Source organism: Terrapene carolina, unplaced genomic scaffold (assembly GCF_002925995.2).
Source record: "Terrapene carolina triunguis isolate 2854851 unplaced genomic scaffold, T_m_triunguis-2.0 Scaffold740, whole genome shotgun sequence".
Lineage (NCBI taxonomy): Eukaryota > Metazoa > Chordata > Testudines > Emydidae > Terrapene > Terrapene triunguis.
In genome coordinates, this window is record NW_020665091.1 from 3,641,313 (window position 1) to 3,703,667 (window position 62,355).

The 62,355-nt window shown below is 48.4% G+C and overlaps 1 protein-coding gene and 1 long non-coding RNA gene across 2 annotated transcripts; both read right to left on the minus strand.

Annotated features, from left to right (window-relative positions):
• Window positions 1-12,326: 12,326 nt before the first annotated feature.
• On the minus strand, window positions 12,327-18,397 carry LOC115271379. The gene is made up of 3 exons (XR_003899935.1): window positions 18,350-18,397; window positions 17,960-18,078; window positions 12,327-12,930 (listed from the first exon to the last, which is right to left on the minus strand). It is a non-coding gene; the product is annotated as an uncharacterized LOC115271379 (long non-coding RNA).
• A 138-nt stretch (window positions 18,398-18,535) lies between these two features.
• Window positions 18,536-21,080, minus strand: LAG3 (lymphocyte activating 3). The gene is made up of 5 exons (XM_029913604.1): window positions 21,026-21,080; window positions 20,591-20,762; window positions 20,200-20,426; window positions 19,693-19,865; window positions 18,536-18,640 (listed from the first exon to the last, which is right to left on the minus strand). Exons 1-5 carry the CDS (start codon window positions 21,078-21,080, stop codon window positions 18,536-18,538), a joined length of 732 nt encoding a protein of 243 aa, XP_029769464.1.
• Window positions 21,081-62,355: the final 41,275 nt, after the last annotated feature.

Here is a 62,355-nt window from a genome sequence, read left to right on the forward strand (position 1 = left end):
TGTAATTAGGTAAGCTCCGGGGGGAAACGGGCCCTATTTGGCCAACACAAGCTAGGAGTCTTTGCAAAAGTGCTGGATCTCCACTTTTTGAAGATAGTGGTTTTGGGCCAAGCTCTGATGAGTGGCTTAAAGCACTCAATCCAGCTGGTTCAGCCTAGCAATGACTGTGGGGTAGGGAGTACCTGAAACCTCACAGCATGTATCTGAGGGCTGGAAGCCCCATGAAGGTAATGGGATCATTTAGTGCAATACACTTCAGTCTTGCTCTCTGCACTAGACTACAACATGAACTAGGGGACATGGCGCTGTTTTGAACAGGCTGAAATACATACATTCTTAGTTATTGAGAATCAAATTTTAGAGCACCTGCAAATGAGGTGACGGTCTCCACAGACATTATCACTTCTTGAGAGGCCTTGCAGATACTTTGTGTGTGGAAAGGGATTGTGCCCTTTGTGACAGAAGGAGCAATGGTGCCCGGTGGCTGTGCTCTATTTAGGTTATGGTAACAAAACTTACAAATGCTGCAAAGCCTCCAAGTTGTGCTTGTGCTGAATACAAATTCTGCCAGTGCTGGGGACCTAAGAACCACATCTGAAGCATCGCAGATGTTCTGAACTCTATCTTTGTAGAGGTAGAGCATGCAGCTCTGATAAACCTTACTGATAAAATACAGGTTCCACAAAAATTACACATGCAATCCATCTAGCTATTTTGTTATGCAAGCATGTGAAAATTACTAAAAAAAACCCTACTTTCACACTTATAAAAATAGCTATGTAAATCACAGACAGAAAACTTTCACTTTGTTTCATAAAATGCTATAGTTTAAAAAGTAAATAAATATGTCACTAAACAGAGAAGAAAGGCCTCTGAACGCAAAGGGACCCAGGAAGGCAAGCAGCAAACCTCTGTGATTGAATGGCTGGGGTCGAGAGGCTATTCAACCAGGAGAGCCTACAACATTTGGAAATTTAACCCAAATGAAGTGAATAGAAAGGAGCATAAAATACAGAGGCAATATGTAAGAGAGAAATAAAGAGGGCTAGATAGATTTGGAAGAGGAAATATCTAAAGGATTTAAAAACAAACAACAAGAAATTCTTTAAGTCTGTCAGAAGCTGGAAGCCTGCAAAAGAATCAATTGGTCTAGTGGATCACTAGGGATTTAAGGGGTCAATTAAAGATGATAAGGACATTGCTGAGAAGTTTAATGATTTCTTTGCATCAGACTTCACCACAGGGGATGTTAGGGAGATATCTAGCCCATACCTGACCTCTTCTGGTAAGAAAGATGAGGTACTATCAGAGATTGAGGTATCAGAAAAAGAGCTGCTGGAAAAAAATGATAATCAAAAGCAGGCTCAGATGGTTACACCCAAGAATACAGAAGGCTCAAGTATGAATTTGCAGAGCTGCTAGGAAAAATATGTAATAATTAAAAACTGCTACTATGCTGGAGGACGGCAAATATTGCTTGTATATATTTTGTCAAAAAGGTTGTCGGGTGATCTGGGGAATTACAGCCCAGTGAACCTTACATTTGTGCCTGGCAAATTGGCTGAAATGATAATTAACAATATAATAATAAATTGCCTGGAAGCTCATAATCTGATAGGGTCTAACCAGCATGGATTCTGCAAAGGAAAATCATGTCTCTCTGATCTCTTACAATTTTTGAACATGTCAGTAAAGTAGGCGCTAAAGGACAACCAGTTGACATAATTTATTTAGACTTTCAAAAGGTCTTGACAAGGTCCTGCACAAGAGGCTAATGAAGAAGCTAAGTTGTCTCGAGGGTGATGTTGGGTATGAAATGTTATATTGTTAATGGTTTATTGAGTTACATGTGTGTATCAGACCCAATAATCAGTTTTTAAGAACACTGCAGCAATCCAAGATGAACTGTCATCTTGTGACTCCATCTTGTGACCCTTCTGTGCACTGTTAGCTGGGTCTGGATGTAACTGGATTGAACTGTTTTTTCCCGCCACTGGGCTATCCCCAAGGCCACGTCGATCCCCGAATCGACGCCCATACTCTACCTCGGCAGGAGGAGTAAGCGGAGTCGACGGGGGAGCCGCGGCGGTCGACTTCCTGCCGTGAGGACGGCCAGGTAAGTCGAACTAAGATACTTCGACTTCAGCTACGCGAATAGCGTAGCTGAAGTTGCGTATCTTAGATCGATCTCCCCCCTCCCCCCCCCCAGTGTAGACCAGCCCCAAGATTCTACCATGTCAGACTGTTTCCTGCCTTTCCCGGGATCATACCATGTTTTCCCACCACAGACTCTTTAAAAGAACTGTAATCACAGACTGGTGGCACAGTCCATCACAGTGACTGTGCACATGCGGTTCGGGTCTTCATGGCACTCATGCCATTCATTCCCGAGGTGAGAAGAAAGAAGAAGATGCATTCCACCTTACCTGTCCTGCACCTGGAGAACAGCAACATCCAGAGGGTTCCTAGTCCGCTTCTTCAGTCCCAACAGTCATCGAGGGACTCTGCAGCGCTCCTCCTCCATGGGTTCCAATTACCCACGGAGTAGAGGTCCTGGACTTCACCGCCTCCACTGAAGTGCTGGGAATATAGTGAGAGAATAATTAGGGTTTCTAAATTGGGGTTATATTTCTCTAATGCCAGAGTGGGTTTGGTTTCATTTGTGGGCCTGAGCTTCATGCTCACAGGGAAGAGCTGCTGTATTACTGGGTTTGCTGTTTTGTTGTTTATTAGCTATTAGTCATTTACATTTACCCCTCCTTCATGTGTAATTTCATCCCCTAATACACTTACCTGTTGGTTTTAACCCTTATCTTTTGTCAGTCTTTTATTTATTACACACCACACACAGGGCCGGTGCTACCATTAAGGCGAACTAGGCGGTTGCCTAGGGCGCCAAGATTTGGGGGTGCCAAAAAGCGGTGCCCCCAATTTTTTTTTTACAGAGTTCCTCCCTGAGTGCGCAGTCGCCGCTCCACTTCTCCCGCCTCCCAGGCTTGCAGCACCAATCAGCTGTTTGGCGCCGCAAGCCTGGGAGGAGAATTAGAGCGGGGGCGGCGTGCTCGGGGAGGAGGCGGAGCAGAGGTGAGCTGGGGTGGGGAGCTGCCGGGGGGAGGGCACCTCAGGGCAGGGGGGGGGGGGGGGGGGGGGGGGGGGGGGGCGGGGGGGGGGGGGGGGGGGGGGGGGGGCCGGGGGGGGGCGGGGGGGGCGCAAGGTGGAAGTTTCACCTAGGGCGTGAAACTTCCTTGCACCGGCCCTGACCACACAAGGGGAGAGGGGAGGAGATCTGCACCAGTCCACCGGTGACAGAAACGGCAGAGGGCGAATCTGCTCTTCTGAGAAAAAGGGGCTTGTTCCTATTCTGTTACCTACACCATTTACACAATTAGAGTTATCATGGCTCCACTTTGAGATGACATTTCTGGTGACTGCGGCAGGACTCTCTGGGGACTGGATTAGCCATCTTCTTAGGGTCCTGTTAGGCTATTTTATTTTTATTTTGTGAACAGCAGCAATTTCGGTCCTTGAGACTCGGGGAAGGAGTTCTTACTGGGATATTATTGCGTTAGCCAAAGGGCAAGTGAACCAGTTGGCTCCTTTTCCCCTCCTTTGGCAAAGGGTGGGATTTTATCCTAACCCCATTGAAATCCTGTTATTGTGGACCAGGGGTTGTGGGGATGCCCGGGCCCCCCCTTCGGTAACAGGTAGCGGTTACTGGTTGCCCCGTCCAGTGTCGTTAGTGCCATTCCCTGTAAAGGGTAGGTACGGAGTGGTCCGGGCCCCAAAAGGGTGGCCACTTTTTCTTTAGCAGAAGGCAGCATATTAGGCTAGCCTAGCCCCTGCCAAGGTGCCACGTATAAAGGCGCGGTTTCTTACCAGAGCCCTTCTACGTTCACTTAAGTTACCCTTTCAATTCCAGAGTTGGGTAAGCAACTCCTTACAGCACGATGGACCAAATTTTTAGTCTGCAAGGATGGACTCCCCAGGCTAATAAATATTCTTTGGATCATGCTATCGATTCTTTCGGGAAGGAAGGAAATCCTTGGCAGCAGGAATCACTAGCAGGAGGTGATTCCCTGGGCAAATTTTCCATCTTGTGGGCTCACTACCACACTAGCAAGCCCAGTAAAAAGGAGCAAAAATGAGTTCTAATTTACAGTCTGGCCATGGTCGGCCGTGAGCTCAATTCTCAAGTGGTGCTGCTGAAAGAGCACGCAGACCAGGGACTTGAGAAGTGTCAGCAGCAAATCCAGCAGGCTGAACAGCAAGCTGCTGAGCTGTGACCACTCTAATGTTACAGGTGGCTCAGCTTGAACAGCAGCTAAGAGACCTGAGTGCTAAAGCTGCAGCTGCTGGAAAAAAAAAGCGGAGGTTAAAAGACAAAAACTGCTGGAATCTCAGGCAGCGGTTAGACAGCTAATTAGGGAGGCTGCGGACAGTCAGGCAATGCCCATCTCCCATGTGGAGTGTCAACGCCACATCAACCAACTGCAAGACCAGCTATAGTTAGCACAGGGGTTAATGAAGGCAGTTGATACTAATCCCCTGGCTGCCTTAACGATGAATGGCTGTGAGGAACATCCACAGGAAAATTGTTGTGGGAAAGAGCAGCTACTCTCTGCACCTCCAAGCTGGGGGGAGGTGGAAACTGCACAGAAAGGAAGCCCGTTGGCTCCTGTGGTGACCACAGTTAGCCAATTTGAAAACACTGGGCAACCCCCCCTTGGTAAAACATGAAAGTAAAGCTCTTACACCAGAGCAGGCTAGAGCCATGGGAAAGCACATGGGCCCTTGTAACCGAGATACAGTGCTTAACTGGCTAGCCAAATTATCTGTTACACCACATTTGACTCAAGATGATGTAATATGTATATTATGGGAATGTATGTCTAATGATAATTTTGTAGCTCTTCCTTATAATGTACTAATTGATGCAAATAATGAACCAGCTATTTATTCCTGTGTATTTTGATTGTTTTATCCACATGATCATGTAATGGGCAAGGCATATTCAGTGTCGCTGAAAGGCCAGAAAAATATTTTCTGAGGAAAAAATTGTTATTCTGGTTGGCTAGACTAGGGGTGAACTGAAATGGGGTAATCATGTACGATACACCTGAGTTAAGAGCACTTTATGTGCATGCTTTAGCTCCTAGCATACGGCTAGCTATGGGTCCAATAGATATATGTAACACTCGGCTGCCTTTATTAGAAGCAAGAGCACTGGAGATTTTTGAACTCCAACAACTAGCCCATCAAGGAACATCAGTAAAAAGGAAGGTAGCAGCAAGGAGACAACAAATGGTAAAAGCAGCAACACAGGACAAAGTTCCCCCACTACTAAACCCCTGGACAAGAGAAATGTTATGTTCAGAGGAACTGGAGATGAAATAAGGATTTTTAAAAAACTTATGCTAAAAAGATTGTCTCAGTATGAGCCATGGGACAAACTAAATAAGCAGAGACTGTCAGCAGAGAACATGTTTCTAAAATTGGTTAAAATATGAATCTGGGCAAAAAGCTGGAGAGGTGAACAGTAGTGCAAGCTGGTACGATCAGGCACAACTTACCATTAAGATTTTTATTGCCGGTACGCCATACCGGAAAGACACATTTTCAAGAATGAATTGTAGAGTCCTGCGCGGATAAAAATTTATACCCACAGATGTGGATATCCGCGGATAGAAATCAGAATCCGCTGCGGGGCTCTCCTGGGAACTGCAGCGGCGAAAGGAGCAGAATGTGGGGCTGCCACTCCCAGGAGCCAGCGCCCCGCACTGGCAGCTCCTCTGACACGGCTGTACCACCCCCAGCTCTTCCACGCAGCTGTGTCTTCTGTCTGGGGGTCTGTACAGCCGTGCTGGAGGAGCTGGCGGTGTGGGATGCTGGCTCCAGTGGCAGCCCCATTTTCTGCTCCTTTCGCCACTACGGTTCCTGGTAGAGCCCTGCGGTTCAGCGGATACCGATTTCTGTCCACAGATATCCGTATCCGCGGGTATACATTTGTATCCGGGCACGGCTCTAGTCATGGAACATTTTTTTGTGAGGGGGGCAGGGTCGGGGGGTCGGAACTCTTACCGGTAAGAGTTACAATATACTTGCATCACTAGAGGTGAACTCACACAGATGCACCTCTGAACCCTGGGTCTTCACTGATCAAGGACAGCCACTGTGATTGGGGTGTGGTGAGGGAGCCAAGAGGGGCACAGAAAAGGAACTTTTGGTTGTAGAACTCAAGAACATGAGGCAGAAGGCACTGCCCCATGCACTCTGGGGTGGGTGTCCTGCTCACAGTCAGGCATGCCGACGGGGGGGAGGGCAAAGGGGGCAATTGTCCAGGGGCCCAGGTGATTTAAAAGGGCCAGGGTGGGCCTCAGGGCTCATAGGCATAGGCCCCTCCTCCCCCCTCAGTACCTCCCGCCTGCAGTGGGCCCCGCAGATCAGCTCGCCTTCATCCCCCCCAGTGCCTCCCACCCGCTGCCATCAGCTGTTTGGTGGCGTGCGGGAGGTGCTGGGGGGAGGGAGAGGAGCGGGAGGTGGGAAGAGGCGGACCGGGCCTGGGTGACACATAGCCCAGATGCCGGGAGTGGAAGGGGTGGTATAAGCCCCTTCCAGCTGCTGAGACACTGCTCTGCAGCCCTGCGCAGTGGCTGCCTGAGAGAGCCTGGCTGGGGAGGTGACTTCCATTCCCTGGCCGGGCTCGGGGTCCCTGGCAGCAGAGCCGGGCGGGGAGCAGAAGCTGCCTCCTCCCCAGCCAGGCTCTCTCAGGCAACCACTGCGCAGGGCTGCAGAGCAACGACCAGGAGGGGCCGGCGTTAAAAGTGGCTCCCTCCTGCTCCCCACGAGAGCTCCTGCCCACCACAGAGAGTGGCAGAACGTGCTAGGGGTGGGGCAGGTGCAGTGGGAGGACAAAGCACCCCCTGCCCTGCAGGTAACATGGGGTTGGGAGAGCACGGTGGCCCTGGGCTGGGGGGGGACACGTGACCTGCCCTTTATATCGTGCCCCCTCCTCTCCACTATCCGAAGGCACGAGTTGTATATGGGGTGCCCTCGGGGGAGAGAGCGGAACAAGGGTGGGAAGAGGTGGGATGGGGTGGGGCATTGGGGGCAGGGGCCTAGGCATGGGTGGTGGGTATCATAGGCAGGGAGAGGCCTTGCCTCCCCAAACAGCTTAGCGTGGCCCCGCCCACGCTCCACCAGGCCCCCTCCTGCCTGCTGCTCCCTTCTGTGGCTAAGAGGCTGGGGCAGGCAGGCTGGGAGCCATGATATGCAAGACCACGCCATGCCACCCATCCTCCCGGTGCTGGGACTATGCTAAAGCCGGGGGTGCTCCGACTGTGCTGCCCGCCTGCCCAGTGCTATGGCTGGGGGCACTCCCCACCAACCCATCCAGTGCTGGGGCTGGATGTGCTCCAGCTGCGCCACCTGCCGGCACTGGGGCTGGGAGGATGCACAGAGGAGCCAGCGACGGCGGGGGGGCAGTGTGCTTTGGGCTCCAGTGAGGGAGCAGAAGGGATGGGCCCTTGGGCAGAGTGGGAGGGGCCGGGGGCTAGCCTCCCCCAACGGTGCGTTCACCCGCCGCCCATGAGCCTAGGATGGAGTGGGGGGTTGAGCACCCCCCAGGAAATCTGGAGCCTATGTTCCTAGGAATGCGCAGGGTGGTACCGGCAGTGGTGAAGGCCAACGGCTAGGCATGTGGAAGCCCTGGCCGTGCCGGAAGAACATGCCCAGCAGCGCAGCCGGCAGCTCACTGGGCACCAGCAGGGGCCCATTGACTGTTCTGCCCTGGGGCCTGGAATTGCTGTTGGCGGGCCTGCTCACAGTTTTATGATTATGAATCCTGCTTGTGGTATTTTCCCTAATTAATGTCAGGTGACTTCCCTCTTTTCATTAAAAGTTTCTTTTCTCACTCAGACTCTGTGCTTGCGAGTGGGGAAGTATTGCCTCTCAGAGGCACTCAGGGGTAGTGTGTAATTGTCCCAGGTCACTGGGTAGGGGCTCGAGCCGGTTCTGTGTTGTTTTGTTGAAAAGGAGCCCCTAGATATTGAACCCAGCCCTGGTTGCTGCTGGCTCAGCTTCCATCTGGCAGAAGGGTTACACTTAGAAAGGAGGAGAATAAGAGGGGACATAAAGAAAGTCTACACAGTAATGATTAGTCTAGAGAAGGGAGAATGGGAACCTCTGTTCTCCCTAGCCCCTAACACAAGAACAAAGGGACTGTCAGTGACATTGAAAGTTGGGAAATTTGAGATCAACAAAAGGAAATATTTTAGGGTAATCAGATCATAGGAACTCTTCGCTACAGGATGTTTTAGAGGCCAAGAACATATCAAGTTTCATGTAGGGATCATACCTATATATGGATAACAAGAACAACCAGAGTTATAGCTAATGCTAAAAAAGCTTATTGGATATGAAATCATATGCTTTAGGGTTTAAGCAAATCTCTAATTATTGGCGCCTAGGATGAGACCTTCATGAGTGTCAGATTATCCTACAACTTCTTACTCTGGCATGGCCTGCCCCTTCCTCTGAAGCATCTGGTGCTGACCAGTGTCAGAGACAGGACACTGTGTCAGATGGACCACTGGGCAAACCCAGCCTGGTAATTCCTTATGTTCCTATAAAATTCTCAGGTAAACTCATAACACTAAAATGGACTCTGCTTCCTCACATCACCCTCCCCTTGCCTCAAGTCCAATCTAAAAAAAAAATCAGCATCTGTTTGAAAGTAACTTGCAAAACTGTATGGGACACTTTACATGGACTGCTCAACCTGGTGCCTTTAACAAATCTCTACAAACTGGGATACCACTTAGTGGTGAAACAATCACATTTTTGGTAAAGCTGATGACAATTGAATAGTAAAATGACTGATTTGCCCATATTTATGCTGCATTGTGCTGACTATGGTCTTTGGGATATGTCATTTGGGAGCTCTGGGGCAACTGCTAGTGACTCATTAAAACCCTAATATCCCTTGTCCCTTCAATAATATCTTCCCTCTGAGGATCTCAAAGTGGTTTACATGTATGAAGCTTCCAAACTCCTGAGGAGGGAGGAAAGGAATACACAGGGAGCGATCAGCGATGTCTTCTCTTTTTCACTGAAATAATAAAATAATTAGCTGAGAAAGCAAGGCCCTACCCTTAACTTGATGGCATTCCTTTGTCTGTCTGTGACATAACTTCTGTAATTGTCTATATATTAAAGAACCACTTGATGGCAGTCATTAATACCTTCCAGCATAACAACACCCCCATCTCAGCTCTGCCCATCCTCCCACTGAAGTTTCATATGTTGATACTCTGAATGATTCCTCTCCCAAACAGAAAGAAAAGAAAGAGGAATCATAGAATCACAGAAACATAAGGCTGGAGGGTACCTCAAGAAGTCATCACATTCAGCTAGTTGCACTGAGGCAGGACCTAGAGCATCCCTGACAGGTGTTTGTCCAACCCCTTCTTAAAAACTCCAGTGATGGGGATTCTACAACCTCCATTGCAATCCTATTCCACAGCTTAAACTACTCTTATAGTTAGAAAGTTTTTCCTAATAGTTAACCTAAATCTCCCTTGCTGAAGATTAGGCCCATTACTTTGTGTCCTACCTTCAGTGGCTCTGGAGAACAACTAATCACCATCCTCTTTATAACAGACTAACATACTTGAGACTCTTATCAGGTTCCCCTCCCCAAAAAATCTTCTTTTCTCAAGATTAAACATATTAAAAAACTGAGTCTTTCCACTTAGGTCAGGTTTTCTAAATCTTTTATCATTTTTGTTGCTCTCCTCTGGACTCTCTTCAATTTGTCCACATCTTTCCTAAAGTGTGGTGCCCAGAACTGGATATGGTACCCCAGCTGAGGCCTCACCAGTGCTGAGTAGAGCAGGACAATTACGTCCCGTGTCATACATATGGCACTCCTGTTATTACACCCCAGATTTAGATCAGCTTTTTTTGCAATTACATTCCATTGTTGACTCATTTTCAATTCGTTATTCACTATAACCCCCAGATTCTTCTCAGCAGTATGACCACCTAGCCAGTTATTTCCCATTTTGTAATTGTGCATTTCATTTTTCCTTCCTAGAAGTACTTTGCATTTATCTTTATCAAATTTCATCTTGTTGGATTCTGATCAATTCTTCAGTTTGTCAAGGTCACTTTGCATTCTAATTCTGTCCTCCGAAGTGCTTGCAACCCCTTCCAGCTTGATGTCATCCACAGATTTTATAAGCATGCTCTCCACTCCATTATCCAAGACATTAATGAAAATATTGAATAGTGCTGGACTGTGTTCCCTGTAAGCTGCGTACTTGGGTGGCTGTGCAGAAGAGATTCAAATGCCGCCCAGCTGATTAGAGCGCGCACACAGCTGGCAGCATGTGCTCAGGTGCCCCTCCCCCCACGTTGCACCATCCTGCAGCTGCTCCCGGGACCTTACTGCTAGCTGTGCAGAGCGGGGGGTGGGGGGAGGAGGAGAGTGCTGATGTCAGGGTGTCCCCCTTCACCACTATTCCCCATCTCTGCAGAGAGGACAGCCTGGGTCAGGAGGACTTGGAGCTGCTGCTGCAGTCTGAAGGGGGAGTGCCTTTCTTAAAGAGACAATGAACTGTTTCTGAGATTTCCCAGCAGCCATCTCTCTCTCACACACACACACACACCCCCTTGTCCATATACCTCCTCCCTGCAGAGTGGGGGATGGGAAATAACAGGACTCAGAGCAGGAGAGCTTTCAGTGAGTGTCTTAAAGAGACAGCGCCCAGCTTTCCCCAGCAGCCAGCCCACACAGTCTCTGTGTCACACTGCCCTGTGTCTCACACAGTCTGTCTCTCTCTCTCACTCACACACACACACACACACTCTGTCTCTCACACACATACAACTATCTGTTGGGAGGTAAGAGTGTATTATTGTTGTTACTTCTTGGTACTTCCTGCAATGCACATATATTCTCTGTAATTTTATTCTTTCAAAGTGTGTTATTTTAGTGTTTTGACTGGTCTATGCATTTCATAATTTTTATTTCTCTTACAGTTAAATTTAATTCTTTGAGTGGTGAATTCTCAAATGCCTAACCTGTCCTGGCTGGAGTAATTATCCCTATGGTAACTTTTAAAAAAAAAATATATATATATATATATATAGGTTTTTTGTTTCTACGGATGGCGCATATGCACACATAAAATTTATTCCACACATGAATGGAAAAAAATTAGAGGGAACATTGGTGCTGGACCCTACTAGATATGCCCTCCCAGTTTGACAGTGAATCACTGATAACTACTCTTTGAGTATGTTCTTTCAAGCAGTTGTGCACCCACATTATAGTAATTCCATCTAGACCCCATTTCCCTAGTTTGCTTATGAGAATGTCATTGGGGACTGTGTCAAAAGCCTTACTTTTGTGTAACAGGCAAGGGAGAGGACAAGGGAGCTCCTGGCATGATAGGGGGAATGGGGGACAATGGTAAGAGGGACAGAAGAGACATAGATGCCCTGGCATGGGAGAAAAATGGAGGACCCTAGTAATGGGGAGGGGGCAAACAGAACCCCTGGCATGAAGCAGGGGAGTGATGTTATAAAGAGTTCCTGAAATAGAGGGGGACGGGACAGTGGCACACAAGGAACAGGGGGTGGGGAATAGGGGATGCAAAGAGCCCCTAGCGTGTGCAATGCATTCAGCCTACATAAGCTACAAAATTTGCAAGCCTACAGTAATATTTAATGCAGCTACCGCTGAGGTAGGACACAGCAGCGGTTTAACAGCCACACAGCAGCACTGCACAATAATTTGTGACAGGAAGCAAAGGGGAGTTCTGTATACAGTGAGACCACAGGGGGATTTAGGGTTGTGAAATGGATGCACCCAGCAGGGAGCCTGGTGTGGGACACTTGACAGGTTAATGCCCCAAACTAGGGGGAAATGACAGGGATGTTTAATGATCACGAGTGGTCAGGAGCTCTTGCGTTGATGTCTCCTCAGAAAGAGTGAATGGTGGAGAGAGAGAGCGAGAGAGAGAGAGCGCGCACGCTCAACTTTTCCTTCTCTGGTGCCATTTTGTTTTCCTTCCTGAAAGGCTAGAAACTAACGATGTACAGCAGGAAATCAAAAATAAAAGTGAAATCCACAGAAAGGGGGCAGATTTCAGGGAAGCTGCTTCACACAGACAACCAGATGCAAACAATGTGCTAGACAGGCCCATTTCACCCCAAATGCACACAGAGACCAAAGAGTTTCTAGTGGGGGGGTTTTATTGAAGGATATTTTCTTCTGAGTGCTAATAAACTATAGCAAAAACTCAACAATGCAATATCTCTGGCTGCAGGATCCGCTGTGCCAGCGAATAAGTGCCGGAGCAGGGTGCTTATGGGATACACAGAGAGGGAAGTTGGCAGTGGGAAGTTAAATGCCCTGTGGGCAAAGGGGAGCCAGGTCTCTGCCAATCTCCCCATCTGTTAAAGGCCACTGACACCCCTCAAAGGAAGGAGAAAGGCCAAAGGAGACAAAGGGTGTGAGAGAAACAAGTGGAAGTGAAACAGGTTATGAACACTGGAGTCCTTCATCTCCAAAAAGGAAGCTCAGAAACCTGTACAACCCCTCATCCCAACCTTCCTGCACCCAGGTGACTCCTATCTCCTTTGTCATATGACTCCCACTCCCTCAGCAGTGGCATGGTCCCCAAGCTGTGTCCATGTGACCTCCATGCCCTCTGGACAAGTCTGAATGGTTCCCATCCCCCAGCTGTGTAGCAGAATCTTGTTTTCCCATCAAAGTGCTTGCCATTCTGATTGACCTTTGTGCCTTCTCTTCCATCAGCACTCTGTTTGCAGGCTTTTCCCTTCCTGGCCTTCATCCTTTCCTGCATTCCCTGGTGTGGGTGTGGTAACCGCCCGCTCCAGTGCCGGGAAGGCTGGGGAGAATATCTGAAAGGGAAAAAGAAGAGATGATTGGGGAATGCATGATGCTTACATCTGGCCCCAGCATGATGCTTACATCTGGCCCCTGGGTCTGAATAGCCACTGTAGGTCTTATCCCTCAGGGGCCTAGATAGTCACAGAGAGAACCCCAGGAATCCTGATTTCTACTTCTTCCTGTTCTAACCCACTATACCCTTCTCTCTCACACAACCAGGAATAGGATTCAGGAAACTTGACTCCCAGTTTCCCTTGCTGTAACTACTATACTCCAGTCCTCTTCTAGAGCTGAGAACAACAACCCAGGAGTCATGCTCCATAGTCAAGTTCCCTTTCCTGTGGAGAATGCTGGCTTGATATTATGCTGTGTATAGTTGCGTTATGCCTTTAATGTGGTGGCCTTAATCTATGAAAGGAGCCAAGAGCCATTATGATGATCTAGTCTAACCTCCTGTGTAAACCCACCCAGAGAATGCACCCAGGAATTTCTGCATCAAGCCCATAACTTCTGGTTGAGTTAGAGCGTATCTTTCAGAAAGACATCCAGTCTTGATTGAAGAATCCACCGTAACCCTTGGTAAATTGTTCCAATGGATAATCAAACTTGCTGCTAAATACAGATTAGAAACAAGGTGCAACCTTTTATCTAGCTTCAACTCAGACATTGGCGCTTACTATGCCTTTTTCAGCTAGATTAAAGAGCTGTCTACTATCAGAAATCCCTTCCCTGTGTAGATACTTGTAGCCGGTGATCAATTCACCTATTAACTTCTCTTGGTGAAACTAAATAGATTGAGCTGCTTGAGTCTCTCATGATGAGACAGGCTTTCCAGACCTTGAATCATTCAAAATACACTCAGGAGCACTATCCTGTGGATACATAGCTCTAATAGTATTGAAAGGTTCAGGGTCACCTCTACTGAAGTAAACTCTGGGGTGTTACTCTTCAAGTGTACCATGGGTTCTCAGCTTGAGCTTTGAGACCTCCAGGTGGGTGATGAACAGGGGCTTGTCCTGTCTATATTGCGAAATAGGGATAGGGATAGCCCTGCTAGATGAGAGCAGTCCCCATTATAGAAAAAGAGGTCCTGGTATTAAAGAGTTTGAGAGCCAGTCTACATCTACACTACAGCTGGGATCAACACTGAGATCAGTCCACCGGCGGTTGATTTAGCGGGTCTAGTGAAGACCCACAAAATTGACAGTTCACTCTCCAGTCAACCCCTGTACTCTACCCACGATGAGAAGAATAAGATAAGTCGATGGGAGAGTTTTTCCTGTCAACCCCCTGCAGTAACTCGACTTAAGGTACATTGACTCCAGCTTAGTTATTCATGTAGCTGGAGTTGTGTAGCATAGGTCGACTTACTGTAATAGTGTAGACATAGCCCCAGTAAAGTATACGAAAAGCAGGAAGCCTGAGAGAATAATTGGGTCCTATGGACCACTGGGGGAGCAATTAGAGGAGGAAGTTGCAATGCAAGTTTGCCCAGAAGAAATGTGATTTCCTTGCATGAGTCTTTGCCACTGAGGATGTTGGGGGGATACCTAACAAAGACCTGCTCTTTAGGGTGACAAAGCTGAGGCACTGCGAGAGGCTGAAGTCTGAAAAAAGGAGATCCTAGAACAAACTGATAAATTAAAAAAGTGTGACAAGTCACCAGGAGTCGATGGGACCTGGGTCTGATGCTGCTAACAAGAATATGCAGCCTCATTAAAATCAGCAAGTGTACATTGATCCTGATAATTACACATCAGTGAGTCTGACCTCAGCCCCAGAAAAACTGTAGCACGAAAGTTACCATAGAACAGGAAAATTGTTTGAAACAATAATTAGAGCACTATAAAACCCTTAGAAGAACATGATCTGATAGCTATAAACTAGTGCCTGCAAAGGAAAATCATGCCACTCTAATCTATTAGAATTCTCTGAATGAGTCACCAATATTGTGAATAAAGAATGACCCAGTTACCATGATTTTGGGGGGGAGGGGGAGGGAGGGAGAGGGGGAGATTTCAGAAGACTTTGACAAAGTCCCTTCTGAGATGCTGTTAAGGAATTAAGTAGCATGGTGTGAAAGGTTAAGTTTTATTATGGATCAGAAACTGGCTAACAGAGAGAAAGTAGGAATAAATGATACATTTTCATCATGGCCAAAGGTTAGTAGTGGTGTGCCACAAGGTTCTGTACTAGGACAGGTGTTTACCATGTTTATATGTGTACAATTTTTTTTAAGTGCCTAAAAGACTTAGGAGTACAACTGGCCAGAAAATGGGGGCATCCCCCACAGAAAATTTTGACTTCTTGGTGGGAAAAAAAAAAAATCAAAACCTAAACATTTTTGGCCAAACACTAATGCTTTCCATTTGGAAATGCTACCAGTGACTCATGGGATTTGTAGTTTGGATGCCCCATGCCCACATTCTCCTCTATGGGCCAGGCACCCTGGTCAGTCTATATCTCCCCTCTTGTTGAGCCATTGTGGTGCATCATGGGAGTTCTACAGCCATGGTGCATCATGGAAGATGGAAGTCTGTTTGCAGAACTTGGCCCATAGAGAAGAATGGGGGCATTAGGCACCCAAACAACAACTCCCATGAGACACACTTCTGGCATTTCCAAATTCAAATTTTGGATTCTCGGTGACAAGTCAAAAGTTTCTGAAAAAGTAATTTTTGCAAAAAAATTAATATAGTAAAAAAAACGAGTTTTCAATGAACCCTACTTAGGAGCCTGGAAGTCAAATTGTCAGAAGCAACTTGGCAATTTTTATTCACTTAAGGCCCGTTGAAGTGCAATAAGCCTTAGTTTCCCCAAGTACCTAAATCACTTTTGACAATGTGACTTGAGATCCTAGGTCCTTCAGTGATTTTAAAAGTTTACCTAGTCTGGAAAAGGGGATGAGTAGTGAAGTAGCAAAATATGCATATAGCACAACATTATTTAAGTTAACAACACTGGAGAAGACCGAGCTAGCACAGAGAGTTGTGGATTCTCCATCACGGGCAATTTTTAAATCAAGATTGGATTTTTTCCTAAAAAGATCTGCTCTAGTCCAAACAGGAATTAGGCTGGGGAAGTTCTATGGCCTGTGTTATACATGAGGTCAGACTAGTTTATGACAATGGTCCCTTCTGGCCTTGGAATCTATGAATTAAAGCTAGATGAATGGACATCAATTGCAGATGAAACTCCGTGTAGACCAGAGGTCCCCAAAGTGTGAGGTACGCCCCCTAGGGGTGTGTGGAGCATGGGCAATGGGTGAACCATAAGCTTGGGGACCTCTGGTCTACACTGAGTTTCACCTGACATTGGGGGCCTTGGGCGAGAGCTGTTTGGGGAAGCACAGCCTTCCCCAGCCTATTATACCTGCCGCCCATAGCATGGAGGAAAGTCCAGGAGGGGTTGGGGGTGGGGGGAAAAAGAGGGCATGGCAGGGCACAGACCAGCCCCTAGGGATGTGGGGAGGGAGCACCATCCAGCCCTTCCCTACCCCCAGCTCTGCTCCAGTCCCACTCATGGCCCTGTCCCCAGCCTCGGCCCCTGGCCATGGCCCCAGCCTTGACCCCCTTGCCCCTGTCAGCATCTCCCCGTCCCAAGCCACAGCCCCACTCCTGGCCCTGGAGGCAGACAGGGTAAGGGGAGGATGCGACCCTCAATAATTTGGTGACCACTGGTGTAGGCATGGTAATTCACATTGAAAGCAATCTGAACTCCAACAATTTATTTGGTTTTAAATTAACCATAACTACTTACGGGAAAAGACCTAGACATTGTGTAATTGGAAAAAAATTGGGGGGTGGGGGGAGGGGAAATCTCTGCTCACCAGGTAGCAGTAGTTAAAAAGCCAACAAAATATTAGCATGCACAGGAATGGGATGGAGAATGCTACTGGAGCTATTCCTATGTCACTAGGAAAAATTAGTGACATGACCTTATCTGGTCACCCTTTCTCTAAAGAGAGATAGTAAAATAGAGGGGCTTCAGATATGAGTGATGAAAATGATGTGAGGCCTTGAAAGATTTCCGAATGAAAGACTGAGTTTGTTGTGTTTAGAGACGAGAGAAATAAGAAGGGATATTCTAGATGAAAACAAAATTCTAACTGAGTGAGAGTCAGTCAGGATGAATTTATCATAACACAGAACAAAGATTATCAGTAAAATTGAAAGACTGCAATTTCAAAATGGATAAAAGGGAAGAGTTTTTACACATTGCATAATGAGCCCCGGGAACTCACTGCCCCAGGATAATGTGGAAGCCAAGAGCTTAGCAGGATTCAAAAAGGTACTGGACATTTACATACACTGGAACAATTTGCTAAGGGTCATGGTGGATTCTCCATCACTGGCCATTTTAAAATCAAGATTGGATGTTTTTCTAAAAGATCTGCTTCAGGAATTATCTTTGGAAGTTCTAGGGCCTGCGTTATATAAGAGGTCAGACTAGATCACCACAATGGTCCCTTCTGGCCTTGGAATCTATTAATCTGTATGGGAATTGAGAACATCCACAATTACATTAGATCAGATTATGAAAAAGAAAGTACAACCACAATAGTTTGGAAGGGATATAAACCCTCATCCTTTAAGGCACAAGAGGACCTCAAACTGACAGGAGTTAAGAGGAAACTATAAATTGTCCACTAGAGGGTATTTTGCCCCTTCCTCTAAGGCATCTGGCACTTGGCCACTGTCAGAGACAAGACACCGGGCTAGCAGGACCACTGGGCTGATCCAGCCTGGCAATTCCTATATTCCCAGTACATATTGCATATGACCAGGGCAGAGCTGGCAGGCTACCCAATGTAGCCTCTTTGCCCTGCACACACAGCCCAACCTGAAGCAGGGTTGGCAAGCTTAGATGGGCTCAATCACAGCCCTTTCCCCCCTGGTTCTTCCCTCTCAGCTCTCCCATTCACTCTCCCTTTGTCATGCTACTCAGACACTTCTTTGACAGTTCTGCCCAAGGAGGAATGAACAATGGCCTTGGAGAGAGAAGACAGATGGACAGAGACAGGGCATTGGACTGACTCACCCTACGGTTCTGCAGGATCAAAGCCAGGATGGAGGCCACAAGCAGGAGAACGAGAACAAGGATAAGGCCAAAAGAGGTCTGCCCATCCAGAATGGGACAAGGACCAGAGAGCTGGGCACCTGTAAGGAGAAGTCACAGTTAGAAAGGAGAGTGAAAGGGAGGTGATTGGAATGGGAAAGGGATGGGATTGCACTGAGGGGGCTGACATTGGAAAGGGAATAGTAGAATTGGTCTGGCAGAGTTGGGGTGGGGAGTCAGAGGGTTGGGACTAGTTCGGGGTATGGACGAGGTTTGGAAAATGTTGGCTGGTCAAGTGGAGCATAAATCTTGGGGCACAGGGAGATGGAAGTGGGGTGGGGTGGAGGGAATTGGGCACAGGGGAGACTGTACCTATAATATACAGCTCATATTCCACAGCTCCCAGCCTCCCTTCTGAGCCATGGACACTGCACTCCCAGGTGCCGATATCCTCCTGTGACACATGGGTCAGTTCCAGGGTGGAACCCAGATAGTAGCGCTGGACTGCTGGGCTCCTGGGAGTGGCCTCAAATGAGCTCCCATTGCTGAGGCCTGAACTCAGTTGCCTCCACTGAAAGTGCTCGTGCCCCCTGGGGTGGGTGAGGCTGCAGATAAGCAGCAGACGAGAGCCTTCAGCGACTGGCCCTTTGATACTTGGGGTGACTGTGGGGGAGGGAAACAGAAATACCCTCAGCAAAGAAAGCAGAGCCTCTTCCTGCCCCATCCCTTCATCACCTCCTTCCTCTGTCACGTTCCTCCTTTTTCACTCTCACACCTTCTCTCATTGACTCCCTGGCTCCCCCCCCCCATTTTCCTACTTTAAGACAGATTTCTTAAAGAAAAATAATTGAACCACCATGAGAAACCTTCCTATAGCACAGCATCCTGTGGATAGAGAGACTCCACTCCTGTGCAGCTAAATGCCCGAGCTGAGACACAGGGTCTCTCCCCATGGGGAGGCTGGACAGGCCAAGAACAGCCCAAACTCACCACATTGGTGTGCAAGGAGATTTTCTCCAAGCCAGTGAAAGCCACTGGATGGGAAGAGTGCCCTTGGCATCCTCTCGGCTTCCATTGCTCACCTGTCATCACTGCCAAGGTCACATCCCTAGTGATGGTCGTGCCATGGATAGAGACAGCACAGCAGTATTGCCCTGCGTCCCGTGGCCCCACCTCAGGGAGATGGAGGGTGAAGCTCCCATTGCTCCCATTCCTGGAGATGCCCCATATTTCCAGATCCCCTCGTGCAAGACGGCTCCAGTGGACTGACACCCCTAGAATGCTGGAAGCACTGGGGTCTCGGTTCAGGAGGCAGGGAAGGTTGGCAGCAGATCCTACTGCAGCATAGACTACAGGAGAGGCTGGCCCAGCAAAACCTGGAGAAAACAAAGAGTGTAGGGCAACATTAGGTGGTATGAGGTCCACCAAACTGCAACAGAAGAGGAGGTTACCAGCCCTTGTGGGGAGGGGATGCTGGGACAGAGGGGAGCCATGACTGAGAAAGCAGGGAGGGAAGCAAAGAGATCCAAGGAGGCTACTCACGATAGGGCAGGAGTTGGAGAGGAGGCGGCTATTGTGAGAGGCCAGAGGTCTCTGGGAGCTGAGAGGGTGAGTTGGAGGCTAGAGTTACCTAGAATTTGAAGGTTGAATGTGGCAGAAACTCTCTCATCATCTGAGTATGTGAGTTCGCAGCGCCAGGGTCCTGAATCGCTCACAGTTGGCCTGGAGATGGATAGAGCCCCATGGCGGGAACGAAACCTGCTGGAGATGGGGACCAAGCTGCCATTATGGAACCAGCGCATCCCCACAAGCTTAGCTGGATGACTGGAGTTGCAGTTTAGCAAGAGAGGCTCCGTTTCCACCAGGAGGCCTGGGGGATTGACAGTCACTGCGGAGAAGAAGGGAAAAGAGAAGTTAATGTCACAGGGGAGCCCTAAAACCATTCCCTCTTTGGAGCTCCCAGCCCCTCTCTGCGGGGCATTGAAGGGACAACCAACCTGTCCTTGGTCTCCCTGTTTTCCTTGTGTTTATCACCTAGAGATTTCCCTCTCTGGAGCTCTCAACCCATGGGATGAAGACAGGGGAGTTGCCTAATCTCAGGAGGCTGCATCTCATTTTCTAACCTCCTGTTCCAGTCCTGGGCTCCCCTCCCAGGACTTTTGGTCCTAACTGACAGTACCCTGCTGTTCCAGGGATCCCTGTTGGGCTCCAGCTTCTCGTACCTGTCACCATGCCCAGCTCCAACTGGCAGCGCCGAGTCTCCTTGCCATATCTCACCAGCGCCTCGTAATGGCCTGCATCGTCACTCAGTAGTGGCTCAATCCAGAGGGAGAAGTCCCCTTGGCGGAAGCCAGTTTCCCTAACTGAGGCTCGGGGCATCATGGATCGGGCTCTTTTCAGGAGACCACTGTACTCCACCTCCAGCACCATGTGGGGCTCTTTGTGGGAGCTGGGGATATGAGCAGGGGGAAATGAGTTAATACTAGGAGAGGGAGAGAAAGAGATGGGAGGAAAGGCAGTGAGAAGGGATGGGAATCAAAGACTGTGGAAGAGGAGAAGAAATAGGAAAAGAATCAAAAAGCACAGCACCCCCACCCTCGCAGCCTGCATTACCTTTCCCCATGCCGCTCCCAGCGGACAGCTGTCTTCTCATACAGCTGCTTCCAGCTGCTCTGCAGCTCCTGAGGACTCAGGTGACAGGGGAGCACAACCAGGTCTCCCACTTTGGCCCACACCCTCTGCTCCCCCCTCTGCTCCTTTGGTGCTCCAGGGGAAGTACTGCTGGCTGCAACAAGACAGAGAACTGAGTGGGGGGGGGGGTTAGAAATGGGAGTGGAGAAGTTTTTTTCCTGTCCTGAGAGGACCCTGCCAAGGAGAATGGAGGAGGGCTGGGGAGCAATATGGGAATAAGGGAACACTGAAGGGTCAGGAAAGCAAGATCTGCCAAGCGTTCAGCTTTGAATTGCTAAAATCCTGTGGACCAAGTAAACCCCCAAATGTCCCCAGTGCAACTACCCTCCACCCCCAAAAATACTCAGCCCCCCTTACCATTGGTCACCAGCAGCGTGAGGGTGAGAGACAGTGGCATAAATGCCAATGTCATGGTGGCATCAAGGAGACAAAGGGGATGTGTCTCCACACTCACTTCACCGCCAGAATGGATCCAAAGCTTCAAGGGACGAGTGAGAATGAGGCATGGACTGGACAAAGAAGGGGACAAGTGAGTGGGTTGGTCAGACTCTCTCGTTCACTTGCTCTCTCACTCGCTCTCTCTCGTTCTGATCAAAGCCTGTTCCCTAGATGCCCTTATAATGCGGGTGGGCAGCTAATTTCCTCACAGCACTGAGAAGATGCGTCACAGCCAAGAAACCAGCATCAGACTGAGGCACGTGCAGAAAGAGATGGAGACAGAGGAAGGAGGAGTCAGAGATTGTGTTCTAAGCATCTTTTAGTGGAAATTCTCTCTCTGGGTTTCTGTTGTTTTCTTCACAGTTTCGCTTCTACCCAGACAGCGGAAAATTTGTAGAAGACACTTCCCAGCAAGTGCCCTTCATGTTTTTCTTTCATCTTACCTTTTTTGGTTTGATCTTTCCGCCAATTGTTTTAGTCTTTTCAAAATGCCTTGTTCCTCTTTCCATTTTTTCTTTTACTTTCTCAAATATATGCTTTCTTTTTCTGTTTTTCCAATTCACAGGGGACACTAAATGAGGAGCTGCAAACAGGAAGGACAGGCAAATAACCCAAAAGGACTAAGACTAGAGATGGCATAGGTCCTGGAACTAGGAGTGCTTGAAGTGGTTATCATATACAGGGTTTACAGTTTGGTTCAATGGCTCTCAGCACCCTCCCCCACACACAAAAATTGTTCCAGCTCCCGTGGGAGATGGGGCCAGGAAATAAAGTGAGCTTCAGCCAGGACAAATGTGACTAGTAGATCCAAAATCCAGGACCACATTGGAAGGGAGATGGCCAGGAGGAGCTGAGGGAGGAGGCTGCAGAAAAGGTTACTGTGCTTTGGGGGCTGCATGGCAAGACATTGCATCCCTGAACAGGGAGGGAATGATCCCTCTCTATCCACTTTTGGGGAGACGCCACTTCAGGTCCTGTGATGTGGGGGCTTCTCCCAGCTCCCATGTAGGTGCTGGGAAGTTCAGGGAGAATGGAACTGAACTTTGCATAGTGCAATTCGTAGATTCCCATCCCGTCACACATGGGGCCCCCTTGTCACCTCAGAGAATCCCTCCTTTTGTGGCTCATACTTTCCAGCACCCACTGGTTTTGGCTCTATCTGACTTAATCATGCATTTGCCCTCCCTGGTGACTTCTGACTGTGCCCCCTTCTGTGCACACATCCCCCACTAACTGGAGTGGGCGGGGCCTCTCCCTGGGGTGGGGGAGCACAGGGTGACTCAGGGGCAGAATTTCACCTCTGCTGGAGGATCTCTCTCTCGCTCTGCTTTTTGTCAGCAGAGTGATCAAGAGGGAGGAATAGGGAAACAGAGAAGCAGGTAACAGAAAAGGAGAGGAGAGGTTGGAGAACACATTACAGTTAAAGCAGAGGGTGTTTTTCCTCCTGTTCAGCAAAAACAGTCCCTTGTGTCCGGTCTAAGCAGAGGGTATAGACTTTCCATTCCATTGAGTCAGCATCAAAGAAATGGCATGAGTGCGTGGGTGAAGGAGAAAGAGCAAGAGAACGAAAGAAAGAGGGGTCTGCAGCATGGCGAGGAGACACGTGGGGCTTCACTCTAGCAGGGCTGGCCTGAGGGAAAATGGCACCCTGGGCAAATTTGTATTCTGGCACACACACACACCTTGGTCCCTGTGGGCACAATGCCCCCCCATTGCCCCTGGCCACTCCAGGCTTCTGAGGCTCCCTGCCCCCTCCTTCACCCCTAACCCCTACACTGTGCCCCCTCCTGTGCCCCTAACCATTGCACCCCCCCATTCTGCACCCATGTGGGGAAACTGACCTGGATGCATGGAGTGCCTAGCATTGCTGCTCACTCACCCCCTTGAACACTGCTCCTCTGCACACCCGTCGGGGGCTGCAAGAGGGGGGGCAAAGTCAGGGCTCCCTGCATCCAGGTCACTTTCCCCACTCGGGCTGCGTAAGAGGAGGACAGGAGAGCAGCAGCTCCTGATGTTTGCCTCACAGCACAACCCAGGTGGGGAAAGTGACCTGGATGCAGGGAGCACTTGGTGTTGCTCCTCTCTCGCTCCCCTCCGCTCCCCCCCCCTCCCCAACCACACACAGCTCCATTGCAGGGATGGTGACCTTGAGTAGTATCTGTACATCATCACTGTCCCTCCTTCCTCTGCAGGGAGGGAGCAGGGAGAAATCTGTGTGCCTCCCCACACGGGACATGGCACTCCCTTGCCAGCCGGGAGCAGTTTCTGACTCTAGACTGGCAGCACGCCTTGGTGCTGCCATAAACCATGGTATCTCTGGGTGGTTGCCCAGATAACCCACCCCTAAGACCGGGCCTGACTCTCAGGCCTCATCTGTCCCACCCCTCTCCCTGGCCCCCCTCCAGAGAGAGAGAGAGACAGGATCCTGCTCTCCATCCATCTGCTCCTCCCCCAATCACCACTCAATCCTTAATATTGGCCCAGGTGTTAACTCCACACACAGCATTGGAAGGGTTGTCTTCAAATGAAAGAGCTCATCTCCTCGTGTGATGGGTTTGGTCAGAGACACCCTTGGGTCTGTCACCTGATGTGCTAAGACTATCTCTGAGCCCATTTTCCCTGTCAGCTTGGGACTCCAGAACCCTGTCCTGTTCAGCCAGACACATAAGCCTGCTGCAACACATCCCCAGGGTCTGAACCACATTCCCAAAGCTGCAGGCTTTAACTGAAAGCCACTCAGCAGGTACTCCTGTCTCCAGCACCCAGCTCCTATTTTACTCTGTATAAAACTTATACAGGGTAAACAAATTCTCCGCCCTCTATAACACTGATAGAGAGTTATGCACAGCTGTTTGCTCCCCAGGTATTACTTACGCTGGGTTTACTAATAAACAAAAGTGATTTTATTAAGTATAAAAAGTAGGATTTAAGTGGTTTCAAGTAATGACAGAACAAAGTTACCAAGCAAAATAAAACAAAACATGCAAGTCTAAGCCGAATACATTTAAGAAACTGAATACAGGTAAATCTCACCCTCGGAGATGGTCCAATGAGCTTCTTCCTCAGACTAGACTCCTTCCTAGTCTGAGCCCAATCCTTTCCCCTGGTACACTCCTTGTTCCAGCTCAGGTGGTAACTCGGGGATTCTCATGACTGGCAGCCCACTTTATTCTGTTCCACCCCCTTTTATAGCTTTGGCACAAGGCGGGAATCCTTTGTCTCTCTCTGGGTTCCCACACTTCCTTCTAAATGGAAAAGTGCCACATTTAAGATGGATTCCAGTTCAGGTGACATGACCACATGTCACTGCAAGACCTCCTTCATAGCCTAGTAGCTGGAAGACATGGACATAGGAAGACTTGCAGGTAAACAAACCCATTCACAGGTCATTGATTCTGAAGCACCCTTAATGGCTTCCACTTAACATGTTTACATTAGTAATACAAGTTTATATCTTATTCTCCTAACTCCAGACATAGAAATAATACATGCAAACAAATAGGCTGAACACTCAGTAGATCATAAGCTTTGTAATGATCTTACAAGAGACCTTTTGCATAAAGCATATTCCAGTTACATTATATTTACACTCAAGCATATTTCCATAAACATATGGGGTGTAACGTCACATCTAGCTCTTAAAAAGGGAGGCCAGAATTTAGCTGTATATCTGCCACTGCCTGGGAAAGTAACCTAAAGCTCAGGCTTGGAGAGCTGAGGGGCTGGGACTGAGGACAATGCCTCTCATGCACAAGGGGATGTTGATGGTTGAGGGGTTATTGTGGTGAGAGGGCGTATTCTGAAATGATAGCTTTTGAGGCATTGTTTTACTCAGCGTGAGGCTCTATCTTTAGAAATGACATCTCTGACGTTTCTCTGTAATGACCCATTTTAAATGCTGACTCCATTGAATGTCACCTTCATCATCTCCCAACACAAAACCCCACTGGCACAAAATAGCAGTGACTGCAGTGAGGTCACCACTGAGACAGGTTGGCAGAGCTGCATGTATGACTAGGCTAGGACAGCAATAGCAGAAGGGGCTGAAGGTGAGGACTGAGGGGCATTGGCAGAGCTGGGGAAGGCAGTGGGAACTAGAATTAGAATACAGGAGGGGCTGAAGTTTGGAAGCTTAGTATTGATACATTGGCTTGGGTATTAGCTACCTTTGATCAGGTTCTAGGCTTTACTGACCATTTCAGTGAATTCCCTTTATTGTCTTTTGGGTTTGTTTTTGTTTCTTTTTAATTATGTAGTATACATGCAAGTTCAGTTCCTGGCACTCCCCATCCCTGCTCTCACTAGTACCACAATGAAGTCTGGACCTTTGCAGAATGCCTCTTGTGAGGGTCACCCATTTCTTTCTACCTTGCAGTGGGGGACAATGCCCTGTATTGTAAAACCTGCAGCCCGTTTCCCAAAGTGTTGTCAGCAACCTGCTTCTTTAGGCTTCAAAGGGAATTTCTGACCCAACTAAACAGGTCTAATTAGAATCAAACAATAGAACTTTGGTTAATACAGTTTTAAAAAATTAAAAAAAAAAAAAAGTGACTTTAAATCCTCTTAAATATAAACTGGAAAATTAAACGCAGAAAACTTTGAAAAATTAAAAAAACAACTATGCAATCCTTTCTAGATTCTTAAGGCCAATTAGATCATCTAGTCTGACCAACTGTATATCACAGGGCATAGAATTTAACCCAGCTTCTCCTGTATTGAGCTCAACCACCTTACAAAATCCCTTTGAGATACTGCAGGTAGATGATTCTTAATGGAAACTCAGGCAGAGTTTGGAGGAGTATGCTCAGGACCACACAGTGAGTCTGTTGCAGAACTGGAAATAGAAATGAGAAGTTCCTGACTTCCCAACTTCACTCTGCCAGATCATGACACCTTGAGGAATTAAAGCCCCCCAATTCAGCACTTATGCAGGTATGTAAATTTAAGCACATGCTTAAGTCCCTTTCAGGGCCAAAAAAGTTTTAAATAGACATTTTTAAAAATCAGGTCTATTAAATCAGTAGTTCTCAACCAGGGGGTACACAGACCCCTTCCAGGGGGTACATCAGCTCATCTAGATATTTACCTAGTTTTATAACAGGCTACATAAAAAGCACTAGCAAAGTCAGTACAAACTATATACTACACACTAAAATGTAAATACAATATTTACATGCCAGTCAATTTTATAATTATATGGTAAAAATGAGAAAGTAAACAATTTTTCAGTAATAGCACACTATTACAAAATCAGACAAAAAAAATACAGAAGTAGTTTAAGTGAGCTGAAACTTGGGATACACAAGACAAATCAAAGTCCTGAAAGTAGTACAGTGGTCTGGAAAGGTTGAGAGCCACTGTATTAAATAAAAAGGTTTCTTAATAAAACATTAAGGTTGCACAATTAAAGAGTTTAAAAAGTCTAGAAATATAAAAGCAAAAGGGTTAGATTTTGCTCCCATTTACATCCACACAACTTTGTTGAAGTCAATAGTCTTGCCGAAGTGTAATAGCAGAAATTGTGCTCAAATATCTTACAGCACTTCTGTCTGCTCCTCATTGCACATCCTGTGTGGGGGGTGGTTATTTGTTTAAGTTTCCTATTATGCGGTGGTCCTTACAGCACCATAGTTAAAGTTGTTTAGACCTGGTTTGTCAAAGCGCTCTAAATTCCATATGCAAACTCAGATTGGCCTGAAAATTGCCTTGGTAGTTGAAGGTCCTGGTTAGAGTTACTAGTAGTGTAGGTTTGAGGTCAGTTGGTAAGGAAGCTATCAGACATAGATCCCCCCTGCCCTCCTAATTCGCCCAAAGTTAAAGAAATTAAATATGGAAAATAGCCACATACAAACCTTATCACTGGACAGCTCCTGAGCTCATGTGGTGTCCAGCACCAACCAGCTTCAAAACTAAACTCAAATTATTAATCCTTCATTCTGGTTCCATAAAGTGATGTGCATGACTGACCCAAGGCTTCCTAATGACTTTGGGTCCCCAATTCTCATTTACACTACCAGAGTAGTACACAGGGACCGTATACTCCCACTTTAAGGCCCTGTGGCGGGGTGGGACTCACCAGCACAGCACCTCCTGCTGGTCAGCCTGAGATATGCTCTTCCAGCCCAGAGTGCCCTCTGCAGGCCAGTGTCCCACCAGCCGCTGGCCCCCCGTGTCCCTCTCAGACCCCAGTGGCTTTTACATCAGAGTTCTGCCCCCCACAGCAACCCACAATCTGGGTTGCCCCACCCAGGGGAATCCCCCAACCCTCTATCCCCACCTTGCCTCAGGGTATGTCTACACTACGGGATTAATCCGAATTTAGATAATTCGAATTTGGGAAACAGGTTGTATAAATTCGATTGTGCGCGGCCACACTAAGCACATTAATTCGGTTTTTAACCACATTTATTCGGTGGTGTGCGGCCACACTACCCCATTAATTTAAACACAGTAATTCGGTGGTGTGCGGCCACACTAACCCTAATTCGAATTAACAAAATCGATTTAGGTGCTACTCCGCTCGTCGAGGTGGAGTACAGAAATCGATTTTAAGTGCCCTTTAATTCGAATTAACTGGCTCTGTAGTGTGGACGGGTGAAGGGTTAATTCGGATTAACGCAGCTAAATCCGAATTAAAGTCGTAGTGTAGACCAGGCCTTAGTGGCTACTGCCAGCCACTATCTAGCCCCTGCTCACTGGGGCAGACGGCAGTCTGTAAACCACTCATCATTGGCAAGGGGGGTTAGGACCTGCTGCCTTTGCCTATCTCCGGGCTGCCACTCTGCAGCCCTAGTACCTATTTGGCCCTTTTAGCAAGGCCTGCAGCCTGGGGTTTTTCTTGGCTGGAGCTCCCCAGCTCCCTCTGCTCTTCCCCAGCAGGGCCGGCTCCAGGCACCAGGCACCCAAGCTGGTGCTTGGGGCGGCACCTGGAGGGGGGTGGCGCGGCGCTCCGGCCGCCGGGGAGAGCGGGGCCACAGCCGAGGCCCGCCGCCCTGCCCCCGGCGCTCTGGCCGCGGGGGGGGGGGGGGGAAGACCCCAGAACCCGCCGGGGCTCGCCACCCTGCCCCCGGCGCTCTGGCCGCCGGGGGGAGAGCCGAGCCCCCACCGGGGCTCGCCGCCCTCCTCCCAGGGCTCCGGCCGCCCTCCCCTCCGGCGCCCTCCCCCGGACCGCCGGGGGGAGAGCGGAGCCCCCGCCGGGGCTCCGGCCCCCCCCGCGGGGGGGGGCGGCGGAGGCTTTTTTGCCTCGGGCAGCAAAAAAGCCAGAGCCGGCCCTGTTCCCCAGCACTACTTCACTTCAGGTACCCTTCTCTGCTCCCAGGCAGCCATATCCTCCTCTCTTAGGAAGTAAGAGAGAAAGTATGTATTCTAGCTTCTGGCCCACAGCCCTCTTATAAGGGCCAGCTGGGCCCTGATTAAACTGGCCACAGCTGTGGCTGCTTTCCCAATCAGCCTAGCTTTTCCCCGCCACAGCCCTCTGCAGGGCTGCTTTTAACCCCTTCAGGGTCACCCCGCTACAGGCCCCTTTACATGGCCAGAGAAGTACACATTGGCCATAGTGCAAATGAGAATTGGGTCTAAAGAGGCTGGAGCAAAATGTATGTGTAAAGGCATAATTTCAAAGTGTTCTAAAATTCACAAGAAGAGTCAGATTGGCCTAAAACTTAGCACACTACAATTGGGGCTAGTGTGGATTTTTTGCTGCAAATGTAGCAACATTTGGTAAAGAGGTTCCCAAGATATAGCTCCAACCAATTACCTGTTTTTAAATACTGGCTCAGCACATGCCATAGGTACCCATGGCTGAGACTGGGGAGTGATCAGAGGACAGCCAGACTTTCTGTATGTCACAAGCACACCATAGTGAGACTGGAAGGAGCAGAGAATGGACAGGCTCATTGCATGCCAAAGATACATAGTGCTAAAAAAGGGAGTAGAACATAGTCAGACTATGTATGCAACAGGCACTCAGCACTGAGGAATGGGAAGCTGAGAATAGGTAGGGTCTGTGTATGCCACAAACACAGTGCTGCGTCTGGGGAACTGAGAATGGGCAAGCTTGGTGCACCCACACACACAGTCTGATTGGCCTGAAAATTGTTATGCTCGTTCTGGGTGTAGGGTAGAGTCTGAGCTCCATATTTTAGGTCATTTGGTCAAAGAGCTGCTGAGTGATGTATAGCCTCATTACCCATTTATCAAATGCTGGCTCAGTGCATGTCACAGATACAGTGCAGAGGCTGCGGTGAGAACAAAGAGAACACCACTTGGGGACAGTTGACATCTCCATGGCAAGCCTCCTGAATCATAGAAGATTAGGGTTGGACCTCAGGAGGTCATCTAGTCCAATCCCCTGCTCAAAGGAGGACCAACACCAACTAAATCATCCCACCCAGGGCTTTGTCAAGCCAGGCCTTAAAAATCTCTAAGGATGGAGATATGGTACATATCAATTTCTTTGTTAAATTGACAAACTCATATAAGCTTGCAGTGTCCAGCGGGCATAACTGGACACTGCAAGACAGAGGTTCCTAGGGTTGTGTCTGGAACTGGAGATATTGGCTAGTGTCATTTGCTTGCAGGTAGCTGGGGGTAGTTTACATGACAGAGACTGTGCGTGAACAGCCCAGGAGTGGGAGCTCTCACAGCAGAGCAGGGTAAGGCTGGCTCCCAGAGTCAAGCTTTGGAGTGGCCTATCAGATCACCAGTCTAGATAACACCAGAGTGGAAAGTCACAATAGTGTTTCCTAATATCCAACCTAGACCTCCCCCAGTGCAACTTGACACCATTGCTCCTTGTTCTGTCATCTGCAACCACTGAGAACAGCTGAGCTCCATCCTCTTTGGAACCCCTACTTCAGGTAGTTGAAGGCTGCTATCAAATCCCCCCTCACTCTTCTCTTCTGCAGACTAAACAAGCCCAGTTCCCTCAGCCTCTCCTTGTAAGTCATGTGCCCCAGCCCCCTGATCATTTTCGTTGCCCTCCGCTGGACTCTCTCCAATTTGTCCACATCCTTTCTGTAGTGGGAGGCCCAAAACTGTAAGCAATACAGATGTGGCCTCACCAGTGCCAAATAGAGGGGAATAATCACTTCCCTCGATCTGCTGGAAATGCTCCTACTAATGCAGCCCAATATGCTGTTAGCCTTCTTGGCAACAAGGGCACACTGCTGACTCATATCCAGCTTCTCATCCACTGTAATCCCCAGGTCCTTTTCTGCAGAACTGCTGCTTAGCCAGTCGGTCCCCAGCCTGTAGCGGTGCATGGGATTCTTCCGTCCTAAGTGCAGGACTCTGCACTTGTCCTTGTTGAACCTCATTAGATTTATTTTGGTCCAATCCTTCAATTTGTCTCGGTCACTCTGGACCCTATCCCTACCCTCCAGAGTATCTACCTCTCCCCCCCAATTTAGTGTCATCCGTGAACTTGCTGAGGGTGCAATCTATCCCATCATCCAGCTCATTAATAAAGATGTTGAACAAAATCAGCTTCAGGACCGACCCCTGGGGCACTCCGCTTGATACCAGCTGCCAATTAGACATCGACCCATTGATCACTACCTGTTGAGCCCAACAATCTAGCCAGCTTTCTATCCACTTTATAGTCTATTCATCCAATCCATACGTTTTTAACTTGCTGGCAAGAATACTGTGGGAGGGGAGACGGTATCAAAAGCTTTGCTAAAGTCAAGATATATCACGTCCAATGCTTTACCCATATCCACAGAGCCAGTTATCTCATCATAGAAGGCAATCAGGTTGGTCAGGCATGACCTGCCCTTCGTGAATCCATGTTGACTGTTCCTGATCACCTTCTTCTCCTCCAAGTGCTTCAAAATGGTTTCCTTGAGGACCTGCTCCATGATTTTTCCAGGGACTGAGGTGAGGCTGTAGTTCCCCGGGTTCTCCTTCTTCCCTTTTTTAAAGATGGGCACTATATTTGCTTTTTTCCAATAGTCCAGGACCTCCCCTGATCACCACGAATTTTCAAAGATAATGGCCAATGCTTTGCAATCACATCAGCCAATTCCCTCAGCACCCTCGGCTGCATTAGATCTGGACCCCTGGACATGTGCATGTCCAGCTTTTCTAAATAGTCCTTAACCTGTTCTTTCACCACTGAGGGCTGCTCACCTCCTCCCCATATAGTGTTGCCCAGGACAGCAGTGTGGGAGCTGACCTTGTCTGTGAAGACCAAGGCAAAAAAAGTATTGAGTACTTCAGCTTTTTCCACATCATCCATCACTAGGTTGCCTCCCTCATTCATTAAGAGTCTCATACTTTCCCTGACCTTTTTCTTGTTGCTAACATACCTGTAGAAACCCTCTTGTTACCCTTCACATTCCTTGCTAGCTGCAACTCCAATTGTGTTTTGGCCTTCCTGACCGGGGAGGAGGGATAGCTCAGTGGTTTGAGCATTAGCCTGCTAAACCCAGCATTGTGAGTTCAATCTTCAAGGGGGCCATTTAGGGATCAGGGGCAAAGATCTGTCTGGGGATTGCTCCTGCTTTGAGCAGGGGGTTGGACTAGATGACCTCCTGAGGTCCCTTCCAACCCTGATATTCAATGATTACACCCCTGCATGCTCAAGCAACATTTTTATACTCCTCCCTAGTCATCTGACCAAGTTTCCACTTCTTGTAAGCTTCCTTTTCATGTTTAAGCTCATTGAAGATTTCACTGTTAAGCCAAGCTGGTCGCCTGCCATATTTGCTATTCTTTCTGCACATCGGGATGGTTTGTTCCTGCACCCTCAATAAGGCTTCTTTAAAATACAGCCAGCTCTCCTGGATTCCTTTCCCCCTTATATTAGCCTCCCAGGGGATCCTGCCCATCAGTTCCCTAAGGGAGTCAAAGTCTGCTTCTTCTTCGAGTGGTGTCCCTGTGGGTGCTCCACTCTAGGTGTCGGTGCATCCCTGTGCCGGAGATCGGAGATTTTTCGCAGCAGTACTCAGTTGGGGGAAGGGCACATGCAGGAGCTGTCTCGTGCAGCCGTTGGCGCCTCCTGTAGCGCGCACACTCCCGACCGTTCCCTCAGTTCCTTCTCAACTGTCCTTGGCTGCAGATGGAGCTCCGCGGCAGTGCTATCCTTGATGCTTTCTGGAAAAAAAAAGTTAAAAGTTACATATTACCTTAGTATTAGTCTATACATAGTTACATAGTTCCTCTTAGAGGCTTTTTTCTTTAAAATAAATAAATAAATAAATAAATTCTTTACTTAGTTCTCCGTTTAGGAATAGCTCTACGGTTTACCACTTCAATTAACTCCCACCCTCATCTATCGAGCTGGGGGGAGAGCCTTAACCGAAGTCATGCCGGGTTCAAGAGGGTTTAAAAAGTGTGACTTATGCCGTGAACCGATGCCGGTCTCTGATGGCCATGCATCCTGCATCTGTTGCCTGGGAGAAACTCATATCTCCCAGAAATGCATACACTGCAGCAACTTGAAGTCAAGAGCAAGACGTGATAGGGATCTCCATTTGAAAATGCTTCTGATGGAGAAATCCCTCCAACCTCCACAAGAGACGTCCTCCAGGGAGTCTCATAAACCAAGATCCCTAAGCAGTGATAAGGCTCTGACTTCCAAAACTATCAGGAAGCAAGCCTCATCCTCTCCAACAAGGGACTCTCACAAAAAGAGAGCTTCCCTAGCGAGGTCTTTACCCTCAGTTCTCAACTCATCCAGAGAGAGCATTTATGAGGCACCGGGCTCCTCCAGCACTGTCCCTCAGCAGACCTCTGCTAAGCCCCAACGCGCGGCACCAGAGTCGAGGTGTCAAGTCTTCTCCACAGCACCGACAACTCCCGTGAGGAGCGCGGCACAGGCATCGGCACCGCGATCGATGCTGCTGCCACCAGCACCGACTCAAGACTCGATGCTGGCTAACAAGCCAAACCCGGCACCGGTCAGTGCTCCAACAATTGACTGCAACTCCAAGGCGAGACCAGCGCAACTCCTAGATCATAGTGACATAGCGTTTTCTTCCGCACCTCAGTCACCACTGCTCGGCACCAAACACTCTCCAAGCTACATAACACAGTACTATCCTTCATCTCCTGTATAGTGGCGAGGAAGGAGACATGCAGAACAACCACTTCTCCTCCCAACGTTCATCACCATCACAGATGAGACCTACATGGAAGGCTACGAAGCCTAAGCCTCATCCCTCTGAGCACTCACAGCCCTGGTATGCACAACACTGGCCTTACCCATTACCACCTTACCCTATGCAATGGCCACAATGGGGTCCTTGGGCCACATACCAGAACCCATATTCTGGCCCCCCTTCGCCAGCCAGAAGGGGATTCAGAGTACCTCCATCCTTACCACACAGAGAAACCTCTGACCCCCCCGAGACAGATAGAAGAGGAAGAGATACTATCACAAGCAGACCTGGATGGTTCACCATCTGCCCCACACTCATCTTCCGCACCAGAGGAAGCAGTGACACCATCTACCCCGACGGCACCAGATGACCTGAAACAGTTCCAAGAACTCTTCAAAAGAGTAGCAAACAGCCAAGAGATTGCCTTACATGAGGTACAAGAGAAACAACATAAGTGGTTAAAAGTCTTACAGACGGCATCATCTGCCAAGATCGCCCTCCCCATGGGTGAGGCTATAATGGAGCCCGTGGAGGCCATATGGCAAACACCAGCATCAGCACCACCCACCAACAAAAGGGCTGACAGGAAATACTTCGTTCCAGCCCAAGGCACGGACGTTTTGTTTTCACACCCTCAACCCAGCTCTCTGGTAGTAGAGACTGCCAATCAGCGCAGCAAGCAACCCCATTTCTGCTCCACACCACAAGATAAAGAACACAAGAGACTGGACCTCTTTGGGCGTAAAGTTTATTCATCAGCCACCCTTCTGCTCAGAGTTGCCAACTATTCTGCTCTACTAGCAAATTACAACTACTCTAATTATAGTAAAATACAAGAGCTTGTGGAGGACCTCCCCAAGCACAAATGTCCTCAACTCAATGCCCTTATTAATGAGGGTCAAATAGTAGCCCGCACAGCGCTGCAAGCCTCAATGAACACAGCGGACACAGCCACCCGAACAACCGCAACAGCTGTGGTTATGAGAAGAGCATCATGGTTGCAAGCTTTGGGGATTCCGAAAGAACTGCAGCTAAAAGTGGAGGACCTTCCCTTCGATAGGGATAAACTATTCTCGTCTCAAAACAGATGACGTGCTCCATACCATGAAGGATTCCCGAGCGACACTGCTCATGCTAGGCATACACCCACCGCCTAATAAACGCCCACGGTTTACACCATACCAGAGGTCATGAGACACCTCATTTAACCGTCAACAACCATGATACTTGGTTCAGAGCAGAACCAAACAACGGGCTCAGAGACGACGTGCTTTGCAGAACCAGGCCTCATCCAACCACCCATCTACATCTAAGCCACAATTTTGAAGTATTGGTTGAGGGTATGCATGACCTCCCAACACCTCTAGTGCCAACGTATACCCCATCCCCCACTTTTGGTCACCGCCTACACCCATTTTACCATACTTGGGCTGCGATAACAATAGACCAATGGGTATTGGAGATCATACAATCTGGCTACACCATCCCTTTCACTACCATCCCCCCCACCCTCCCCCCTTCCCCGTCCCTCCTCAGGGACCCCTCTCACGAGCACCTTCTGCAACAGGAATTAGACTCCCTCCTACTGCTGGCTGCTGTAGAACCAGTATCATACCAATACCGAGGGAAGGGTTTTTACTCCAAATATTTCCTGACAGAGAAGAAAGGAGGGGGATGGAGACCAATCTTAGATCTCTGAAAACTCAACAGGTTCGTACGCAACCACAGGTTCAAAATGGTCACTCTGGCCACAATAATCCCAGCACTAGACGGGGGGACTGGTTTGCATCCCTCGACCTCCAAGATGCATACTTCCATATTACAATACATCCTGCCCACAGACGGTTCCTGCAGTTCACAGTAGGACCCAACCATTACCAATAAAGGGTTCTTCCTTTCGGCCTATCCACTGCTCCCCGAGTATTCTCAAAAACACTTGCGGTAGTAACAGCAGATTTACAATGCAAAGGAGTCATAATCTTCCCCTATTTAGATGATTGCCTACTCAAGGGTGCCACTTGACAAGAAACAGCATACATGGTGACGACCACAATAGACCTCTTTCGCCAGCTAGGTCTACAGATAAACGGAAATAAATCTACCCTAGAACCAACTCAGCGATTGGAGTTTATCGGAGCCGGCCTAGGCTCCATACAAGCCAAGGCAATATTACCAAACCACAGATTCACTACATTGACCAATCTCATTTCCACAGTGACCATCAGCCCACAAACTTCAGTGAGGACATGCCTTCAGATTCTGGGACATATGGCAGCTACGACTTTCATAGTAAAGTATGGCAGACTCCATATGCGCTGACTGCAACACTGGTTGAGCACGGTCTATGCACCCAGCAAACACTCTCTCAACAGAAAGAGTGACACTACCACCAAGGGTTATCCTCTCCCTACAATGGTGGACACAACCAGGGAATGTATGCTCAGGGATTCCCTTTCAACAAGACCCCCCCGTCAGTGTCTATCACAACAGACACCTCCCTGATAGGCTGGGGCACCCACTTGGGTCACCACAATGTACAAGGCAAGTGGCCTGCGATGGAAACCCAACTACATATCAATCTCCTGAAACTCCGTGTGGAGCACAATGCAGGCCGCCACTTTCTCCCACTCATACGGAAGACCTCAATCTCTATTCTCACCGACAATGTGGCATGCATGTTTTACATCAATCGCCAAGGGGGAGCCAGGTCTCACTTGCTATGTGTAGAAGCCATGAACTTATGGAACTTGTGCATGCTCAACAATATAAACATCACAATGTCATACCTACCGGGATGCCAAAACACTACAGCTGACAATCTCAGCAGGCACTTCTCACAGGAACACCACTGGGAAATCCACTACAATGGTTCTCAGCACAATATTCCAGAAATGGGGTCACCCAGTAATTGACCTGTTCACCTCAGCGACAAATCACAAATGTCCATTCTTTTGCTCCAGGACAGGCCTGGTGCCAGGATCGTTAGGGGATGCCCTCCTCATCCCGTGGAATGTGTCACTCATGTATGCCTTCCCGCTGATACCACTGATCCCACGGGTCATCCACAGGATACAACTCGACAGAGCATCATACATCATTCTCATTGTCTCCACATGGCCCAGACAGACTTGGTTTCCGTACCTGTCGTGCCTAGCGGTCTGTGCCCCACAACCGCTGCCCGGACGGACGGACCACCTGTCCCAGAACAAGGGCCTGACACTCCATCCAAACCCAGCGAAGCTCCATCTCAAAGCGTGGCTCCTGTATGGTTCCAACATGGAGAACTGAACTGCTCGGAGAAAGTAAAACAGGTATTACTAAACTGCCATTGCCTCACCACTAGGAATACTTACCACCACAACTGGAGAAGATTCTCCCTTTGGTGCCAGCAAAAACAGCTGGACGTGACCAAGGTGCCTCTATCTATGATCCTAGACTACCTACTAGAACTGAAGGAAACGTGGGTTAGCCATAAGTTCTATTAAAGTACACCTGGCTGCCATCACGGCCCTCCACAAGCAGATAGAAGGGGCTTCAATATTCGCTCACCTGATTACATGGCACTTTCTCACAGGTATACAGAACATGAAACCAGAAGTACATCAACCTATGCCACCATGGGATCCCAATCATGTGCTCAAATGTTTCATAAGACCACCCTTTGAACCTCTAGCAACTTGCTCTCTCTTACATATGTCAATGAAGGTTGCATGCCTGGTGGCAATCACGTCTGCAAGACGGGTCAGTGAAATAGGGGCGTTAATGGCTGAACCACAGTACACAGTATTTACCAAAGACAAAATCATGTTACATCCTCACCCAAAATTCTTGGCCAAAGTGGCTACACATTTTCGTATTAACCAAACCATACACTTACCTGCCTTCTATCCCAAGCCACATAAGGATTCTCGAGAAGCAACATTACACATGCTAGATGTCAGATGGGTTGTAGCCTTTTACTTGGACAGAACTAAACCATTTCGCAAGTCACCAAGACTATTCGTCTCTACAACAGAGCACTCCAAAGGCTCTACAATATTGACCCAGAGACTCTCCAAATGGGTCTCTTCCTGTATTCAAACTTGCTACCACCTACATAACAAAGAACCCCCCTGCAGGCATCAGATCCCACTCAACATGAGCAACTTCGATCGCATTCTTGAACAATGTCCCCTTAATAGACATTTGTAGAGCTGCAACCTGGACATCAGAGCACACTTTTGCAAAGCATTACGCTATCACCCTAGGCCTTGTCTCAGATTCTATCGCTGGCCTCACAGTGCTCTCAGCACACACTTATACATAACTCCGAACCCCTGCCACCCTTGGTGGGGTACTGCTCTACAAGCACCTAGAGTGGAGCACCTGCAGGGACACCACTCGAAGAAGAAGAAGTTACTCACCTTGTGCAGTAACGATGGTTCTTCGAGATGTGTGTCCCTGTGGGTGCTCCACTACCCACCCTCCTCCCCTCTACTTCGGAGTTCACACTGCAGAGCTCTGCGGTAGAGAAGGAACGGAGGGGACAGTTGGGGGTGCGTGCCACAGGAGGTGCCAACAGCTGCCCGAGACAGCTCCTGCGTGCGCCCTTCCCCCAACCGAGTACTGCTGCAAAAAATCTCCGATCTCTGGCGCAGGGACTGACACCTAGAGTGGAGCACCCACAGGGACACACATCTTGAAGAACCATTGTTACTGCACAAGGTGAGTAACTTCTTCTTTTCTGAAGTCCAGGGTCCATATTTTGCTACTCTCCTTTCTTCCTTTTGCAAGGATCCTGAACTCAACCATCTCATGGTCACTGCTGCCCAGGTTGCCACCCACTTCTACTTCCCCTACCAATTTTTCCCTGTTTGTAAGAAGCAGGTCAAGAGGAGAACGGCCCCAGGTTGGTTCCTCCAGTAGTTGCACCAGGAAGTTGTTCCCAACACTCTCCAAAAACTTCCTGGATTGTCAGTGCACTGCTGTATTGCTCTCCCAGCAGATATCAGGGTGATTGAAGTCCCCCATTAGAACCAGGGCCTGTGTTCTGGAAACTTCAGTTAATTGTCCAAAGAAAGCCTCATCTACCTCATCCTCCTGGTCCGGTGGTCTACAGCACACGCCCACCATGACACCACCCTGGTTGCTCTTGCTTCTAAATTTAACCCAAAGACTCTCAACAGGCTTTTCTCCAGTTTCATACTGGAGCTCTGAGCAATCATACTGCTCTCTTACATACAGTGCAACTCCTCCACCTTTCCTCCCCTGCCTGTCCTTCCTGAACAGTTTATACCCATCCATGACAGTGCTCCAGTCATGTGAGCTACCCCACCAAGTCTCTTATTCCAGTCACATCATAGTTCTTTGATTGTGCCAGGACTCCCAATTCTTCCTGCTTGTTTCCCAGGCTTCTTGCATTCAAGCACCTAACATAACTAGCCAATTGCCCTGCTTTCTCAGTATGAATCAGGAGCCCCCCCCCCCCCCGTTTCACCCTCCTCCCTGTTTTTCCTCCTGGTATCCCACTTGCTTCTCCCTGACCTGAGGAAGGGGCTCTGGGATTCCCCTTCCCACTTCTGGGTACAAGGTTGTGCAGAGCTCTTTCCACATGCACTGGGACCTAAGGTGAGGTAGGGAATCTAAACTCCTTACTGATGCTGCCTCCAGCACCCCTCACAGCCTAAAGCCATATCCACTTCCCTCCTCTTGGGGTACAGCTAATGGGATAAAATAAAAATAACCATGACAAACTTTTAGCCTACTAATAACCATTGATGGCCCTATACTCCATGAACTTAGCTAGTTCTTTTTTGAACCCTGATATAGCCTTGGCCTTCACAACATCCTTGGCAAAAAGTTCCACAGGTTGACTGTACGTTGTGTGAAGAAATACTTCCTTTTGTTTGTTTTAAACCTGCTGCCTATTCATTTTATTTCGTGACCCCTAGTTCTTGTGTTATGAGAAGGAGTAAATAACACTTCCTTGTTTATTTTCTCCACACCAATCATGATTTTATAGGCCTCTATCAGATCCCCCCTTAATTGTCTCTTTTCCAAGCTGAAAAGTCCCAGTCTTATTAACCTCTCCTCATATGGAAGCTGTTCCATACCCCTATCATTTTTGTTGCCCTTTTCTGTGCCTTTTCCAATTCCTGTATATATTTTTTAAGATGGGACAACCACATCTGCACACACTAGTCAAGATGTGGGCATACCATGGATTTATATAGAGGCAATATGATATTTTCTGTCTTATTATCTATCCCTTTCCTAATTATTTCCATCATTCTGTTAGCTTTTTTGATTGCCACCATATGATTAAGCAACTTCTCTTCATGATTGTCTCAGCACCCGAATATCACAACAGAGATCTTTGAAGACCTGCATGAGATGGAAGAAATTGTTGATGATCTCCAATAACAAGCATGAGAGAAATGTTTTGCAGTAAACCAAAAAATAAAAATAAAACCCACACACACACAAAAAACCCCAACCCCCCACAAAAAATAAAAACCTTAAATTGAACAGGAACAAATGCCAGACCAGATTGAATGAGATTAGTTATGTAGGACACACGTTCAGTTACAAAGGAGTTCAACAGGCCCAAGAAAGATGGAAGCACTTGTACAAATGAAAATAATCTAAAACAGGAAGTGCTCATGGTCCTGTTAACACACCTAAACAAATTCATCTTTAATTTGTTAGACTAAGTGTTCCACTTAGCATGCTACTTGAGGATGATGACCACAGAATGACACTGGGATTAAAAGCAAAAGGAAAATTTGGGGGACTTAGTAAGAGTTGTCACAGAAGCAGCAGTGCTGAAATATTTTGTGATGAATAAAGAGCCTAAAATCTCACTCAATGTAAATTGACATGCATAGGGGCTTGTCCTTTTACAAGATGATCAGCCAGTAGCATGTGCTTTCAAACTACTAAATCACCACAGCCCGATGCTCAGATGAAGAAGAAATGTTGGGAATTGTTTTGGTTTGTGAGTGGTTTCATTAATCTGTTCAAAGTAGAACCAGACCGTGAAGAGTTGGAAGCCACATTACAGAAACCACTGAAGCACAGCCTGGACTTCAGAACAGGAGCATGAAATTGCCACAGCACTGATTAAATGTCATGTCAAACGTGCCTGGGAATATGGCCTCAGGAAGAGGATTTGAAGTAAATAGGATTCACTTACCAACTGCTTCTGAAAGAAAATTTGACAAATTCAAATAAGAAAACGAAAAACGACCCCAGCTCACAACAGCTGAGGAAGTCCTTCTAGCTGGATGGTTGGGGGAGGAGCAGTCCAGGGATCTCCAATCTGACTGGCACCATCAAGAGAAAACTGCTGATGATGGGACCCTGTACAGAGGAGGTTGTTTTGTAATATAACATAGCATGAGATCACCACAGCCTCCAGCTGGGTACTATGAATGCAAAAGAGAGCTGGAGGTGGTCTAGTCCCGCCAGGCGCGAACACTGCCACAAAGATAATAAAATGTAAATACAATACTACTGTCAATAGAAAGAATGAGGAGTACTTGTGGCACCTTAGAGACTAAAAAAATTATTTAAGCATAAGCTTTCGAGGGCTAATGCAAAGGGACAGCTGACATCACATGAGATACATGATCACCCTTGGTCTAGGGTAGAGCTAGATCTACTAGAACTAAATAGGAACCTCTTATTAGTGAGCAAGTACTCAGCTTCTTAGAAGATTGAGCCGTTGCAGACCATGCTGAGTAGCAAAGGAATAACCACTGTGAAGCACTGAGCTCACCAGGGGATTCCAGACATGTTAGTAGCAGAGAATGGCTCACAATTCATGAGTGGCTCGTTTCTGCTCTCCACATTAATGTATCAGTTCCACACCGCATGCCACGCCCTTATGTGCACTCAAATGCAGTCATTTAGCAAAAGTGTTGGTACAAATGTAACTTTAGCGCCCTCATGGCCAAGATGGAGTCTGCTCTGCAGGCAGCTTTGGCCAAGAGATGGCGCGTGCAGGAATGCAGCAGGAGAAATCCCTTCCACCCCAGGGGCACCTGTTCCAAACCCCCCAGAGTGAACACACCCACCCACAGGAAAAGTACAGTGGATATAACAAGGGAAATATTTATTTACAGAGGGATGAGAGGAGAAAAACAACAAGGGGAAATATAGGGGGAGCAGTAAAACAGGGCTGCATTCAAGCCAAGGCCCCACGGGCCCAATGGTAGCACAGTCTGGAAGGGCAGAGACTGAGCAATGTGTCTGCACACAGAGTTCAGGAGTCCTGAGCAAAGTTCCAGTCCAGGGGTGAGTCTTGGGTGCTCCTGGTCGTCTTCGGCGCCAGTGAACTTTCCCCCAACAAACCCCTCCAGTGCCCTCTTCTGCCGCTCTCTGCAAAGCCACACAGAGCGACCACCTCCCCACTTAACTAGCTAGCAACCTCCCTCCTTGGTCCCAATGCAGAGTCACAAGCCCCAGTACTCACAGCCCCATGCAGCTCTGGGCAGCAGTGATACTGGGTCCAGCTCCGGCCTGTCCTTCTCGGGCAATTCCTCCCTGGCATAGTGCTCCTCCTGGCTCCTGTCCTGGGGTGTCCCCGATCGGCCCTGTCCTTCCCAGGCCTCAGGCAGGTTCTCTGCTGCTTCACTTTTCCAGGGCCTGCAGGCTGCCTCCCCCTCTCCTTGGAGCTCCAGTGCTGCCCCCTGGAGTTTCCCTCCTTTTTTCTTACTCCCCCCCTGCCCCTTAGGAAAAAGATTTAAAGGGGCCATGCTCTCTAAACCCCAAAGGGGTTACAGGTCTGTCTCATCTTATGCGGGGGTTCCGTTCCGCGGTTAGCACGTAAAGCGAAAACCGTGTATAGCCAAAACCCCATTGAGTTCAATGGCGGGCGAAATCACCTGCACTACAGGTATAGTATTAAAACTGTTGTTTTTCTCTTTTTTTTTTTCCCCGACCGTGTAAAGTTGAAATCGCGCATGTTAAATGCGCGTAAGATGCGACAGACCTGTACACAAATAGCAAAGAACTTGAGAATCAAAATAAAAAAGGGTCCTGGCAGATTCATGGGATCCCTATTTAGCTTTGTGAGCCTATCACAACTCACCTCACAGGATTCCCATGTAGTGAGGCAGAGTGGCCTTCCTCCGAGCAGGAGAGCGAAGGACCACTACACCCCCCCTGGTGGGCGGAGCTAAATCCACCCCGCCCACCTCACCAGAAGTCCCAGGGCTGGACAAGAAATATAAAAGGAGAGCCCCAGCGCTCAATTGGGCCTGGAGCACCAGAGGGAGCAGGCAGCTCTTCCAGGGAGCGGGGATCTCAACAGGATCCCAAAGTAGGCCCCAAGTGGAGCTGCGCCCTGTGGCTGGAGGAGACACTCAAGTGCCCTGAGGAGCTGCCAGGACCGCTGTCAGACGAATGCCCTGAGGCGCTGTGGGGACTGCCAGTGGTCAAGTACCCTGAGGTAGGGTGACCAGATGTCTCGTTTTGAAAGGGACAGTCCTGTATTTAAGCTCTCCTGCAAGTGTCCCGACTTTTTCTTAAAAACGGGCAAATTGTCCCGTATTTTCTGTCTCCTCCCCATCAGTACTGGCGGGTCTTGCTGCTGGCCAGATCCCTATTCGCCAACTGCCCGCCCACCAGCGGTGAGTGGGAGGGTCCAGTGACTGACAATGGGGATGGGTGTTCAAGACTGGTGGCGGAGCAAAGATGCAGCGCACAGTGCTGGCTGCTCCCCCATTGGTCCATCAGCGCAGCCCCTGCTGCATGCCGGCTCTCGGCCAGCAGGGCCCTGCCCCCTCGTCCTGCTTCCGGCCAGCACTGGCTGCGCATTGCGAGCTATGGTAGTTGGTGAGTGCGGGCAGGCACCACGCGGCAGACAGTTACGTGTCGCCTCTGCTGCCTACCCATTGGCCCTTTAGGTACTCTCCCTCTCCCTGTCCTCTCCCTGCTTTGCACCTTTGACACCCCTCCTCCCCCAGCCCCACTGCTCCTCAATATCCCCTCCTGCAGGGCGTGTCCCATTCCTAGTGCTGTGTGGAGATCCAGCCCTTGGTGGGAACGCTCCTTCCTTCCCCCACTGCCTCTGGCTGAGCCAGCACCCCAGGAAAGCCCAAAACCCTCCGACCTGGGGCACTGGTCAGGAGAAGCTGAGCCCTGCATGTGCCAAAGCCCCACTCAGCGCTGGCATGGGGAAGCCTCTCCACCCCTCAGCTAAACTCTGGAGTGGTGGGGGGAGAAAGCACTTTCCAGCCTGTTCATGACCCGAACCTGCAGGCTCCACAGCAGCCCCCGGGGCAAGGGCTTAGCACCTTCTTCACCTGTGCCTCCCCATCCCCACTGCCCTGGGTCCTGCCCCAAGGAGCAAGGGGCTTCCCCATCCCCTCCACTGCTGAACCACTTCTCTGGCTAGTTGCTGAAGCCCCTGCAGTCAGGTTCTCTGGGCCCTGGTACATAATGCATCCTGAGGACTTCACCCCCTTCCAGACCACACTGTAGCCAGGGGACAGGAGGCAGCTGGGTTATGTCAGTGGCCAGCAGCAGCCTGGAGGTGTTAGCTGCCTTTTGACACTGTGCAGGCAGGAAGGGACAAGCCACTTCCAGCCACATGGGGCGGGGGGAGGGGGGCGAGGAGATATGAGCTCTGCAAAGGCATAGTCCAGGTCATCCCTTTCCCCCGTCCCCTGTGGCTGGAAGCAGCTCCCATCCCTTCCCTCCTACACAGTGCTGAAAGACTGCTACTGACCACATTCTGGTGTGAACCCTGGCAGAAATCTGGAGGGAGGGGGGAGATATGACCCTGCATGCCCTCCCCCACGTGTTGCCTTGGGAAGTCACGGCACCGGGTACCAGGAGAGGCAGGTCAGTCCCGGGAGCCCAGCCAGGCCTGGAGGACAGAGAGTGCCAAGCAGGGAGGGGAGGGGAAGCTTGGTCAGTCACCCCCGTGTGAGAAAGGTGTACAGGAGTGTGTGTGTATCACTTTTGGGTGGGCAGGTAGAGATGTATGTGTCATCCCTCCCCGTGTGAACCCTAAAGCCTTAAAGATAAGAAGGTAAATATAAAGAATCCAACTACTCAGTATTTCTTTTTAACAGGGGCTCAGTCAACTTAATGTTAATTTGAACATTTGTACTGCATAGATCTGATTGCTGTTGAACTCGCCTGAATATGAGTAATTATATCAGGTGTCCCATATTCAGCATAGGGAAATATGGTCACCCTACCCTAAGGAGACAGAGGACCTTTGGCTGCAGAGCCCTACACCCAGTCTGCGGTAGGAAGTAGCCCAGGGGAACCAGACTCTGGTTCGGTTCTGCTGCCAGAGGGTGAGTCAGCATGTTGCAGTGGGATTCCCTGCTGACTCAGTGGTAGAACACTCCCCCTCTGTTAGGACCCTGGGCTGGGATACGGTGGAGTCAGGTGGGCCTGCATCATCCTACCCCCTGCCACCCCACCTGAGGCCCAAGAGGCCTGCGTTCATCCGCCGCCCACCCGAGACATGATGCTAGACCCCAGAATGTTTTGTCTGCTGTGTTTGCTCTGCCCCACCCAGGTGCTGAGCTATAGGCTGTTTGTTAGGGTGACCAGACAGCAACTGTGAAAAATCGGGACGGGGGTGGGGGGGTAATAGGCACCTATATAAGACAAAGCCCCAAATATCGGGACTGTCCCTATAAAATCAGGACATCTGGTCACTCTACTGTTTGTGCTGTGCCCCACCTGGGGAGCCAGAGCTCCCTTATAGACTGCTAAGTACAACTGTCCCCAGCCAGAAGGTGCTAGGGTGGTGTTTGGCCACTGTTTGTGGCTCTGCCCTGCCCAGAGGGTCTGAGTTTCCCCTATAAACTGTGACTTGCAGTCTGCCTGTAGTGAGCCAGAGTGGCTTCCCTCCTCATTTGAGAGTGAGAGACCACTACACACTGGTTCAGAGACCCATGGTCAGCAGGACACAAACCTTAGTGCCAGCAACTAATAGACTTCTTCAGCCAGAGACCATTGACCCTGGAGTGATTATAAAAGAGCAAGAAACTGCAACATAAGAAAATTGACAAGAATGCTGGAGTCACCCCATTGCAAGCAGGAGAAAATGCTAATTCCAATCAGGAAGGGGTTGGAAACCTTGTCAACAGCTGCACCACTCACTCAGAGGTAGTGTCATAGCCTCTCCTGAGGGTCAGTCCTACAGGAGGAACAGAAGACATCTACACAAAACCAAGGAGTTTCCATTGGCACTCTGTATTTAGAGGACACCCAGAATGCCACTGCATGTTCTTGTGCTGAGAAAATTAAGTCAATGACAATGAAAACTCCAGGAACAGGAAACACACAGGCTCCAGGTGGCAGATCCATCTCTGCAGTTGAACAGCCAGTTGCAGAAGGAACTGTTCTGAGAACAAAAGTGGCTGAGTGAGCGGAAAGCCAATGAGGTTCAGACGAGTTAATATTACTCTGCGGCTGTTGTGTTTTGGTTGATATACAGATTTATTTCCATTTGATTTTAAAAATAAAACAAAAAGGAAAGATGTAATGGTAACCACTTGAGTCTGTGGCTCCTGGTCTCTACCACTTGGCAGGGTTATTGGCCTACATGGACAGCGGTTACAAACAACTGATCAAAAACAGGAAAAGGTTCTTATGAAGCTTTGTCGAGAAATGTTCCACTATTTTTTCCATTGTAATTCAAAATCTAAATGAAAATTATCAAAAATTAGAAATATGTACAATTTTAACCAGCGCTGTACTCAGGTCATGTGTCTGAGCCAGGAACTAAAGATCAATCTCTTTCCAGGACTTCTGTGCACCTTTATATGCATGATTGCTCAATCCAGGTTAAATATAGGGATCAGTGATGACTGATTTGCACAGGGTGCCTTGGTCAGTATGAAAGCTATAAAATACCACAGAACCTGAATCCAGTAGCCTCAGCATAGAATCCCGGTCATTCTGGGCATTGTTCTGAACCTGGGCATACTGGGCATTGTTGCTTCTGGGGCAGAGACCTCTGCTTTCAGAATGTCGCCCGTAAAATAGGCCTGTTGCATTTTCTGCCATTCCTGGCATGCCAGTGAAGCAGTACAAGGGAGGAAGAAGTAGGCACAACAGATGCTTTTCAAGAGTCTCCAGGTCAATGCCAGGGGACAATAGCCATGGCTCTTCCCTGCAGTAATTGCTGCTCAAGTTAACCCAGGTGCTATTTTTCTTCAATAAACTAACCTGTTAGTTGGTTCAAAATTTGAATTGAGAATCGTAGGCACCACCTGACAAATGCACACTTTAATATCTTTTTAAATGTGTTTATTTACAGTGTTACTTGAAAACAATATATATATTTATATCTATCACCCTTGTGATGGTTTGTGCCATAGAAAATGCCATAACTGGATAGGCTTTAATTTACAAAAAACAGCAACAAGGTAATCTGGAAGGGGGATGGAAATCAAAATTTGGTCCCTAATTATTTCTCTTTTTCTTCTTTTTTTTAAAAAAAGCCCCAAAATGAGAAACTGCAACACAAATTAATTTATACATAAAAACAACCTTTATCTTCTGGAAAAAAAATCATGGGGCCAATTTATCTGTTGTGTACCTACATTTCTGCCTGTGTGTATGCTTTAATAAAAAAAAGTTATTTGCATGTAACATTCCTTTTCTTTCTTTCTTTCTCTCTCTGAGGGATCAGATAGAAGGCAGTTAAGCGGAGGCTTAGGATAGGGAAATATCACCATGAGATCCCTGCCCTCAACCTTCTGTATCCCAAGGAGGATGTTGGAGGGAAGATCTCAGAAGCAGAGGCAGGTAAGAATCTTGATCAAATTAGTGGAAAGAGGTGGCAAGTGAAAAGGGATTAGAGGTGCTTGTTGTGGGATGAGTCTGGAAGTTGGGATATGTCAGGTTGCTTGTTGGGAGAAGGAGGGGTCATCATTTTGAGGACTATTGGGATTATTTGGGAGTGGGGTACAGGAATAATCATCAGTAGTGGAGACGGGCTGGGGGAGTGGGCAACCTCAGATTTGGGAGCATCATAGGAAGGCTTTAGAACTTGGGATGGAAGGGAAACTCTTAGAGAAGAGGGCATGGGACTGTCTGAGAGCATTTCTAATCCTTCCTCATCTGAGATTGTGTGAAGCCAGAGGCTAAATGACAGTGCAAGCACAGGCTGGAATGGAGGGAGGAGAGACAGATGGAGCAGAAAAGGATGGGAAGAGAGAACTCAAGCCGAAGACCCATTTTCTGTCTTCTGTCTCTTTGGATCAACTTCATCCTATACAGGATTAGGGAGAGGGGAGAGAGTGTGATTAGCACAGTTAGACCCCCCCCGCCCCCGAATTGCTTCATAGGATTCAGCCCAATATGTGATCCTACACATTGAAGCACACTCTCTGCCTGTGATTCACATTGCTGCATGATTCCCCCCCCCAAAAAAAATTCTGTTTGTGCCCCCCGGAATCCCCTCTTCTCTACAGACTCTACAGGTGACTGGCACTCAGATACGCCAGTGATGGGCATGGTATAAGAACCTGGACAGATCAGTCCACATGGTATCGACACTATTATTTCCAGCACATAAACTCCACATGGATCCACACTGCCTTAGTCAGACCCCTGGAATCCACCCTCAAAACTGGATCCTCGTGACCTCATTAAAAATCTCAATTTCACATTGGATCCAGTTTCCTACATAAGCCACAGAAATAACTGATGTATGAGAGATCCAGGGTACCACACAATCTCAAGCATCCTACATGTAATAAGCAAGGTGGAGGATCTGGATCAATTGTACACAGCATTCACCGGGATTCCTTATCCTTCACTACATGAGATGTATGTATCCTATAGTCACACAGGATCCATGGTGGTGATGTGACTGCTCAGTGATGGTGAAATCCATGTGGATTTCACCAACTCCCGGACAGGCAAGACAGCCCCCTTTTGCCCCCTCTGCTCCCAGTGCCATCACCCACCTCCTCTTCTTCCTCTGCAGATCGTTTTGCTGCATGTCCGTCCTGCTCCTGCCCATTCTCATCTCCATCTAGACACAAGCAAAACAGCAAGTCACATGTTAATACAGGCAATGCTCAAGGGAACCTGCCCCTCCTGGGGATGCCCAGAGGGGGGATTCAGTCTCCATGGCAATGCAATGCTGGCTCCCCAAACCCACCCACCCACCCACCCACACAAGCTGCTCCCACCTTCATCCTCTTCTCCTGCCTCTTCTTCATCCACGTCCTCAGGATTCTCCTCCTCCTCCTCCGCACCATTTTCCTCATCCTGAGTAAAACAAAGCCACAGAAGAAATCAGCTTTGGCCTACTCTTTCCATGCCAACCATCACTCCTGCTGTCCGAAACAATCCCCCATCCCAGCCAGCCTGTGCTGCCAAAGCCACCTACCCTCCCAACCTTATCTCCCCACACAACCCACCCTCCATCCACTCCCTCAGCCTGCAGCCCCATGCTACCTGCCTCCTCTTCTACCATAAACCCTCCCAGATTCTCCTTGGGACTCTGCTCCCTATATCACATTCTAGGCTGTGCTCTTTGTGATGCCTGCCTCCCCTAGTGCCTGAAGCCCTCCCCAAATCTCCCTAGTGTGTGCCTCCCCCACATCACCTGCCACCACAATCCCACCCCTTCCTCACAGGACTGGGCCCATCCCCAGACCTCTTCAATCCCCCCACCTACCCCACGCTACCCATCTCCTCAGTATTCCCACCCAGCCCATGCCTATCACTTTACTCTATGCCACCCGCCTCCATGATCCACCACCTCTCACCATGGACCATGCATCCCAATCCCACCTCCTCTGGTCTGCAATTTTCATTGCAAGCTACCTTCTCATTGCTCCTTGGCCCATACTCCCCATGCAGTCTGCCTCCCAGGTGGCCCAGTCCCCTCTGACTTGTGCTCCCCATCCCTCTCACCTTCACAATTCCCTCCCCTAACTCACATTCTGTCACCTGCCTCCCGGATGGGCTCCGCTGGGCTGCACTCCTTATCCATCTCACCTCCCAGATTCCCTTCCCCTGTCCCAACTTGCATTCCTCAGGCCAATTGCTTCTCTCACTGCCAAAACTCCTCCCAATCCCCTCCAAACGTATGTCTTGAGGGGTGAATATATTTGGCCTCACCTCTATTATCTCCTTCTTTTTTTCTTTGCAGACAGTCTTCTCCTCCAGTTTTTCCTTCTTTTCTTTCAATTCCTAGATATGGGATGAGAAAAATAATTCTGAGATTTAGCATCAGAGAGAACGACAAAACTGGGGTTGTTTAAATTTGAAGTGAAGAGGGATAAAAGAGGACATGATAAAACGATGAGTGGGATAGAAAAGGTAATTACACAAAGGGACATTCAAGTCAATGGAAAGGTAGTAAAGTTAAACATTATAAATGGAAACATTTTTCACATAACACACATCTGGCATGTAGAACTCATTGCCACGTGATATCATTGAGGCCAAGAGCTTAGCAAATTTCAAAATGGGATTACATATTTATGTGGAAAATGAAAAAATCCAGAGTTACAATAGACAGGAGAAACAATTTTTAAGTAAGGGATATAAGCCCTTGTGCTTGAGGCATAAACCAACCACTAACTGAGGTGGGTTAGAAAGAAACTTCTCCTGTGTGCAGTTTATTGTATAATTGTCCACTAGGGGGTTTCCTAAAACCTCCTCTGAGGCAGCTGGTGCAGGCCACCATCAGAGACAGGATATGGGATTAGATGAACCCTGGGTCAGATCCAGTATGACAATTCTTACAGCAGGATTATCTGGCTATTCGGACTCTCTCCTCAGACCCTAGCTACCAGCACTCCTGGCTATCTTCGAGACGCCACCAACTTCCCGAGGAAACTACAATGCATTAGTGATCTTCCTGAAAACACCATCCTGGCCACCATGGATGTAAAGGCTCTTTACACCAATATTCCACATGAGGATGGACTACAAGCTGTCAGGAACAGTATCCGTGATGAGGCCATGGCACACCTGGTGGCTGAGCTTTGTGACTTTGTCCTCACCCACAATTATTTCAGATTTGCAGACAATTTATACCTTCAAGTCAGTGGCACTGCTATGGGTACCCGCATGGCCCCACAGCATGCCAACATTTTTATGGCTGACTTAGAACAACGCTTCCTCAGCTCTCATCCCCTAGCGCCCCTCCTCTACTTATGCTACACTGATGACATCTTCATCATATGGACCCACGGGAAGGAGGCCCTTGAAGAATTCCACCTGGATTTCAACAATTTCCACCCCACCAGCAACCTCAGCCTGGACCAGTCCACACAAGAAATCCACTTCCTGGACACTACAGTGCAAATAAGTGATGGTCACATAAACACCACCCTATACCGGAAACCTACTGACCGCTATACGTACCTACATGCCTCCAGGACACATCACATGAGCCATTGTCTACAGCCAAGCCCTAAAATACAACCTCATTTGCTCCAATCCCTCAGACAGAGACAAACACCCACAAGATCTCTATCAAGCATTCGTAAAACTACAATACCCACCTGGGGAAGTGAGGAAACAGACTGACAGGGTGAGACAGGTACCCAGAAGTCACCTACTACAGGACAGGCCCAACAAGGAAAATAACAGAACACCACTGGCCATCACGTCCAGCCCCCAGCTAAAACCTCTCCAGCGCATCATCAACAATCTACAACCTGTCCTAGAAAACGATCCTCCACTTTCACAGGGCCTGGGAGGCAGGCCAATCCTCACTTGCAGACAGCCCCCCAACCTGAAGCAAATACTCACCAGCAACTACACACCACACCACAGAAACACTAACCCAGGAACCAATCCCCGTAACAAACCCTGTCGCCTACTCTGTCCCCATATCTACTCTAGTGAAACCATCATAGGACCCAACCACACCAGCCACACCATCAGAGGCTCATACACCTGCACATCTACTAATGTGATCTATGCCATCATGTGCCAGCAATGCCCCTCTGCCATGTACATTGGCCAAACTGGATAGTCTCTACGTAAAAGGATAAATGGACACAAATCAGACATCAGGAATGGTAACATACAAAAGCCAGTAGGAGAACACTTCAATCTCCCTGGACACTCAATAACAGATTTAAAAGAAGCAATTCTTCAACAACAAAAATTTCAAAAACAGACTTCATAGAGAAACTGCAGAGCTACAATTCATTTGCAAACTTAACAATTTGGCCTTGAATGGGGACTAGGAGTGGCTGGCTCACTGCAAAAGCAATTTACCCTCTCTTGGTATTGACACCTCCTCATCAATTATTGGCAGTGGACCACATCCACCCTGACTAAATTGGCCTTCAACATTGGTTCTCCACTTGTAAGGTAACTCCCTTCTCTTCATGTGCCAGTATATATTTATGCCTGTATCTGTAATTTTCACTCCATGCATCTGAAGAAGTGGGTTTTTTACCCACAAAAGCTTATGCCCAAATAAATCCGTTAGTCTTTAAGGTGCCACTGGACTCCTTGTTGTTTTTGTGGATACAGACTAACATGGCTATCCCTCTGATACTTGACAATTCCTATGTCATCCCAGTGTATGTCATTGTCAGAATAACTACCCCCCTCCCTACTCCAACTTTAGGAATAAAACCTCACTCCAGTTACAAATTTGCAGAAGTCCCCTTCTCACAGAAGAGGTTGGAACTATATTAATCCTACTTAATATAGGATTGGGGGGTGGAGAGTGTCCCTCCTCCCCATGATCAGAGACAGGAAAAGCTCTCTCAGGCTATGTCTACACTACATCTTGAATAAACCACCCCCCTGAGTGACATAAGTTACACCAACATAAGCACCAATGTAGGTAGCGCTATGTTGGCAGGAGAGCTTCAGCCACCCTCCCTGAACCAAGAGCTGGATCACTCCCTCCAAACCATATGCTGGGCTCCTCGTTCCCAGTGTCTTGAGCAATGGGATTCTAGGCCCTTCAGTTGGCAAAACAATTCCCCAGACTCACAGACCCCTCAGCACTGTGCAGTGGTTTCTAAGCTCTAGTCAGAAGGGGTTGAGATTTAAAGACCTGTCTTCCGGCAATGACTAATGGGAGACTGACAATCCTCTGCTAGTGTCTGAAGGGTGTGAACCTTGGAGGGGGATTGTTTAGGATAGGGGGAGAACTATTGGAAAAGAACTGAAACTGAGCCATGGAAAAGGAGTTCAGTGACCATCCTTCAACAGTTAGGGATCTAGGAACCTGGGGAGCCATCTCCTCAAAGGAGTGGCCTGGAACCCCATCACTCAGGACACTAGGAACTACAACCCTGAGTGGAACTACTCACATGCCTAAATACCTTGCTGAATTGGACCCTAGGCACCCTGGGAATGGAGTGAGGGGAAAAATCCTTCTCCACCTACCTGGTACAGGAGGTGATGTGGGTTTTCCCAGCTCTGATTTCTATCTTTTAAATACAATTTCCACGTTCTTATTCTATATAATGAAAAGAAGCCACAGGAGAGAAGACTGGGTCCCCTGTAGTATTAACCTTTACCTCGATGCCCCGGGCTGTCCCTGGGAATTTGGGAGGCAGTCATAAGAACACAGTATTGAGCTTGCTCAGCTACTAAAAAAAAAAACATTGGGCAAGTCCTAGTGCCATAAGGCACATGTTATTTAGGGTCTTTCCCATTTACTCCCACAAACCCCGTTTTAGCAGATGACTTTCTGTCTAGGTTTGCTATGAGCACGGGCAGTTGAATGCGCTCCCCAGTCCCTACAACACAGCAGTGGAAAGGCTGGTTCTGGGGCATTTTATTCTTTTACCATTTGGGACTTGTCTTTGTCCAAACTGGTAATGAGAATTTATATTTGGCCAAGGACTAATAAGTCATAGTGATGCCATCTGTTCCCTACACTCTCTTCCTCACTCTTCTCCCAGCCTCCTTCTTTCCCTGTCTTTCTCTCAGTCATTTTCTTACCTAACTCTACTAACTTTTAGCTAGCCAAAAGAGCAAAAACATTTCTAAAGCAGCAGCTTCAGCCCCTGCAGCCTTTAAAAAAGATCCACTATAGCACTGCATATGCTGGTGGGGGTGCAGGGGGGGCATACACACCCACATTTTTGGATTAATTGCTTCCCCGCTCCCGACCTCTGTGCCCCACATAATGCAAAAATTCAAATCCTCAACACACAACCAACGCTCACAACAGTCCAACCCACAGCAGCCCCAGTACAAAGAGCCCGTTTCCACAGCACTCACAGCATATCCAATGCTCACAGTACAGAAACACAACGCAGGCAAACATTATTCACAGCACACAATGCTCAGTACCACAGCACTCAAAGAGACGAAAAATAAACATTCAGAGATACCCAATCTATGCACTAGCATAACTCGCACCCACCCAGCAATCGCAGGCACAGGCACTAATGTGCTCCCACTCCCGCCTTCTCCTGTTTTATTACTTTACCTTTGTTAATCTAACAAAGCCCCTAAACACCACCCACCCTTGCTGGTTGGATACATCGGACCTTTCCCCCCTTCCGCAGCTACGACCCTGGGGACCCCGACCAGCCAAACTGGCACAGCCACAGATCATTTGACCAGGTCGGCACCGTTTGCCAAACGCGCGGATCCAGTGGCAGCAGAACTATCAAAAGGCTTTTAAAGAAAACAGTCAGGGACCAGCCCGCACTTGGTGCAGGGTTAATGGCCAGGGACGTGAGCAGCGAAGTAAAGGGAGATCGGAGAGCAGGCAAGGCGAGGGAGAGACAAATCGAGCCAAGAAGGGGAAAGAGAGCGAGCGTTGTGATCGCACAAATACTTCTGCCTCTCTCACGTGCCCATTGCACTGAGCACTCGGGGGCCCATCGCTCCACGCAAATGCTAATTCAGCGCAGACAGGAGAAAAGCTAGGGGCGAGGAAAGAGCCCCTGAGAGAAAGCAAGAGCAATGGAAAGGGGTAGGGTGGGGGCATAGAGCAGACAACACTGCCCTGCCCCTGCTTTCCCCGCGCCGCCGCTGTTGTGCAAAGGTCTCCGAGCACTTTACAGCCATTCCCGAACTGACAGACGGAGGGGGCGGGGGGGGGGGGGCGAGCAAACTGGCGGAGGGTCAGGCTGGGGGCTCACCTTGGCACCCACTTCTGCTGGCGCCTCCTCCGCGCGTTTCTCCGACATCCTGGTGCAGCAGCGGGAGCAGAGGAATCAACCACCAAGAAATGCCCGGGAGCCCCCTATGGAAACGAGCTAGCGGGGATTGGGCGGCGGGGCCGAGGAGTTCAAAGTCCCAGCAACCCAAAGACCAGTGGCTGCAGCTTGTGCCCCGGGGACGAAGTGCCAGGGTCTCCCGTCCCGCCGTGCTGGGGGAATATGCCAGAGAAGGGGATTTATACACCACTCGGTGACGACGGAAGGAGGGACCTGGGGAAGGGAGGGGAGAGGGACTGGGAGGGAGAAAAGAGGGAGGCACGATGCAGAGAAAGCCAGGTTAGTGGAAAGAACCTTGGAACAATGTGCACTCACATTTGCCAAACGATCATTAACAATTAGGGGAAGCAGCATGGTGAGCGGAAGGGGTGCTAGGATCCCTGGTTCAGTTCCAGGCTTCAACACCCACCTGATGTGTGACCTCTGGCAAATCTCTGTGCCTCGGTTTCCTCACCCCTTGCCCTGTCTATCAGATTGTGAGCTCAGGTCAGGGACACTGTCTCACTGTGTATTTGTAGAGTACCTAGTGCAAACAGGGCTCCGATCTTGGTTTGGGGCCTCTAGGTGCCACTGCAATACAAATAACTACTAACACATTAATCTTCACCCTCTTGCGCAGAGGAGAAGCTGAGGCTGAGAGAGGGAAAGTCACACAAGTCAAATAGAGCCAGAAGTCCTGACTCCCTGTCTCTACCGCTCTCTAACCCACTGGGCCCACATCCTCCCAAAGCTAGAAGAGAGCCCAGAAGTCCTGTCCCCCAACTCTATCCCGTTAGACCTGTGTCCCACAGCTAGGACTAGGGATGGGAGAAAGCAATGGGGGTGTGTTGGTGATGTGGTGTTTCCTTAGGTCGCCTTCTGAAAATCCTAGACATGAAAAATGCTATTAGTAACCATCTTGTCCAATGTACCGCTCTCTGCCCCTGCCCCTACCGCCTCGCCCCACCTCCCCTTCTTCGTAGGGCAGATGGGAACACTTTGTTCTACCGCCCGACCCAATCACTCTAGCTGCTGCGGCTTCAGCTATTGGTCGCTTACTGATCCCGCTTGTCTGGGCTCCCCGCTGCGTTCATGCTGGACCTGACCCAGCTGCGGGCTAGAGGACGGCTGGGGAGGAAGATGGTGCTTGGCATATAGGAAGAGGCTGAATTCGGTCTCACTCTCGCTCAATGTTTCCCTCCTTTTGTCTCATACTACGTCTCTTCAGCTGGTGCCTTTTCGGGCTGGCTCCTGGGCCCAGAAATCCCTCTTCGCCCCAGCCCGACATACACCAAAGAAGCCTAATGCGGTCCAGGAAAGAACTGAAACACATTCATTAATCGATGTCCAAAATCACCAACTCTCCCCGACCCATTGCTTCGTATAACCCCGCATACAAGGCGCTCCACCCTGTAGGGCTTGGGTCTGGCTATGGAGAGAGCCCCTCCCGTCCTGGCCATTCCCAATAGGAGGCGCTGTAGGGAACAGCGCAGGGCCCCTGATTGTGGGGACAACTCCCAGCTCCTCCAGTCCCAGCAAGAGTCACTGGAGACCGTGGATCAAGGGTGGGGGGTGTTTTCCAGCTGCTCCAGGCGGCCCAGCAGGAGGCGCTGCCGGGGCGTGGGGGGAGGTGGGTCCAACGTGCCTAGCAGGGCTGTGCGGGGCGGGGAGGGCACAAGGGGCGGTACGCTTAAGTCGCCCGCGGTTCCTCCTGCCTGGAATTTTCCACTCCAGCAGCCCGCGCTCCCAGCACGTCCCGCCCCCGCCTGGCACCATTCCTAGGCTTTCCAACCCCGCCGCCAGTGTCCCGTCAGGGAGGAGCCGTGCCGGGGACAGGGCCCTCCTGCGCGGGAACCAGGCAGGGCGACGGGTGTTTTTCCCGCGCTCAGGGGGTGGGGCGTGGGGTCGCTGGGGGAGGGGAGAAGCGGCTTCCAACACCCCATATAAGGAGGGACCAATAGGCGGGCATCTGATTGGATAATTCAAATGAGCTCTTCGCCTGGTAACAGGCTTCTCATTGGCTGCTGGAAACAAGTCAATGCAATAGGGAAAAGGCATAAAGAAGAAGAGAATGGGAAAGAGGCTATCGGGTCCGGACGGGGAGGGTAGTTACTGTGACAACCAGGGAGGGGGTTGAGTTTCCTGCCTTGGGGGGAGGAAGGGTGGAGGGGCTCCGGACGCCTGGGTTCTTTCCCTGGTTGTGGAGAGGGAGTGAGCGAGCGCCAACGGGCTACAACGGGGGGGGGGTGTCTGTAGAACAGGACTTCTAGGGTCTCTCCTACCTGCCGGGGGGAAATGGGCGCGAATGGGGTAAAGCCAGGGTGGCTGGTTTCAGTCTGTGACCTTGGGTGAGCCCCTTCCAGTCTCAGCGTCAGTGTTCCTGTCTGTAGATGATCCCAGCCCACGTTGTAGGCAGGTTGTGAGGTCAAAGGCAATGTTTGTAAGTCACCTGGGTCATGGGTATCTTTGGGTGAAAGATGCCATGGAAAGAGAGAATTTGTGTTATTTCTTACTGCCATACCAGTGTTAAAGTAGAAGGGGGGGAATGCAGCTCCCTCCTCTCCCTGGCTTGATAAACAGTGTCTCACTCCCAGCTCTTCCTTCTTGGATGGGGTGCAAAAAATACACCCTCCCATTTCAATTAGTTTTACCATTGCTTATATTGCACCCAGAGGCCCCATTGTCCAGGCACTATACAGACATAAAGTGAGACAGTTGCTGGCACAAGGAGTTCGCAATCTCCATAATGATGCCTTTTTCAGGGGGTGAGGCCAATTTCATGCTCCCAGTGAGGCCAGGAGGGAGTCCAGTATTTCTTTGCTACCATAGACTGAATCTGTGATTCTAGCAGCGAGATTCAGGTCAATCATAATATTTCTGGTTCATTCAACGGCTGAATAAAAATAACAGCTTGAGCTCAAAGCTAACAGCAGGCATGAAACAGAATACAGTGTCAGCAAGAGTCTCTGGATAAGGTGTGCGGCATTGACACCTGCTGTCTTCCAGAGTGTTACACTTGCTGGCTCTCTTTAACCTCTAGACCAGATGTAGAAATGTCAGGCTCCCAAGAACTATTTGCCTCTAGGATGTCAGTTCTGCTCTGGTCCCAGCTCAGATGTAGTCATGTCAGGGACTAAGATACAGAACCTTTCACCTTGAGAGCCCTGGTTTCAGTCTAATCTCAGGCAAGGAGACTGCCTGTTTCAGGGAGATCAGTAGATCCCTGAAAATCTGCAGGTATCCGTGGACCATGTTTGCAGATCGGATGCAGATACAAATTTTGTATCATGCAGGGCTCTAGATGGAGATCAGGTTAGAAGATACAGACTTTCGCTGCTAGGGCTCTGATTCTAACCCTCTTCAGTGGAAGTTGTTTCCAAATGATAGTTTTATGGCCCCTGCGTGAGAGGTTTCTGAATCTTGTTCCTAATGAAAATACATATCCCTATTGCCACACTTGGCACTTCTCATCAAGCAAGATGAATGGTCTACAAACACTGCACTCTTTTTTCCCCGGATGGAGGATGCTTGTGCACATTGCCAAACATGCAAAAACATATACACACATACCCCAAACACATGCATACACACACATATACAAATTCATGTACACTCACAAACGTGCATACCATGTACATGCACACACATTCATAGATTCCAAGGCCAGAAGAAACCACTGTAATCATCTAGTCTGAGCACCTGTATAACACAAACCATAGAACTTCCCCAAAGTAATCCCTAGATCAGTTCTTTGTGGAGAAACATCCAAAATATTTTTTTTTAAATGGTCAGAAACAGAGAATGTTCAAATGGTTAATTAACCTCACTGTTAAAAAATTATGCCTTATTTCCTGTTTCAGGAAGTGTTGCACCCAACATGGGGGAATTCTAAATTAGACCTCACCAACTAATCACAGCACTAAAAATTAATGGTAACTTGGGTATAAGTGATCATGACTTGATAATGTGCAAACAGATTGAAGTCCAGACCAGTGATAGAGATACTTGGTGCTTTAAAAAGGTAAATTTCACAAAGTTGAAAACAATTATGAGCCAGATCAGTTGGGAGAAAGTATTTAATCAGAAAAAATGTGATTTATAATTGGGAATTCTTGAAGAATATAACTTAGATAATTTACTAAATGCCCCAAAAGCCACACTCCCACGATCAAGAAGAAGGCTGTATTGGTTAAGAAACTCACCTGGTTTAAAGAAGTGAAGGCAGCTATAAAAATAATATATAACAATTAGAAGAAAGGGGAAGGTAATGAATATAAATCAGATGCTAGGAACTGTAGAAAATTGACAAAGGAAGCAAAGGGACAAATGGAGAAATCTATGGCCAGTGAGTTCAGAATAAAATAGAGTGTTTTAAGTATATTAAGAACAAGAAGAATCTCAACAAAGGTACTGATCCATTACTAGATGGAAATGGTAGAATTATCAATAGTAATGGACACAGGCGCCGCCTTCTAATTTTCCCCAGAAGTGCTCAACCCTTGTTCAGCCCCAGGCCCCGCCCCAACTCCACCCTTTCTCCCAAACCTCCACCCCCGTTCCACCTCTTACCACCCTCTACCCTGCCTCTTTCTGACCCCTCCCCCGAGCACACCCCATCCCCTCCCTCCCAGCACCTCCTGCACACCGTGGTGGGCGGGAGTGGGGGGAAGGGGAGGGAGGGGCGCTCGACTGGCCATGGATGCTAAGCACACACTAATTTTTTTCCATATGTGCTTTGGGGCCTTTTTCTTATATAGGATCCTATTACCCCCCACCCCCTGTCCCGATTTTTCACACTTGCTGTCTGATCACCCTAGGGTGTGCACATGTGTGGGTCCCAGCTGCTCCCTGCCCCCCTCATTGAAGCAGGTGTGCAGGGTTACTGCCCTGGGAACTGCAGGGCACCACTGGACATGGGGCTGGCTGGAGGCAGGGCAGGGGCTGACTGGAGGTAGGGCAGGCCTGCACAACTCGTAAAGCGGCGAGGGCCATATTACTCCAAAGAAAACAGCTGAGGGCCGAAACCCCCCGGCCCCGCGGAAACACCCCCCCCAGCACCGCCCAGCCCCGCGGAAACAAACCCTCCTTCCCCAGCACCGCCCCGCCGAAACAGCTAAGGTTTGGGGGGGAGGGTGTGTGATACTTTATTAAGAATTTTTCAATTAAATCAAACAATTTTTTAAATTATTTTAATTTTTTTTATTAATCATGGAAAAATTAAAAACATCTGTTCCATTGAAAGAAAACATTTGTACTTTTCATAATTACCTTGCAAATTTAATGAGAAATATTACATCTCTTTTCGGCAACAAGCTTGTCGCATTGGGGGTCATATTTGAAGTGGATATTTTCATAATGTCTTCCAAATGGTTGTCAGTCAGAGAAGAACGTTGCTTGTTTTTATTCATGTTCATGATAGAAAATGTTTGTTCACATATGTAAGTGCGTCCAAAAAGGCTGAACGTTTTCAGTGCAACTTCATTGTCCAGACTTTTGTAGAAGTCCCGCAAGCTGCTTTCTCTGTGCTTATTTCGGTAAACTGCTGAACACTGAAGTTCAATAACCTCCAACTGCAAATCTAGTGGCACTTCCTCTGGATCCACAGAAAAGGGATCTTCAATCAGCTTCAACTGGACATCTTCTTTAGACAAAGTAAGTCTTCTGTCAAATTCTTCAATCAAAAGAATGATGTGCTTTGCGTATTTTTCTCCTAACTCGGCGTGTTTGTGCTGAGGGATACGCTGTGCACAAGTGGGAAAGTGACACATTTCACCTTTTGACAGCTGACTTCTGAAAAGTTTCAATTTCATTTTGAAAGCTTTCACTGCTGCACACATTTGAAATATAAGTTGATTTTTTCCCTGAAGTTGAATGTTGAGATCATTCAGGTGTGCTGTAATATCACAAAAGAAAAAGAGATCTTGATTCCAGGACTCATTTTCAAGCTCTGGGAATTTTATTGGCCCATTTTCTAGGAATTTTGCTACCTCCTCTTTCAAAGCAACTAAACGCTGGAGCACTCTTCCTCGACTCAACCACCTCACTTCTGTATGGTAGATTAAGTCATTGCACTCGGTGTCTACCCCTTCAAGAAAGGCTCGAAATGTCCTATGTTTTAGTCCTCTAGAACGGATGTAGTTTACAATGGAAACTACCACTGACATTACATGCTCAAATTTTAAGACTTTGCTACACAAAACCTGCTGATGCATAATGCAGTGATGTTTGGTTATTTCTCTCCCGATAAATTCTTCAAGAAGAGTAACTGCTCCAACATTTTTTTGGCACATAGCTGGAGCACCATCAGTACAAATGGCCACCAAGTTTGTGAAATCTAATCCCGACTTATCATTCGTGCACTTTATCACTTCACTGGAGATTTCTTTTCCGGTTGTGCGACCTGTCATGGAGCACATGCCAGCAAGTTCTTCAGTAATTTCAAAGTTTTTATCAATACCTCTAATAAAAATAAGAAGTTGGGCGGTGTCTTTTAAATCGGTGCTTTCATCCATAGCTAGGGAGTAAAAGCAGAATTCACTGACTCTCTGCTTTAACTGATCACTTAAATTGGTAGAAATGTCAGCTATTCTTCTCCGTACAGTCATGCGTGATAGACTGACATTCTCAAATATTCCCCTCTTTTCTGGACATAACTCAGATACAGCAATCAACATACACTTTTTTAATAACTCGCCTTCTGTCAAGCATTTCCCAGCAGCAGCAATTTCCTTAGAAATTTTAAAGCTTACTTTAGTAACTGTATCGTTCTCAGTGCTCACTTTCTTGAAAATTTGCTGTTCTCTACTAAGGTTTTTCGCTAAACTGGCTGCTTTAATTATTTTTTCATTTGAGCTCAATTTGGCGAGATTGGGATGCTTAGTTTCAAAGTGCCACCGAAGGTTGTATTCTTTCGGAACGGCTAACGTTTCGCGACACACGAGGCACAGTATTTTGTCTTTGGAAATAGTATATAAGTATTTATTCGTCCATTCAGTGTTGAAAACTCTGTGCTCTGATTCTATTTTTCTCTTTTTCTTTTCACTCATGGTATCCATTATGAAGCTCAAGATTTTGTTGAATAAATTCACACACAAGGGAAACACTCACAGTCACACACAAAGAGAAGAGATATCTCACGGCGCATGGCACACTAGCAAGGCACTGACGGTGTGTGGAAGCCTGTAGGTCCAGGGGTCACTATATTACTGCACACAGCAGTCAATCAATGCAGTTGTAGATAAATCTCTGCATTATGCATTTTTGTATAACTTTTATATGACTTTGTATTGAACCTTAGTACTATGTTATAGCGGGCTCCTAAGATAGTATAATTAAGGTAAAAGAAAAATTTCTTCTGTGCAAATTTTTGAAGCAGAGTTCAAATTTGTGTGCCATGAGGCAAATGTGCCCAAGTGAGTAAAATGCTTATACATTTAAAAAGTTTTAATTTGCAATTTGTGTCAATTTATATGGGTTTTCAGATAGACATCATAAGTAAAAAAAGAAAAACAAAAGTTTGTGTTTTAAATTGAAAATTTTCCTAAAAAATATCAATAAATGATTATCAGCCAAGAATAAGATATGTAATTACAAATGCATTTTAATTTCCTTATTGGTCGAAATGTCAAAGACGGCTAAACTAACCTTACTGTTTTTCCCTGCGATCTTTTTCATTTGCCCATTCAATATAAACTCTGTCCAGATCTATCAGTCCTCAATCCAGCTGGTAACTCTTAATACACATCAGCACCCCACATAGAACCCCCCACTCGCTAGTTTCCCAATACACACAGATTTCTCCTCCCTCCCTCCCAGTGCCCTTCCCCACAGCCCCACCACCACAACTAAACAATGCCCCACACAGACCCCCAGTGCCCTGACACACACAGATCTCCCTCACTGCCCAGCACCCCAAAACACACAAACCTCCCCCACTGCCCAGCGCCCTCCACACCCTCACAGCCCAGCACCCCCCACACATCTCCCAGACACTCACTCCACCACACCCTTCCCCCTTCCCTGGCCGCAC

Excerpts from the sequence above, each read along its gene's own strand:
- LAG3 (XM_029913604.1), bottom strand. The coding sequence starts at position 21,080 with ATGACATTGGCATTTATGCCACTGTCTCTCACCCTCACGCTGCTGGTG. Across the intron at positions 20,427-20,590 it reads TGGGAGCGGCATGGGGAAAG|CTCCCACAAAGAGCCCCACA; the intron begins GTAATGCAGGCT and ends TCATATCCCCAG. Across the intron at positions 19,866-20,199 it reads GGAGCTGGGCATGGTGACAG|TGACTGTCAATCCCCCAGGC; the intron begins GTACGAGAAGCT and ends TCTTCTCCGCAG.